The sequence below is a fragment of the Humulus lupulus genome, chromosome 1 (assembly GCF_963169125.1).
Source record: "Humulus lupulus chromosome 1, drHumLupu1.1, whole genome shotgun sequence".
NCBI lineage: Eukaryota > Viridiplantae > Streptophyta > Magnoliopsida > Rosales > Cannabaceae > Humulus > Humulus lupulus.
In genome coordinates this window covers 25,312,052-25,384,140 of record NC_084793.1, presented here as the reverse complement: position 1 = coordinate 25,384,140, position 72,089 = coordinate 25,312,052, and the positions used below count along the sequence as shown (strand labels likewise).

The 72,089-nt window shown below is 39.5% G+C and overlaps 4 protein-coding genes across 5 annotated transcripts; all 4 read left to right on the top strand.

Moving 5' to 3' along the window:
- Positions 1 to 3,629: 3,629 nt before the first annotated feature.
- On the top strand, positions 3,630 to 5,661 carry LOC133801742 (uncharacterized). Its single transcript, XM_062240020.1, has 3 exons — positions 3,630 to 4,360; positions 4,570 to 5,095; positions 5,500 to 5,661. Exons 1-3 carry the CDS (start codon positions 3,630 to 3,632, stop codon positions 5,659 to 5,661), a joined length of 1,419 nt encoding a protein of 472 aa, XP_062096004.1.
- Positions 5,662 to 17,057: 11,396 nt separating this feature from the next.
- On the top strand, positions 17,058 to 23,255 carry LOC133789485 (kinesin-like protein KIN-14I). 2 transcript variants are annotated; one of them, XM_062227340.1, is made up of 19 exons: positions 17,058 to 17,186; positions 17,362 to 17,677; positions 18,073 to 18,239; positions 18,335 to 18,478; positions 18,580 to 18,816; positions 18,922 to 18,993; positions 19,100 to 19,171; positions 19,286 to 19,363; positions 19,485 to 19,613; positions 19,697 to 19,874; positions 19,984 to 20,157; positions 20,246 to 20,352; positions 20,458 to 20,636; positions 20,938 to 21,099; positions 21,216 to 21,469; positions 21,576 to 21,739; positions 21,829 to 21,978; positions 22,204 to 22,706; positions 22,796 to 23,255. In XM_062227340.1, exons 2-19 carry the CDS (start codon positions 17,545 to 17,547, stop codon positions 22,917 to 22,919), a joined length of 3,027 nt encoding a protein of 1,008 aa, XP_062083324.1. In that variant the 5' UTR covers positions 17,058 to 17,186; positions 17,362 to 17,544; the 3' UTR covers positions 22,920 to 23,255. The 2 variants fall into 2 exon arrangements, with proteins under 2 accessions (XP_062083324.1, XP_062083322.1); XM_062227338.1 differs by lacking the exon at positions 17,058 to 17,186 and having other exon boundaries at positions 17,210 to 17,677.
- Positions 23,256 to 42,506: 19,251 nt separating this feature from the next.
- LOC133818945 (uncharacterized) lies at positions 42,507 to 43,746 on the top strand. Its single transcript, XM_062252105.1, has 5 exons — positions 42,507 to 42,749; positions 42,881 to 42,968; positions 43,106 to 43,179; positions 43,265 to 43,321; positions 43,419 to 43,746. The coding sequence occupies exons 1-5, from the start codon at positions 42,642 to 42,644 to the stop codon at positions 43,521 to 43,523; spliced, it is 432 nt and encodes a 143-aa protein (XP_062108089.1). The 5' UTR covers positions 42,507 to 42,641; the 3' UTR covers positions 43,524 to 43,746.
- Positions 43,747 to 67,550: 23,804 nt separating this feature from the next.
- Positions 67,551 to 68,387, top strand: LOC133818870 (major allergen Pru ar 1-like). The gene is made up of 2 exons (XM_062252001.1): positions 67,551 to 67,794; positions 67,896 to 68,387. The coding sequence occupies exons 1-2, from the start codon at positions 67,611 to 67,613 to the stop codon at positions 68,204 to 68,206; spliced, it is 495 nt and encodes a 164-aa protein (XP_062107985.1). The 5' UTR covers positions 67,551 to 67,610; the 3' UTR covers positions 68,207 to 68,387.
- Positions 68,388 to 72,089: the final 3,702 nt, after the last annotated feature.

Sequence of the window (72,089 nt, the reverse complement as noted above, 5' to 3'; positions counted from 1 at the left end):
GTGGACATCCCCAAGACCGAAGCTGCCATCATAAGATCCTACCTCCTTAGCTCGAGGTAACCCAAGGGTTCGCCAAGATTGCTTAAGGACTGAGTCTGGACTCTGAAGGCCGCAGGTCGAGGTAAGCATCCAGCTCGTGGTACGAGCTAAAGTTGGAGCTGTGACCTATTGTAAAGTCAACCACGCAAGGTAAACGTGCATATATCAGACATCACGTGTCTGATATATCCCTGACTTCTCAGACACACAGCGTGAACGTGCGTATTCAGACACCCACGACTGGGTTGGGCCGTGCGGCCCATTATCCCCTTACCTATTGATTTGACCACACTTATGTGTCAGGTTTAGGAATTAATCATGAATGTCACAGATTTGACATGATAGGTAAGAAGGTCACGAGATGACCTTCTTACCAACTCCCAGGTGCCTTCTCCTATAAATATGGAGAACCTAGGAGTTACAAAAGGTTGGATTCTATTATGTAAAAAATACATTGTAAAAGAATACCCAGCATATAGCAATAATATTGACTGGTGGAGTAGAATGATTTTAACCTTTGAACCACCTAAAAAAACGTATTTTGTGTCACCATCTCATTTCCAAGATCATTCATCTATTTCGGTTCAACATAAGTACTAATCCCTTCTTCTTTCTTTTCTTAATTACCTGTTGGCGAAGAACCGCGTCAACAATACAGTTAGAAGCTAAAGCTGGCAAAACCCAACTTTTAGCTTTTTCTAAAAAATATCTTTTGAATTTTTTTTACAATAAACTTATTTATTATATTACTCAAAATAAAAATATTTAAAATAAATTAATATTATAATAAAATAATAAATATAAATTATAAAAATATTTTTTTGAACAATATAATTTTATTTCAGTAAGTTTAAATTAAGAAACTATCTTAATATAGAGTTTATTATACATTACAATATTATTTTTGCATGTCATAGTATTTTTAAATTATAATTTATAAAAAACATATCAATTTCATGTTTCAGGAAAAAAAAAAGAAAATAATTGAATACATAAAAAGTGAGAGTTTTGAGATTAAGTTTTATATATTTGTGATTATATCACGAACAATGTATAATATCATTATGATTATAATTCGAATCTTAGATACACCGACTAGTTATAATATATATATACAATAATATATTTATGTATGTATACACAATAATATATACATATGTATATATATATATTATATAATATAATATTTTTGTTTATAATCACTTTATTAATCTCTTATAAAAATATATTTAATTTAAACATGTAAATTTATTTTAATAAATTAAAATAAATATGACATCCTGATACGATTTTTCCAACTTACACTACTTTAAAATCTGTAATTTACCAAACATTCAGCAACTTTTCTTACAACACAAATTACCAAAGGGAAATTTTACCCTTTATGCATCATAACATATTTAATTTTTTTAAAATGCCAACATAAAAATTCTCCCCATAATATGCCCCCTCTTATATTTTGGACAAAAATACCCTCCTCACTCAAATTTAACACTTCACACATTTTTTCTCTCTATCTCTTTCTCTGATCCCTCATTTACAGCCATTTTTCACAGCTCGGAGGTGGAACGGATTGGAAGTTTCTTGGCGTTTTTAAGAGAAAAAATCATGGGTAAGTATCATTTCATTAATTTACTTATGAATATGAAATGGCATGGTTAGATATTAGATTCGAACTGTTCCGCAGTTGAGTTTGTATTTTTTCTGCAATTTTTGAACTGTTCTTCGGATCTGGGATTTAAAAAATCGACGGTACATCGATGCCACTTCGATACTGAGGCGAACATCTAAATTAGATGATATTTTCGATGTAATATCAATGGTGTATCGATGTTGAATCGATGTCATATATGTTGATTTGGTTCAGCGTCGATATGGCATCGATGTGGCATCGATATTACATCGAAATTGAATCGCATACATAGGGAAACCATCAGCATCGATGCCACATCGATTCCACATCGATGCCATATCGATACTGAGGTGAACTTCGACGTTAGTATCGATGTAATATCGATGGTGTATCGAAATGCCATCGATGCCATATATGTTTATTTGGTTCAGCGTCGATGTGGCATCGATGTGGCATCGAAATTGAATCGCATACATAGGGCAACCATTAGCATTGATGGCATTTCGATGGTACATCGATGCCATTTCGATACTGAGGCAAATATCTAATTTTGATGTTGGTATCCATGATGTATCGATGTTGAATCGATGCCATATATGTTTATTTGGTTCAGTGTCAATAAGGCATCGATGTGGCATCGAAATGGTATCGCATCGAAATGGTAACCATCAGCATCGATGATGCATTGAAATGTCATCGATGTGGCATCGATTTTGAACTACGATACAGATTTTCATAGGCATCGATACATCATCGATTTACCATCGATTCTTCATATATTACACTTTATTTTTATAATTTTCTTATGTTTTTTTTTTTGTTTGTAAATTTGCAGGTTCCAGAGTTAATATAATTGTTTCTTACAACGGTGTTTGGGAACAGAAAGGAGAAAAATGGAATTTCAAAGCTGGTTCAAACACTATAATACATGTACCAATTGATGTTGGTTACATAGAATTATTGGAGAAGTTGTATTCAAAGTTGAAAGTGGATAGGTCATTGTTTGGCTTAAAGTCGGAAGTGCCGTTTACATGCAATGATTTTAGCGTAGATCCCATTGAAATCACAGATGATGAAGGAGTTAGTGCTCTTATTCTTGAAAATTCAAAGTCCTTAAAACATCGGGTTCCTTTATGCGTTAGTTCGATTGCAAAGAACATTGCTCTTATTGATCCATCTCCAAGAGTGAGTGTTAATATGGAAATTCACAACCAATCATGCACAACTGTTCCACAAACAGCTCCTGGGCCAAGTGTATGCATGGGAGGTCCTAGTCATAATGACACTTTTTTTCCCCCAACAAATCTCCCGCATGATGATGGGTATGAGTATAAGCCTTATGTCAATGACGATCCAGTTGCCCTTTTTGGTGATGATGATGAAAGAGTTGAGGGGTGCAGTAGTTCTGATGATAACTCAGATGATCAGTTGTCGATGCTACATGTGGTTCAAGTAGATAATTTAAATGTACGACCATTGCCAAGTTGTCAAGAAAGCCAAGGACGGAGGACTGCTGGATCAGAGCAGTTGTCCAACTACACAAGATGATGGAAATAAATGGAGTTCTCCAGCGTATACTGCTAAAGATATCCCATGCCCCTCTTATGTTATCCCCACGTTATCTGGGGTGAGTTGTGGAGTAATAGAAGTTGGGAAATTTTTTGAGAACAAGTTAGAGTTGAAGACAAAGGCACACTTGTATGCAATGAAGTAGAACTTCGAGTTTGTGGTGAAGAAATCAGGTACTGAAGTTTGGTATATCACTTGCAAAGATCCTGATTGTGGGTGGAGATTGAGGGGGAAGAGAATTCCTAAATCTGATATGTTCGAGATAACTCGTTTCACCAACAAACACACTTGCTCACTTGACCTCCGACATAAAGGCCATCGCCAAGCAGCACCTTGGGTTATTGGTCATTGCATAAAGAAAAAATATCAGACTGGATCGAATGCGTACATGGCAAACAACATAAGAGAGGACATTAAGAATGATTATGGCATTGAGTTCTCATATGGAAAAGCATGGAGATGCCGAGAGAAGGCTCTTTCTTATGTCAGAGGGACACTGGAAGCATCCTACCAGAAGTTACCATCGTACCTGTTCATGCTTCAACAAAAAAATCTCGGGACGTTGACAGATTTTGTCACTGAGGAAGATCGATTCAAATATTGTTGTTTCTCACTCGGAGTTAGTAGAAGAGGGTTTCATACATTTCGTCCTGTGTTACGTGTGGACGGTACCTTTCTAAAGACAAAATACGGTGGGCAGATGTTATGTGCAGTCGCGCTGGATGCAAATAACCATCTATATCCAGTTGCATTTGGTATTGTGGATAGTGAGAATCATGATTCTTGGAAGTATTTCATGTCAAAGCTAAAGGAAGCGATTGGGGAAGTCGAGGACCTGGCGTTTGTATCTGACAAGCATGCAAGTATTACACATGCCTTGGAAACTATTTTCCCCGATGCCTATCACGGTGCTTGCTACCACCACATTAGTATGAATGTGGTTGCTAAATTCAAGACTGATCATTGTCATGTGTTGATGTATAATGCGGCATATGCTTTTAGGAAATCCGAGTTCCACGCTAACTTCAAAAAAATCAAATCAAAAGACTCAGTCATTGCTCAATACCTAGAAGGCATGGGTTTTGATAAGTGGTCCCGTGCTTACTTTCCTGGAAATAGGTATGTCATTGTCAATTGTATTTTAATTTATGAAATCTTCTAAATGTATGATACTATTAAATTTTAGTTTTCCTGGATACTAGGTATAATATAATGACAAGAAATTACGCTGAAAGTTTCAACAATAAGACCCAGGACGCTAGGAGCTTTCCGATAACTACATTCGTCGAATTTATTTGCTTCACACTACAGTCCTAGTTCTGTGATAGGAGAGAAACTAGCGAGAAGACAACTACAACTCTTGCACCGACCTATGAGAAAAATTTGGTGGATATGGCTGAGAAAGCTCGATTCTTGATTCCTTATGCAATAGGGAGGCATGAGTTCCATGTGTTAGATGGTGAGCTGAATGGTGAAGTCGACCTCCTGAATAAGACATGCACATGCGGCGTGTTTCAGATTATTGGTATCCCATGTGCTCATGCACTATCTGGATCCCTTAAGCGAGGGGTGAACTTTTATTCGCTGTGTTCAGATTACTATAAAATTGAGACATGGAGGTCCTCTTACACAGAATCTATATATCCTACTGGTAACGAGGAAGAGTGGATTGTTCCACATGACATTATGACAATAACAGTGAGAACACCTGCGCAGAAAAACCCGATTGGTCGTCCAAAGAAGAAACAAGGTAGGCCTACGACGAAATGCCATCCTTCCAATGGAGATAAATTGGTTGTTCCACGCAAGTGCAACACTTGTGGAGGTCTAGGCCATAATAGGGCAACTTGTAAAGTTTGTGTTTGAAATTTATGGCATCAATGTTAAACTTTTTATTTGGGTACTAATGGTCTTTGTTACTCTTTTTATTTGTGTATTGATGGACTTTGTTACTCTTTTTATTTGTGTATTAATGGACTTTGTTACTCTTTATATTTGTGTATTAATGGACTTTGTTAATCGAAACGACACTTTTTATATACAATACTAAGGAGAAATATACTATTGTGTGTCATTGAAATCAAAATAAATGTTCTAACATCAAGGGTACACATTCTCCTGAAGTACTGAATGTTGTCCTCGATGGCATATGATAAGGGAATGTCTCCAAGAATGAACTCCAAGTGTTTGATGGCGAATACGCCGCAATCTCCACTGAAACCAAGAAATCTTTATTGTGAGTGTATTGAAAATTACAGGAGAACATTATTGAAAATCTGAATTTAGTACGTCTACCTGGTTCTAGACTGTGGGACAATATCAGTGGACATGCGCCGCCAATCAAAGTTTGGAACGGTGATCTTCGGTCTAGCTATTTTCAACTTGGGGTGTCCTTTAAACATTCCAGAAGCGTTGACTAAGATGGAACCATCCTAGTCCAAGGCTCGATCAACTCAGAGAACTTATTATGGCTAAAGTTATAATGATCTGAGTCAAATACAGTGATCATCCAATCAGGGAAATTTATTTCGCAAAGGACCCAGTGCCGATTTTCCATGCACCAGTGGAAGTAGACCTCGTTGCAATCACCTCAAGGCTTCTTGTACTTTTTAGCATCTCCTTTCAAGAAATCATGAATGTCCGAGTCTCATTGGTAAGTCCTGCCATTTTTCTTGAATTCCTCGTATCTGGCAGGAATATATTGTGCAAATGATGAATCAAGTACGGTGGCTTTCACGGGGTACGTCTTCGGCAACTCAAAAAGACATCTCCGTATAAGATAATTCGCAGCGTCTAGATGCTGCAAATAAATAGAGTAACGTTAAGGAAGAGTGGATTGTTAAAATGAGATAAATGTTCTAACAAACATAAGAGACTTACAGTTTCTGCCAACCATTCTTTTGCCACCTTCAACTTCAAGAACCAAACAGGGGTCCCATCACAACATTCCAACTTCCTCGGTCTACTGTTGTCAATCTCACCGAGCACCCATCGGTTAAAAGTTGTCAACATATCTTGATCCAACACCTTTAAAGGAAGGATCGTAACTGGGTCCTTGAACTTTGGTTTCTTGGTTGCTGGAGTATAGTCCTCGTACCTTACTGGTCTCTGTCTAGTGCGATTACCTGTAAAGGAGCAATTAGTATCTAATCTCTTTAAAACAAAAAACAAAAAACAAAAAAAAACTCATGGATTAGTCGTACCTAAGATCGTCTACACTGGCTGAGAAGGTGTGGCTTCTCCAACAGAAGGCTCGTAACATGAGGGGAGAATGTCGTACTCTACATCATCTGTTGGAGTGGGTGCATGAGTATGTGCAGGAGTAGGTATACCACCTAGTGTTGCCAGCTTCTCTAATATGACTTCTTGATTTTTAAGGACGATACCTAGAGTGGCCTTAACATCGTCCACTGCACCTGATAGTCTGGCTATCTCACCCAACACTCCTCATAAGCCCCAGGAGCAGGAGCAGGAGCAGAAGTAGGTTCTGTACTAGTATCTGGAGTAGACTCTGTCAGGGCATCCTCCACAAATATGCCAGCCTCAACGGCTATCTCAGCCATCGCAACAGCCTCTGCCTCAGGATCGTAAGGTCTTCCATCCTCTGGTGCAGGCTGGATCATATTCTGTAGCATCGCATACCTAGGAGCATCCCCCTCTGTCCTCTGATATACGACATCAAAGAAGTCTCGCTCATTTGGTCAAGGCCTTAGGATAGAAATGCATGACAACTGTAATGGAAACACAACAATCAAATTAGAAACGACATAAGTTGATTAGTATAATTCAAAATTTCTTGAATTATTTAAATGTATTATAACTTACATGTCTCCTCGCAAGTACATCCTTCAAATGCAAATGCTTCGGCTAGCCTATGCTCTCCCACTGTAGCATCCTAGGGAACTTGAATCCACAGGGTTTGGTGTGTTCCTTCTGTAAATCAAGAATCGTCTCGTATGCCCAATATTGCAAGGCTGGTGGATACCCCTTGCAAGTGTACTTTGCCTCCACCTTAAAACCCTTAGAAGACTCCACCTTAGTGATCTTCTTCGCCTTCTTACCTGGTATTGTACCACCAATCGCTTTCATACCTCTATTAAATTGTTTCACAGTTGTATCAAATGAAAGGGATCCCCATGGATACTTCTCAAAATAATCTAAATCCTTGACCATCGACAATGAATCTCGCCAAATAGCATTTTCGTTCTCAGCGCCCAATAGTATCCCCTCCACAAAGTAAATCAAACCGAGCTTGTACAAATCATCAGGTACATCGCACATACTAAAAGCTCGTTCCAAGATACTGAACCGAATGTCTTTCTTGGGTTCCACACTGAAATATGTATCAACTAGGTGGGAGGAAGTAATGTGAGGTTCAATGTCAACGACAAGTGGTGGACAGGAGCAGCTCAGGCCGGTGATAATGGCAAACTCGTGCACCCCAAACTTACATAAGTTTGGGCCCATCAAGAAGTGCACCTCATCGCCACGCAGAGACTTAACCTTCCGCAAAAGTAGTGTGTGCACCAATGCCCCAGAGAACGAAAAGGGAGGGGCTGTGAAGAATGGTCCAAAAACAGACTCATTCACCCTCACCAACAATCCATGTAACGCCCTACTTCCTTAGAGCCGTTACTAAGTGAGTTTAAAAACATGCTTTTAACTCGCTAATCGAGGTTTTAGGTCAAACAGTGTAATTAAGCCGTAAACAAAGGAAAAACATTAGAGATAGTAATCTTTCATAGTAAATCATAGAAGTTTTACACTTGGGATCCCAAAATACAGTTTAGAAATATTTACAACATAAAAACTGCGTTAAGTCGGCTAAACGACAAAATCTAAATTCATCACAAACATCTCCCAAAATCCTCTGGCTGTGGTAGCCAGGCTGGCCAAGCATGTACACGCCGCCTCACGCCTATTGTACTCACGGTTGGTTAATCTTCTCCTTACCCTTACCTGCACCACAGAGCATCTGTGAGCCGAAGCCCAGCAAGAAAACCCACAAACATATAACATATGCAACACATAAGTCAAGCATAAAAACAAGCCACCAATGGCTAAACACATACGGCCTAGCCGTCCCAGGCATTTACCAAGCCCTGGGTTTGCGGACCACACCGTAAGGATATCCCAGGTATCCTTTTAGGGACCTGCCCTGGCAGCTCGCGCACTACGTGCTCAACGCTGCTCCCGACCCTTTGCCATTCTCTGCCTTGCATCAACGTGCCCAACGTCGTTCCCGGCCCCTCGCCGTTCTCGGTCTACACCGTTCCTAGCTCTTGCCATTCACTCATAGAATAACACACATAATATAACAAGTAAGTACAGAATTCTAGCATAAACAAATAAAGGGCTATGCCCTGCAGTTCTAACATATTGGGCTCGACCCTGCATATCAATTCCATGCAAACACATTGAGCTCAGCCCTGCACACAAGCTCTATGGGAACAGGGGTTTTCTTACCTGAGTTCCGAGCTTTCTGAGCACCGATGCCCCGAGCACAGTCCCTGTAATGCCCCAAATTTCCTAATAAGGTTTAGGACCTTGATTAGGAGGTCGGGAGGGCCATAATTGATTTATTATGGTATTTAATGATTATATGCATGTTTATGTGAATTATATTATTATATGATGGTGAATGCATGCATATGGGCTCATATTTTAATTACAAAGGGCATTTTGGTAATTTGGCCTGTTGAGGGCGTGATTGTGTATTTTTATGCATGGGGGTGAATTATAAATAATACCACATTATATGTGGATTGGTTCGAGCCATTCGGCATGAGACGATCATGGAAATGTAAGTTTTCGGTCTAGTCATAACGAGTTTAAGTTCGGGGCTCGGAGTGAGTCTCGGGATAATTTGGTGATTAGAATGTTGCCGGGAATTAAAGGGTAACGAGATATGAATTATTGGTATTTGAGAATATTGAGAGTAGCGGCAATTAGAGGGTGTTAACTATAATTAACGAGATAGGCAGGAAAGGACGATTTTACCCTTGGGATGACTTTAGAAGCCTTTATTTGACCTAGGGGCAAAATGGTCTTTTCACCCCTAACTTATATATCAGCCCTTTGAGTTTTAGAAGGCTGTAGAATTTTTTAAAAACAGAGCATCATTATCCTCATCTCTCTCCCTCACCGTGTACCATTTTCCTTATTTCTTTCTTTGGAATTTTGGAGCCAACTAAAGGTAACAAGCTAGGAGATCAAAGGTGGGAGCTTAGGAACTTGATTCAGCCATTGAAGGGGATTCAAAATCGAGTTTGAGGTAAGTTTCAGCCATGGAATCTCTGGTTTTACTCTGTTTTTTTATTTAAGTTTTAGTTTGTGATTTCTTGGTGGTTAGTTGGAATCAATGGGAGTTTTTGTGTATGTTTGAGTGGGTTTTGATGAGGGTGTGGTATAGATGATGATTTGGGGTTGAATTGAATGTTTAGGTTAAGGTTTGGGACTGGTTTGAAGGGTTGGTTTCGAGAAAAACGCAAGGGAAGAAAATCTGATTGTTGTTGTTTTGCATAATGTGCCGCTGCCTGGCTATGGTGAGCCGCGACCTGCGTGCGCTCCTGGTGAGGTTTTGCCTCTGTCTGAGGGTGAGCCGCGGCATGGCTAGGAAGGGCTGCGGCCCATAGAGGCAGTTTTGGCCAAAAATGGGTTTTTGACTTGGGGATGCTAGCCTTAGGCTTCGGGGTCGATCCTACTACCCGGTTAAGTGTGGATTGATGTCCTGGAGGGTAGATATTGGTTTGGGAACCTATGTTGATCATTTTTATTGATGGTATCCTATATTTGGTTGTGACTAGGTGACCGCTAAAGGACTAAAAGTTGATCGTTCTCAAGGGTCGTTCCTTTATTTATTCTAGCTCGAATCTGAGGTAAGAAAACTGCACCCCATATGTGACATGCATGGCTGTGATTGATGCATGTTGGATGTTGAATGTGAACATTGATAGCATAGTGTATGCTTGGAAAATTTTCCTATTCGCATATGGTTATTATTGAGGCATGCTGGATGACTAAGTGTGATGCATGTGATGCACGAGAAACATGTGATTAGGGCATGCCATGAACGATGGATGTGAGATTGGTCAGAGCTTGAGTCTCTGTGTTTGTGCATGGTTGTAATTATGCTCACAACTGTTAGTAAGCATGCTGAATGTTCTACTCTTGGATAAATGACATATGATACATATTGATAGCATTGCTTACTTGTGCATGGCTCTGACTAACTAGTCAGATTTGGCAAAGGTGTTAGTATCAACTGTGAAGCTGTGACTCACTAGTCAGGCTCGGCAGTGGTATTGGGCACTGGTCACATTGCGCTGACTCACTGGTTAGAACGACCTTAGCGTGTATCATGCAAGCCAACAAAGATTAGATCTAATCGACTATCAGCATTGAATGACTCAAAGAGCATTAATGCCAGACCGACCTCAAGGTCGACGAACATTATAAGCGCTTGAAGGTTAGAGGCTTACCCAACAGCCACCCTTCCATTTGAATTAGTGACTTGCTTGTCAGTCACTCAGTATGGTTTACCAGAACCTATTGAAGGTTAGAGGCTACCCAACAGCCACCCTTCCATTTGAATTTGTGACTTGCTTGTCAGTCACTCAGTATGGTTTACCAGAACCTATTGAAGGCTAGAGGCTTACCCAACAACCACCCTTCCACTTGAATTAGTGACTCGCTTGTCGGTCACTCAGCATGGTTTATCGGAACCTCAAGTGTTGCGACACTCATCTGATTAGGATTAACTTGATAGTCCTCCAATCAGAAGGCCAGGATTTCTTATCCTGGATACCCCAGCATTTGTTGGAATCCATTTGCATGCTGAATTGAGCTATGATTGCTAGGCATGCCAGATATGATTTGATATCATGATATGACTGTTTATGAGCATATGAGTTTTCTTGCTGGGCTTCGACTCACGGGTGCTTTGTGGTGCAGGTAAAGGAAAAAGGAAGCTGGACCATCCTTGAGTTGGAGAGCTTAGGTGATGACGTGTACATATGCAGCTGCTCGACCAATACTTGGGCGAGGTTTGAAAGTGGAACTAGGGCTGAACCGTGTAATAAACTCTGAAATTATATTTTTTGGAATCCCAATGTATATAGTAAACGTTATATCTTAACCAAAGTTTTTAACCCCTAAACCGTTAATCATGCTTAGTTACACGTTTATGGCCAAACGACTCGATTAGCGAGTTTAGCACTGTTTGCAACGTGCACTGAGCGATCCCTGGAGTTGGGGAGTTACAGTCCCCTAATGTGAGCCTCGCCGAAACCCTAGTCACAACACATTAACAACGTCCATCCATCAAATTCTAATCCAATAAATAACTTCGAGCCATAACCCTAACCTCCGGGTCCTTGAATTTTATCAATTTGGGTGATAAAATCCATCCCGAGCCTTACCCCTTGAGTTCCCAAGCCTAAAATACCCTAAAAACTCAAACTGGCACTAAAGGTCGCGGCCCCACCCACAAGAGCCGCGACTAGCCTCAAAACAGAGGCTAGCACCTCACTGACCCCCACACGGGCCGCGGCGCGCATGAGCTTCTCGGCCTCCCATGGCCGCGCGCACACACAGGCCGCGGCGCTCCCCACCAAACCCAGATTTTCACACCATTTTCTAAACCTTTCCTCAAGCCAATTCATCCTAAAACTTGGCCAACATTCCTAGATATCCAGCACAGTTATTCCAGCTCAGAAACAACATCAAGATCCCATTAAAATATGCATCAAAAACTCAGCTAGAACACCCAAAGATAAATCAAGCTTAGCTAACATGCAATCCCCTATAACCAGCCTTAGTAATTAGAGCTTACCTTGCAGAGCTTAATCCCTAAGTTTGATCCTCAAATCCCCAAGCTCCAAGTTCCTAGAGTATCCCAGCTGAAATCCCTTTAATTCTTAGCCAATTCCTTTGAGTTCCCTTTGAGTTTTTTCTTAGAGAGTGAAAGAGAGAGAGAGACAAGAGCTATCTTCAGTTCAAAGAGAATATGTGTCGGTTCCTCATGTTTCTAAACAATTCTCCCCTTTTTTGTTTTATTTGACTTAAGTCTAAAGGGTTACCTCAAGGCTTGGGGTACCAAAACATCCCCGAGGGCAAAATGGTAAATTTCCCAAATATTCCCGCCTAGACATTCTATCCTCAAATATTTATTTTCATGTCCTGATAACCCCATAACTCATCTAATACCCAAATTACCCCTCGACTCGCCCCGAGTCCGAATCTCTACCCCGTTGTGACACTCTGGCTAACCGCTCCCCAGGACTGTCTCGGATCGTGCTGTACAGACATATCACATATATACAACATTTATCTCATTTATCACACTTATTGTAATGCCCCGAATTCTCCGATGAGTTTAACGGCATGAATAGTAGGTCGGGAGGGCCATACTCGCTTAATTATGTTATTAATTGATTAAATGCATGTATATGTTGATTATATTATGATATGATGTGAAATGCATGCATATGAGTCCATATTTACAATTACAGGGGTATGATGATAATTTGGCCCGTTGAGGGTAATTTGTGTATTTGGGTGCATGATATGATTTGTGAATGAGATTCTATTATTATGGAGATATATTCGAGCTAAGCAACATGAGACGGTTATTTTTAGTGGATTAGCGGTTTTACCATAATGGGGTCAATTTTGGGGTAATAGAAATGTTCATTTGATGATAAATTGGGAATATTTGAGATCAGGGTGAAATTCTGGAGGTTTTGACTATAATGTCCCCGGGGGTGTTTTCGGGACCCCGAGCATTAGGTTTTATTTGAGGTTACTTAAGGTTGAAGTAGCTTATCAAATAGAACATACGATAAGAAAACCTTCCGTTCTCCCTTTTCAAAGTTCGTTTTGCTGTTCAAGCCTTTTTGACGAAATCTTGAGTTCTAGGAGTCGGAATCGAGTGAGGATCGAGGCATAGCGATCCTAGGGAATATTAGAAGCTTCTTAACCGAAGGATTCGACGGAAAACAACCCAATTGAAGGTAATTGAAGTTTAAGTTTTGAGTTTTTTCCTAGTTTCTAAGCTTTGAATTGATTTTGTGAATTGTTGAGTTTTCGGTTCGTTCGAGCCTTGGGTTTTGAGGGTTTTGATGCATGGGGAAGCTTGGGAACTTTTTCTTGATGATTGGGGAATGTTTAGGGATGATTTTGGAGGCTTTGGAGTGTTGGAAACGCGGTTGGGAATGGCCCAGGGTGGAGCGCCGCGGCCCTTCTTTGAAGAAACAAGTGGAGGCCTTGTGCCTGCTGGGTGCCACAGCCCTTGATGAAGGGCGTCGCGGCCCTAGCCTCTGGGAACCCTGGGGGCCGCGGCCCAAGGTGCTAGGGCCGCAGCCCTTGCCCTGTTTTTGCCCCGTTTGCTCGTTTTGACCCCGGAAACCTAGTTTTAGGCCTCGAGAGTGTCCTTGCTACTTGGATTAGTTTGGATTGATCTCTTGGAGGTTAGATAATGGTTTGAGACCCTTGATTATCTTGATTATTAATGGTATCCCAAATGTGTTGTGATTAGGTAACCGCTAAAGGACTAAAAGCTAAACCGTTCTCAAAGGTTGTTCTTTTGTTCATTACAGCTCGAAACAAAGGTAAGAAAACTGCACTCAAAGTGTGACATGCATGGATATTTGTGAGGCATGTTGATTGTATAAATATGGACATGGATTGAATACAGAATCGACAAAAGTGTTAGTATCAGCTGTGAGGCTGTGACTTATTTGTCAGGCTCGGCAGTGTTACTGGACACAGGTCAGGAAGCGCTGACTTACTTGTCAGAACGGCCTTAGCGTGAATCACACAAGCCAACAGAGATTAGATCTAATCGACTACTAGCATTGAATGACTCAAGGAGCATTAATGCCTGACCGACCCTGAGGGTCGATGAACAAACAGAGCTTGAAGGCTAGTGGCTTACCCATCAGCCACTCTTCCGCTACAAAACAGAGCTTGGAGGCTGTTGGCTTACCTAGCAGCTACTCTCCCGCTAGAAAAGAGAGCTTGAAGGCTAGTGGCTTACCCATCAGCCACTCTTCCGCTACAAAACAGAGCTTGGAGGCTGGTGGCTTACCTAGCAGCCACTCTCCCGCTAAAAAAGAGAGCTTGGAGGCTAGTGGCTTACTTAACAGCCACTCTCTCGCTAAAATCATGTGTTATTCATTTGTTTGAAAGCTTTATGCTCAGTGTGATTATAATGATAATCATTTGATAATGTTCATGAAAAGTATTATGTTTTCTTGCTGGGCTTTGGCTCATGGGTGCTATGTGGTGCAGGTAAAGGGAAAGAAAAGCTCACCTAGCCTTGAGTGGAGAGCTGATGTGGTGTTGTGTACATATGCGACCGCTTGACCACCACGGCCAAGGTGTTCTCAGAGGAACTAGGGGTTTACCCTATTTTTGCCGCTTAGGTCGGCGGGATTGTAAATTTCAGACACTAGTGACCATTTTGTACTGAGAACCACTTGTAAATGTTTTGTTTAGCTTTGCAGAGCAGTTTGTAATAAAATCTCCATTTCCTTTTTGTTGGTTTTATACCTTAGCCTGTTAATCACACGTAGAGCACGTTTTTGACCAAAGGACTCAGGCAATGAGTCAAATTTTCGGTCCACCGTTCACCGTAACTGTTCTGGGGTAGCCAGGGCGTTACACTTATGCCCCTAATATCCAGACGGGGCCCACATGCACATTTAACTCAATTAAACATGCATCATAATCATATATTCACTTTTATCCACATATAAGCATTGTAAATCACTTATTGCCCTCCAGGCACACTAATCAAGGCCCTAAGCCTGATTAGCAAATTCAGGTCGTTACAATCCATGCTCCTCATATCTTTTCTTCAATTTTGTTAACCTCTCGGAACCACTATAGGTCATACGACTGACATAATGATCCTCCATAGGGATCTCAAGCGGTGGGATACGTTTGGGTGGCATCTGCAAAATATCCAAAAAAAAAGAATTAGTTGAATTTATAAAAAATACTAAATCTGTTGTTGTCATCAAAATGGGATCGATGTACCATCAAAATAGCATCGATGGAGCATGGAATCGATGCCATATATGTTCATCATCGATATGGCATCAATGTGGCATCGATATACCATCGTTTGCCATCGATTATGCATCGATGTAGCATCGATGGTACATCGATGCAGCCTTTCGATTCCACATCGATGCTCCATCGATGCCATGTCGATGCTAATGCGAACATCTAATTTAGATGTTATTTTCGATGTGATATCAATGGTGTATCAATGTCGAATCGATGCCATATATGTTCAACATCGATATGACATCGATGTGGCATCGATATACCATCGATTGCGCATCAATTATACTTCAGCATCGATTATGCATCGATGTGGTATCGATAAACCATCGATTATGAAAGAATCGACATGGCATCGATATACCATCGATGGAGCATCGATTGCTCACTGTATGTCATCGATGGAGCATCGATGTGGAATCGAAAGAATATCGACCCACAAAATTTTTGCAGAATTTGTAGAATGCACATAGAATCAAACCCATTTTAAGCTACATTTTTTTCAAAATAAAGATTAACAATCAAACCTATTTCATTGATTTATACATTACGATTCAAATTTTTTTTAAAAAAAAACCACATGACAATCGAATGTCTTACCTTACCGTGGCCGGCGATGGAGAAGACGGTGGCGACGACGGCTATGAGGAGAGAGAGAGCTTCGCCTGAGAGAGATGGTGAGAATGTGAACTGAGAGAAATTAATGAGAAAGAAATGAGAGAGTTTGGCTGGGAAGAGGGAAGAGTTTGGTTTGGCTGGGAAGAGGGAAGAGTTTGGTTCGGCTGGGAAGAGAGAAGGTGAGGTGTCTCGGTTAGTGATATGAGTATTTTTGTCCAAAATTTTAAAATGGCATATATATGGGAGAATATTTTATGTTGGCATTTAAAAAAAATTAAGTATGTTATTAAACATACTGTCTAAAATTTCCCTTACCAAACTGGTACTAAGTTATCTAAGTTTATTTTTGGTTTTTTTTTTTCTAATAAATGTCTTACAATTACAGGAATACTTTTGAACAATATATGTAATCTTTTGTGGGGGCTTTTTTTTTTTTTTGATTATAAGAATTTTTTATTACAATCAAATTGTTGAATTAAAAATGAAAATTAACTTGTTTTTGTTATTTTTTTTAACAAAATTCTTCATTTTTAGTGTATCATTGGAAAAAAAAATACTAATTTGATAACAAACATTTAATTTTTACGGTTAAAAAAATTCTCAATTACAAATATATAATAATTTAAATCTGTGTTTTTTAATAATTACTCCGTAATAAAATATGTAGCAATAATTTGGTTCAGAACACTAATAATCTAATTTTTTGTCTATTTTAGTACTAATAATCTTAGTTATTGAACTGACCGGATCCAAAGTCCTGATAACTAGATCAAAGTCCATTATACAGTTTTCACCTCCCTTTGGAGCGCGTGAGAAACGCGTCATTTGTTTATTTTTGTACACCGTCAACACATTATTTATAAAAAAAAATCAACTGTGCTCAAATTTCAACTTTACTTTTCACAAAAATAACAACAATAATTTTCACCGCGTAAATTTCACGTGTCAATCGGAGATGATGAGTGCGGCTCTTCTTGGTGACCCAAAAAAAACCAACCTTTTTAAGGCAGTTCATGAAAAATAAAAATGGATTTTTAAATTTGTGAAGAAAATAAAAATAAAAAAAGAAATGAATTCTTTAAATGAGAAGGGTTGGGACTAGGTTCGGAGTGTTGTTGCTGAGAGAGAGATAGAGAGAGAGGGTCACAGAGTATAAAGTAAGCCAGTAAGAGGGAGAGATGGTTGGGTTGCTTTGTAGAGAGAAAAAAAGATAAAAAAAAATAAAGGGAGAAAGCTAAAGGTCATGGAGAATAATGTGAGTCTCTGAATTGGTAACAAAGAAGCCTCATTATCACCTTTCTTCTTCTTCTTCTTATTCATCATCAACGACTACAATCACTACTTTTAACTACGAAGATATTATCTCATAAACTCAACATATTCTCTCTCCGAGTCTGAGGTCTCTGTTTTGTTTTTATTTCTTTATTCAGATCTTTCTCTCTGAAACCCAGAACAGTTTTTGTTCAAAGGAAGATGATTATGTGTTTAAGATGTTTGATTTGATCGTGGGGTTGTGAGATTTTTCTGGGAATTTCTTGGTGTGAGTTGTGGAGCTGCTTGCTGTTATTGCTGTTTAGTGGGGACCAAAGAGGAAGAAAGAAAAGTATAAAAATATGACAACAATGGCAACGGATGGAACATTCTCGTTTTCTGTTGCGTCTGTAGTGGAGGATGTGCTCCAGCAACATGGGAATCGTCATAGGGGTGGTGGTCTTGATTTGGAGTCTAGAAGAGCTGAGGAAGCTGGTACTATTTATCTTGCTTATTTTCTACTTCTTCACCATGATACATACAATGTGGTCTTATTCAATTTTCACAATTATTATTTTTAATTAATCACCCTTCATACCAATCAATCTTAGTTTATAAGTTAAACTCATCTTTCTTATAAATTTTGAGTTTTTTATTATATGAATGTACTGCCCTTTTTTCTTCTGATCCCGGTTTCATTAGGATCTGACTCTGAGAATTTTGGTGTTTGGTATTTATGGCCAGTAATAGTCTAGTAGCCTGTACTTGTTCTCTTCCAATTTTGAACCTTTTCATCTTTTTGTTTTTTTCCCCATAGATTTATTTATTTATTTTTTATTATTTTTGGTTCAATTTAGTTTCATAAATCAGGTTTTAATGTTTTTCCTCAGCTTCAAGAAGAAATGAAGCTGCAGGGTGGCTGAGAAAGATGGTGGGAGTTGTGGCGGCTAAAGATTTGCCTGCAGAGCCTTCTGAAGAAGAGTTTAGGCTTGGATTGAGAAGTGGGATTATTCTCTGCAATGTCCTCAACAAAGTTCAACCCGGAGCTGTGTCTAAGGTGAATCTATCTAAGCTGAACAAAGAGTTTATAGGCTTTGATTGTTATACTGCCATCCTTGCTATGTATATTCACATGTCTTAATTCATTTTCAGGTTGTGGAAAGTCCATGTGATGCTGCTTTGATCCCTGATGGAGCAGCATTGTCTGCATTTCAGTACTTTGAAAACGTGAGGAACTTTCTTGTGGCTGTACAAGAGATGGGAATTCCAACTTTCGAAGCATCTGATTTAGAACAAGTATGTCTTGTCTTTAGTGATGAACAACTACGGTTTTGAAACTAAGAACATTATTATGGAACTGGGATTTGACAAATATGTTTGATCTCTTTTTTGTTCAGGGAGGAAAATCTGCAAGGGTTGTGAACAGTGTTTTGGCTCTTAAATCCTACTCTGATTGGAAACAAAGTGGTGGAAATGGTGTTTGGAAATTTGGTGGAAATGTGAAAGTTACCACGTCCACAAAATCCTTTGTAAGAAAAAACTCAGAACCGTTCACCAATTCCATATCAAGGAACTCATCTGCGACTGAAAAAACTTTGAACGGTCTTTCTTCTGATCTTGACTATAATAAAATGGTTGGTAAGCTTAGTTTTTTTATTTGTTGGTCTCTGATGAAAACCTCTGTGAGGTTGGATTAGATGAGGATGTTAAGCTTGTTCTGTTTTTGTGTGCATTTGCAGTCTAATTCTGGCTCCATGAGTGCACTTGTTCGTGCAATTCTGTTAGATAAGAAGCCTGAGGAAGTTCCCATGGTATGTAATGATGCATATTCAATGCTGCCATTTAGCAAGTATCAAATTAAGCAATTGTTTTTAGTATTTTTACCAACATTTTTCTTTTGTTATTTTGTTTGAACAGTTGGTGGAATCTGTCTTAAGTAAGGTGGTGGAGGAATTTGAGCACCGGATTTCTGGTCAACAATATGAAACGGTATGTTAGTTTTTATCTTCTTTAGCAAGTTTAAGAAACTTTGTGCCTGTACTGTTATGTTATATTTAAGTTTAACTAACTAGTTCTTTGTTTATGCCTTACTGTAATTTATAGGTAAAAGCAACTCCAAGAGACATGTCTACTTCAAATGGAAACAAGTTTACAGCAAAATCTACCTTTGGTGATAGAAAGGTAATCTTTTCTCATTTAGGCCACTTCAAACTGCAAGCTGAGAATTTTAATCCAAATGAATTCAACTGTAATATAACCAACTCATGCTTATCATTCACTTTTGACTATTGTGATTCTTTAGATAGAAGAAAAAGATGCCAGCATGATAAAGACAGAGCGGATCCAAAAAAATTGCATTTCTGATGAGGAGTCAAAAAGAAAGCTATTAAATCAGCAGCTGATTTTTGATAAACAGCAAAGAGATATTCAGGTAGGCAAAGTTGAGATATACTATGTCATTTTACTTAATGTAAACTCTACTAAGGTATTAATTTTAGGTTTTATTTTTTATAGGAACTAAAGAGTACCATTCACACAACAAAAGCCGGTATGCAATTCATTCAAATGAAGTTCCATGAAGAGTTCAACAATCTTGGTTTGCACATTAGTGGCCTAGCTCATGCTGCGTCCGGGTATCACCGAGTTCTTGAGGAGAACCGAAAGCTGTACAATCAAGTACAAGATCTCAAAGGTAAATAAGATCATCTATTGCCTAAAGTCCAAGTATCTTGATTGTCTTCATCATATTTATATCCCTTTGAAATATATTGATTAGTTAGATATTTATTATGTGAATTTAGGAAGTATAAGAGTTTACTGTCGAGTGAGGCCATTTTTGCCTGGACAACCAAACTCTTTGAGCACTGTGGATCACATAGAAGATGGAAACATCACAATTAACGCCCCTTCAAGGCATGGGAAAGGGCGAAAGTTGTTCAGCTTTAACAAAGTATTTGGGCCATCTGCTACTCAAGGTTAGTAACATTTTCATACAGTTTTTGCTCTCTGAATTGTTGCTAAGCTATCTTGTCCTTATTTTATCATCATCATCATCTCTTGCAGCGGATGTATTCTCTGATATGCAGCCACTTATTCGGTCTGTTCTTGATGGTTACAATGTTTGTATATTTGCATATGGCCAAACTGGATCAGGAAAAACTTTCACCATGGTAGGGTACAAGTGTTTAGAAAATTAAAATTTACATTATCTTATGCAATGTTAGAACATTTCGGTTTTAACTTTTTCTCTTTTTGTTTTCTCTTCACAATTCTAGACTGGACCAAGAGATCTTACAGAGAAAAGTAGAGGTGTAAATTATAGAGCATTGGGGGATTTGTTTCTTATAGCAGACCAGAGGAAGGATACTTTCCGCTATGATGTATCTGTCCAGATGATCGAGATATACAATGAGCAAGTCAGGGATCTTCTGGTTACTGATGGAACTAACAAAAGATATCCTTTTTAAGTTATGTTTGTTGAGCTATGCAAATATATATATATATATATATTTATATTACAACAAGTATAAAAGTTACATAAAACTTATCTTCTGTAACTTTACAGTTGAAAATTATGGATACTTAGAAAGACATTGTGGAACGGTCAGAGTTATGTGGTTTGCTCCCACAAGGTCCGAGTTTCGAGTCCTTTTTGGGTACCTGCATAGTAATTGTTATTGTTTCTTAGTCCCAAAATATTGTAGAATTAAGCAGAATCTTCCTACTAGAGGCTTTTTTTCCTTAACTAGTAACACGTTAGAAATCCGTAACAGTTCCCAGACAGGACTAAGTGTACCAGATGCAAACCTTGTCCCTGTTTCATCAACAGCAGATGTAATAGATCTAATGAATCTTGGCCACAAGAATCGTGTTGTGGGTGCAACAGCCTTAAATGACCGCAGTAGTCGCTCTCACAGGTGACAATCTAGTTATCTCTTTTATTTGCATACTTTATGCACGTAGTTTTTTTCCATGCATGAAAAACTTTCATGTCAACTAACTGACATAGCTTTTAACTAATAATCACATGCAGTTGCTTGACAGTTCATGTTCAAGGAAGGGATTTGACTTCTGGAGCTGTCCTTCGTGGCTGCATGCATCTAGTTGACTTAGCTGGGAGTGAGAGAGTAGACAAGTCTGAGGTGACAGGAGATAGATTGAAAGAAGCACAACACATCAACAAATCTCTCTCTGCTTTGGGTGATGTAATAGCTTCCCTTGCCCAAAAGAATCCCCATGTTCCTTACAGGAACAGCAAACTCACACAACTACTCCAAGATTCACTTGGTAACCATTTATTTGTTTTTTCTCACTCGCATGTTTTGTTTTCTTGCTTTTCTTTCTAAGTATTCTCTCTGATCATTGCTTTGTGGTTCTTGTCAAACATCTATAGGAGGGCAGGCCAAGACATTAATGTTTGTTCACATAAGTCCTGAGCCTGATGCTATTGGTGAAACTATTAGTACACTTAAATTTGCAGAGCGAGTTGCTACAGTTGAACTTGGAGCTGCCAAGGTGAACAAAGATAGTTCAGATGTTAAAGAGCTAAAAGAACAGGTTGAGTTTTCAATTCTAATTTTCTTGAAACCTTCTCTTTTCCATGCATTACTACTGTATTAGTGTTTTGATAACTTTGACTGGTGCAGATTTCTAGTCTTAAGGCAGCATTGGCTAGGAAAGAAGATGAAGATGACCACAACCAACTATCTGTATCTGGCAGTGCTAATAATAAATACAGGACAAAAGCTAGTGAAGTCTCTCCTTTTCAGTCCAAACTGCAGAGTGCAGACATTGAGGTAAGAAATTTTTTGCTTCATCAGTTTTTTCACATTACTATTTTCATCTATTTTCATCTGCATATCTGGTTTTGTACAACCTAAGAGGGGGGTTTAAATGGTAATGTCAGAGGTTTGACACCCTTCTGGGGGTACCTACCTACATAGCAATGTCTCCAAAGATCTGATTTTGTACATGATAGTGTGAGAGTTAAGTCTATATTTATCTGGTTTCTGATGCTGCAGAATCATAAAATCTCTTCATTGAGGCAGAAGAGGCAAAGCTTTGATCTTGATGAGCTACTGGCAAACTCACCTCCATGGCCACCTGTGAATAGTCCTGGCCAGAACTATGTGGAGGAAGAGAAAGACATGAGCTCGGGTGAGTGGGTCGATAAAGTTATGGTGAACAAGCAAGAAGTAAGCAGGGTTGAAAACAACCCTCTAGGAGGATGTTGGGGAGCAGACAATGGAAATTTATCTGACATGTTTTACCAGAAATATCTTCCAGATTCTACAAAACTCTATCAGGACCAATCCTACAACATGTTCATGGGAGGCAACAACCGATTCAATGGTGGTGCCAGTACTGATGAAATGGATGATCTTGATGCTGCCACCAGTGACTCTTCAGAGCCAGATTTGCTTTGGCAGTTTAATCAGACTAAACTCTCCGGCATAACCAATGGCATTGAGTCAAAGACCAAGAAGCTTAATACAAATAAGATTGCAAAGAGCCCAGAACTAAGGTAAAGACCTTGATCTAATCCATTTCTTTCTACCTAAAACAACTTAATATGGCTTTTTTCTAACAAGTCCATACACTTGACTTTTGCAGCAAGAATTTCAATTCTTCTCTGGGCCCTTCACCTTCCCGGAAAGCTTCAAACGCAGTCCCACATCGGACAGGGAGGCAGCCAGCCCCGGTTGACATGAAGCGCAAAATCGGGATCAGAAAGTAACGAAGTGTCACTATGACACACATTGAGTGGTGAATATATCTATATTTTTTTCCTTTTTTTTTAAAAAAAATGTTACAAAGAGAGTTTTCTTCTTCTTCTTCTTCATATTCTTCTTTTTCTTTTCAATTATTTTATTTTTTTTCCATTTTCTTATATAGAGTTAACTGCAGCAATAAATCCAGTTGCTTGTATATTTGTACTGAGTTGAGTTACTTAGAAAGAAAACTCCTGCCTGCTTGGTGTGGATGACATTGACAGATGATTTTTGTTCATAAATTCCATGTGTTCCACTACATTATTGTTATCATTAATGATCGAAAAATGATATTCTGAGAAGTAAAAGTTGTGAAATTGCAATATAGCTGGCTGCTACTACTACTAACTAACTAACATGTAACATGGTATTATGCAAATTCCATGATGTGATAGGTTCCAAAATCCAAATTTTGATCGGTGGCAGATTGATACTTTAACTTAACTTTAGTTTCTAACTACCGAAGTGATGATGTGCTAAGATGACTAAGATGTCTATCTTAGTACACCACCACATGACATAGTACGGTAAAGTCCTCTTATAATACAAGTCTAAGAGTTTCAATTGGTGCAATTTTGAGATGAAAAAGTGTATAACATCTCATAGTGTGGGAGTCATGATAAACATCAAGAGGACACGTAACCACCACCGGGACGATATGTGGATTTTTTTTTCTTCATATTTATGGCATTTTTGTAGTGTTGTTTGAGAATAACTTTTCCACCAACATATGGCTTTATCTTATTTTATTTTAATAACATGTGATTAAAATTTTCATATTTTTGTATAATTTTAAAACAATGCATGTTTCAATTAAGTTTAGTATTTGTAGATTTATGTTAGTTTTTGGTCAATTATGTTATTTTAACTATTTAATTAAGAATTAATTACATAAAACACTGTATATTTAGAAAAAATTTAAAATATACGGTAAATACAAATAATTACAAATATACAGTTTCTTCAACAAAAAAAAATGACGGAGAATAGTAAAATGAAATAAAACAAGAATATAACTTGCTAATGTATAAGTTTGATCTCTAATAAGTAATGAAAAACTTTTTTTTTTTATGTCATGATGAACTTTTATTTTGTCTTGTACTCGTAAAAGAAGATATATCATTAATTGATGTAATATAATTATATTGATGTGATATAATAATATTCAATTAGTTTCTTTTCAAGTTTTATTTTTATTTTTATATATTTAAAATGAATGTATTATTAATATTAAACAAATTTTTATGCTTGCATAAATTATAATATTTTTAATGAATATAATCTATTTCTATACTAGTAGTTATATATTTTTTCTAATATTTGTTTGTTTTATGCAATCTAACATTTTGTATATATTAGTTACAAAATAAAATAGTGTCTTTTAGTAAGAAACTTAGTTTTATAAATTTTGTTACAAACATGTACTAAATTCACAACTTAATTTTATGAATTTTTGTAACAATCATGTTAAATAAATTTATAAATATTTATGTAAATGTTAGTTACAAAACTAAACTTTTTGGTTGTAAAATTAGTTTTGTAGACTCTTATTACAAAAATGTAAAACTTGTTTAAAAATATATATTATATTTCACCACTATATATATATTTAACAAAGTGTTTTATAAATAATGGACATCTTAAATTTATATTTTTAAGTTGTATAGCATAAATATGAATGTTTATGTAATTTTTTGGTACAATATTGTAACAATATGGAAAAATATAATATTTTTATGTATATTTTGGTTATGATTTCTTAACTATAACATATTTTTGTAAATGTTAGTTACAAAAATATATTTCTTAGTTGCAAAACTAGATTTGTAAACTATTGTTACACAAAAAAAAAGTTAGTTACGAACTTGTTTGTAAGTTTTATTTACAAATTTTTTTTTTTACAATTCTATAACTGATTTTTGTAAATATTATTTACAAACATGTAACAGATATTTACTAGTTTGTAAACGTTGATCACAAAAAATTGTATTTTATAGCTTTTATTTATGATTTTGTCACTTCGTATTTACACTTTTGCCATTCCGTATTTTTATCTAAAAAATTCCATATTTTTGTAATGTACCGTATTTTTCATATTTTTTTATACTTTTAGTACATTTGTGTAGATTTCCCTTTAATTAATGGTACATGTGTAATTATTATATATTTTTAATATACATGTATCAGATAAATATTTTATTTTATTTTATGTTTTGATTTTAGTTTTATTTTTTCTTCTCTAGTAACGTATTCTTATTTCTTCTAACAAAATGAGACCTAATGACACTGCATAGAAATACTTAATTATCACTTTGACAGATTAATCATATTGCTCCAGCAATATAAAGCAAGGAAAAACTGAGATTTTGGATATAATGATTTCGATCCAATACACAGTGCCATGAAATAAATGATATGATTGAATTAAATAAAGAGAATTAAAGTATTAAAAGAATGAAGCACTGATACTAGGTGATACTGGGAAGATAACTAAAAAAAAAATTAGAGTTTCTTATCAATTTTTCCTGAAAATATTAAAAGTAAAAAACAATTACCACCCAATAATTTTTCTATATGTATATATATAAAATAAATTTATATAGCCTTACAACTCAAGGGAACAAGTGCATTGAAACTAAAATATAGGACATGAAGAAGAATAAAATAAAATGATTATCATCACCCAAACCCAACTAGGATTAAAAGAACATATAATATAAGACACAACACATTAACACCATATATAGATGGCTTATTAGGATTTTTTGCCCCGAACTATTACCAATCCAAATCATGTCCCCTGAATTTTTCAACTTTTTAAAAATTTCTCCTGAATTATTCACGTTACTGAAATGTGGGACTTCCGTCCAATTTCGCTAACGGAATGGTGATGTGACAGTTTAGTAGCCGATGTGATATTGCCATGTCAATGCCTCATTTATAATATAAAAAATAAACATGATTTTTGCCCCTGAACTATTACCATTACAAAATTGTGCTCCCTGAATTTTAAAAATTTAAAATTAAACAATATTTTGAATATTAAAAAAAAAAAGGAAAAAAAACCATTAAAAGAAAAAAAAAATTGATGGTGACAAAAGATTAGGCATGCGTCAGAATGAGCTCAAAGTTGGTTGGGTAGTGACATCGTCGATAGACTGGGCTCATGTGGGTCCCGCCGACTTTCAGCTTTGGTGTCGCCTATGTCGTTTTAAGTTTTTATTTTGTATGATTTTATTTAATTTAAATTAATTTTTAGTTTAATGATTTTTATATTTTCTTTTTAATATTAAAAATATTGTTTAAATTTTAAATTTTAGAATTCGATGGGCATAATTTGGTAACAGTAAAAGTTTGGGGGGTAATCTATTTTTTTAATTATACACGTGGCAATCCACATCAGTAGTCGAGTGTCGCCATATCACCATTTTGTTAGCAAAATTGGACGGAAGTCCCACATTTCAGTAACGTGAATAGTTCAGGAAGAATTTTTAACAAGCCAAAAAATCTAGGGGGCACGATTTGATAGTGGTAATAGTTCGGGGGAAAAAATCATAATAAGCCTATATAGATTATGGTGTAATATAAATTGCAGTGTATACTTTTTGGAGTTGTTCCTTCAACTTATCAATTACTAAAAGGTATCTTTCATTCATTCACATGCGGTCGCTCACAATTGAAGGTGGTTAAAAAACAAAGATCACACAAGACTATATATTTTTGAACCAAAATGTTAGTTACTATGGACTAATTCGGATATATATATATCATATTTTTTTAATATGTATAATTAGTTTGATAGTGGGAATGGTTGCTACCACATCAGTAAAACAAAATATTTATTTTAGAGGTAAGTATCAAGTTAAAAACACACATGCCAAATATTATTCGTATACAAGTAACAGGTTCCCATGAAATCAGAAACTCAGAAAAATGAGAATTTTTTTTTGAGTAAAGAAAAATGATAATTGATTATTCTGACATGTGTGTTTAATCTCTAAGGAGCTTGTTACCTATGTTATTGCAAATATAGGTAACTACTTATCATGATCCGAAACTTAGAAAAATGATAATTAACTACTCTGTCACATGTGTTTAATATCAGGGTATCTGGTTATTCATGTTACTACAAATATGAGTGGTCAATTACCTAAGTTACTATAAAGTAACCAGTAACCATACCAACTGATACTAAGAAGAAAGCAAAATTATCGACGTAGAGGTAACCAACTACTACCTTCAAAAGAGTTTTTTTTTTTTTCTAAGTTATTTTTGTTGGGGTTAGTTAATCAAAGTTGCTTCAACAAAAAATGTAAAAATTGTAAGCCCACCTGATAAGTCTCATTCCAATACATATATAAGAAATAACACAAAAAAAAAAAAAAAAACATAACCACACACACACATATATATATATATATATATAAACTAAAGTATATATCCCAATCTCTCTCTCTCTCTCTCAATTTGCATACATATGAATTATGATATTAGTGGACTCACTTGGTAAAAAAATTTGAAGATTATACATATATATTTATAAAGTATTTGTTGTTGAGATTGGTTAAGTTGTTTATATAACGTGGTGTAAAACATTTAACGGTTTTCACTCAAGTTGAAGTGAAAATATGAATTTTTATTGTAGACATTAATAATTAATTTTTATGAGTCTAAAGTGATGCAATGAGATATCTAAGCTTACCCTAAAAGTTTGGAATCATTTAGAGGTGCTTAATGGTGATTTTGGACACCCTAGGTAGTGGGGAGGTGGCATGTCGCCACAAAACTTAAAACCAAATCCAAGATAGAGGGACAAGCAACATGTCACCTGTCTCAGGATTTTGGTTATGTATTTTAGTTCAAAAATAATGTGTTTAAAAACTCTAATCCTATTAGTTAAGCCTAATGATAGTGCTTATGCTATAAAATAGGTCATTTAGAATTGTATTAGAGCTATAACTGATTCTAGTTATGACTCAGTAGGTTAGTTAAAATCTGTCGAATTGTACAAATTGCTTTTCTGATTGTAACCAATTCAGTTGTAACAAACTCTTCTTCTTCGAAGCTTCTTGAACTGATCTTTTAATATATATACTGTTTTATTCAATGAAATCAGATGCTACAACATTTTTCAAATCTCTCTCTCTCTCAACTGGTATCACGAACCAAAGCATTTCTTTTTCTCCCAAACTTCTTTCTAAAGCTTCTTGATTCTCTTCAATGGTGTCCTCATCAAGCACCGATCCTCATGTGAATGACTCTGCCAATGTTCGTCCTCCTCCACCTCCTGCTGCTCCGGCAAATCCTGCTCCGGTTCTTCCAACTCCAGCGGTGGTGATAATTGCTCACATCGTCGCTCTTAATCTTCGTCTCACTCACACGGACTACACCTACTGGCGTTCACAAGTTCTACCTACTATTCGTGCTCATGATCTTGAAGGCTTTCTTACTGGTGAGCGTCTCAGGCCTTCAACAACCATCGCTGATCTTGCTGATCCTACTCGTCTCATTCTGAATCCGGAGTTTAGCTCCTGGTTACGCTTGGATCAGTTCTTGATGAGCTGGCATCTCAACTCTATCTTTGAGAACATGCTCGGACATGTTGCTCGCTGCACTTATTCAGCTCAGATCTGGCGTGAGCTTGCTCAGATCTTCTTCAATACTTAAAAGGCCAGGGTTCTTCAACTTCATACACACCTTCAAATGACGAAGAAAGGAGCAACTTCGGTAGATGAATATGTTCTTAAAATGCGTTGTATTGCTGATTCCTTAATGTCTGTAGGATACATGATTAGCGATGAGGAACTCATTCTGTATATATTTGGAGGTCTTGGACTAGAGTTTGATTCAGTGGTGGTCAACCTTACTTTGCGAGAGAATGTGACTCTGCCTGAATTGCAATTCACACTTCAGAGTCACGAGATGAGGCTTGAACAACAAAATGTTGTTGCAACTGTGGATTTGCAAAATCCATCAGCAAACCTTGCTACTTCCAACAATTATGGAAGAGGTGGCCGCAGCAAAAACAACCAAGGATTCCATGGTCGTGGATACCGTGGTTGCAGTGGCCGTTATAACTCTGGTTGTGGTAATACAACTACCGCTCGCCCAATTCGCCATGTTTGTGGCAAACAAGGTCACATAGCCTTGAAGTGCTATCATCGATTTGACTTGAGTTATCAAGGAGAGAACAACTCCTCTGGAACTGAAGTTGAATCTACTGAGCCTGCTCCTCAAGCCAATCTTGCTTCCCTAGCCATAGTAGCTAACACAAATTGGAACATGGACAATGATGTTAGGAAAACTTATACATGATCTTTATTTATTTTCATGTAGATCTAACATTAAACAAGTCAATATGAGACAACCTAGAACATGTTTCTAAAATTGAATTCAAAGAGAAATAATGATAAGAATACTTACATTATATGCATCGGAATAATAGAGTCATTCCTTCTGTTTCTCTAACCCTTGTATCCATTCTGTCGCAGAGTATTACCAAGAAACTGAACCGATCTTCAATTTTTTTCACAGCCTTCCAAAGTATCCTTAGAATCACCTAGACTAGAGTGGGAAATTCTCAACACATGAGATATATACAGAGAGAAGAAGAGAAAAGAAACAATAAGACTTTGAAAATGATTTATGTTTAGAGAGAATCTAAAACCTATCAGAAACTTGTGTTTTGACTTATGTTTTCAACTCTCTCTTAACATTCCTTTTATAAACTCAATTAGGTCATTTATTTAATTAAAAAATCAATAAAATAATAGTCAATTAACATCCCTAGGTCGAAATTATCATGGGCTTTAGGCCCGTGAAATTTCTCATTTGATTATAAGCCCGTTGGACTTAAAATCAAGACCTGTATTATTTTCTATTGATTTAATTAATTAAATAATTATTTAAATTCTTTATCAAATTAATTATTTATAATTTGAACCTTGATTTAAACTTATTTATTAATTTAGATACCAATTTATCGTAATTAATAAATATGCATAATTTCTCTTTTCTTGTCAAAATTGTATAACTCTGTGAAACTATCCAAAATTGACATTGTCAACTTTGATAATTCTAATTGATAATTAAACCAATTAATTGAGACTATCTAGATGATTTTATCCAAGGTACAGTAGGGACCATGGGCCTATGAAATCAAGCTCCAATAAGTTATCATAAATCCAACAAATAAATTTACTAACTTATTAATTCCTCATGACTCCACTAAAGACTCGGAATTGCACTCTTGAATTCATAGAACGCTCTATAAGAAATATAGATACGTTATTAATTATCCATTGTTACAACCATAATTGTCACTCAATCCACTATAGACGGTCTACAATGAGATGGGACTAAAGTACCGTTTTACCCCTCGTTATATTTTATCCTTGAAACATTTAGTTCCTTGTAAATGATATTTCAGTAAACTAATATTAATTATTGACATGAGATCTCTATCATTTAGCACCTTGAACCAAACTAAAAGGAAACCATTGTTTCACTTCTACATCAGAAGCTATAGATGTTCATATCTATGATTAACACTCCCACTCAATTATACTACCGAGTTCCCAAGATGTAAGTATGTGCTAGTTCGTAGGGTAAGCTAGTAATGAACAAATAAAAGAACTCAAATAATACAATCAATTAGAATACTAACCACTCAGAATTGAGATTGAATTGACATATGGTCAACTATGTGATATAACTGTTGGGGTTTTATGCCCTAATTAAAATCCAAATTCTTTGTAACCTCATTATCAATAAAAGAATAGAAATCATTTTTTGACTTGGTTAATCACTTTGCTCACAGGTTTTATTTTCATGATTATTTGTTTAATATAAACTTCTATTAAATCCCGAGCATATAGTTAATCTTATTTATAGTGACGTAATCCCAGTGGAATATAAATATGATTATATGTTCAAAATAAGTTAGTCCTAAGATTAGTCAGTGTACAGGATTTACACTGACTTGCCAATCTACGATATGATCTACTTACACATTACAATGTTATGTTCTTTCCAGAACATTAGCAAAGTAGATAAGATCGGATGTATTTGTTACATCGGGCTGGACCGATATTGATAGTTGATAAGATAAGTAAACATACAGTTATTATCTATTCTAGTCATATCATATAGTTGACCATAGGTTAATTCAATCTCAATTTTGAGTGGTTAGTATTCTAACTGATTGTATTATTTGAGTTCTTTGACTTGTTCATTACCAGCTTACCCTACGGACTAGCCCATACTTACATCTTGGGAACTCGGTAGAATAATTGAGTGGGAATGTTAATCATAGATATGAACATCTATAGCTTCTGATGAAGAAGTGAAACAATGGTTTCCTTTTAGGTTGGTTCAGTGTGTTAAATGATAGAGATCTCATTTCAGTAATTAAATTAGTTTACTGAAATATCATTTACAAGGAACTAAGTGTTTTAAGGATAAAATACAATGAGGGACAAAACAGTATTTTAGTCCTATCTCATTGTAGACCGTCTATAGAGGATTGAGTGACAATTATGGTTGTAACAATGGATAATTAAGAGAGTATCTATATTTGTTATAGAGCGTTCTATGAATTCAAGAGTGCAATTCTAAGTCTATAGTGGAGTCACGAGGAATTAATAAGTTAGTAAATTTATTTGTTAGATTCATGATAACTTATTGGAGCTTGATTTCATAGGCCCATGGTCCCTATTGTACCTTGGATAAAATTATCTAGATAGTCTCAATTAATTGATTTAATTATCAATTAGAATTATCAAAGTTGACCAGGTCAATTTTGGATAGTTTCACAGAGTTATGTAATTTTGAGAAGAAAATAAAAATTATGGCAGATTTATTAGTTAAGATAAATTGGTATCTAAATTAATGAATAAGTTTAAATCAAGGTTCAAATTATAAATAATTAATTTGATAAATAATTTAAATAATTATTTAATTAATTAAATCAATAGAAAATAATACAGGCGTTGATTTTAAGTCTAATGGGCTTATAATCAAATGGAAAATTTCACGGGCCTAAAGCCCATGATAATTTCGACCTAGGGCTTCAAATTGGCTATTATTTTATTAATTTTTTAATTAAATTAAATGACCTAATTGAGTCTATAAAAAGAGTGCTTAGAGAGAAGTCATAAGTTGAGATTTCTAAAACGACAGATAAGTTTAATCACTGGTTTTCTGATAGTTTTAGATTCTCTCTAAACACAAGTCATTTTCTAAGCTTCTTTGTTATTTTCTCTTCTTCTCTCAGTATCTATCTCATGTGTTGAGAATTGCCCACACTAGTTTGGGTGATTCCAAGGATACATTGGAAGACTATGAAGAAATTAGAAGAACGGTTCAGTTTCTTGATAAAACTGTGCGACAGAAAGGATATAAGAGTTAGAGAAACTGAAGGAATGACTCTTTCATTCCGCTGCGTATACTGTAAGTATTCTTATCTTTGTTTCTCTTTGAATTCAATTTTAGAAACATGTTCTAGGTTATCTCATATTAATTTGTTTAATATTAGATCTACATGAAAATAAATAAATATCTTGTATAAGTTTCCTAACAACTGGCCTTAGAGCCTTTGGTAATCTTTATATTCATGAATGAACATGTTTAAAAATTAGATTATTTGATGTGTTTGAATAATTGGATGGTTTTCATGTTTTTATGAAGCATATTGATTTTATGTGATTATTAGCAATTTTTAGGTTACTTTGTTGTGTTTTCTATGCTATTAATTTTTATATATGCTTTATTTTGTATAAAACATGTTAAAAATTAATTAGAAAATGGTTTTGGTTGGAAAAATTGCTCAAAAAAAATTTGGAAATTTTTTAGCTTGGCTGCCCATGCGCGTGCGCACCTACGCGCACGCACGCGATGAACAATACCGGGTACTATTCATCTGATTTTTTAAAATAAAGAAAAAAAAATTGTGAAAATAAATTATTTATAATCAAAACCAAAAATGTCTTTTTTGTTTTATCATTTCAAATTATTTTTTAAAAAATAAGATATTTTTGTTAGTTGAGATTTAAATAATTAGATATTTTCGACAAAGATACAAATTCAAATTTAAAAATAGACTAACAACTTAATTTTAAATCTTTTAATATATTAAAATATTAGAATTAAGATATCAGATATTTAAGATATTTTCTTTTAAATTCTTGATATTTTTATTAAATCTTTATTTGAAAATATAAATATCTTTTTTATTCTATAGTTTTTAATGTTTGAATTATTTGAAATTTGAATATTGTTAGTTAGATATTTTTATAGATATTTGAATTTGATTAACTATTTTAAGATATTTTAGGGTTGTTATAACTATTAATATTTTATTTTTTCTAAATGGTTAAAATATTTGCTTATAATTGTAACAACACAAGATATTTTTGAAAACCAGTTAAGATTTTGATTTTAAAATTTAAAATTGGTTAAATTTTGAAAAATATCATTTTTTGAGCCAATTAATAAAATATTTTTTTAATAAATGGGATTTAAATGAACTTTGGTTAATTGTTGATAAATCCTATTTAAATTAAATTAATATATTTTTTTAAATTAACCTAAACCAAGTTCATTATTGATAAATGAAATTTAAATTAACTATTGTTAATTGTTGATAAATTTCATTTAAATCGACTTATTTCTGTAAAAATTTAATTAATTTGAATTTTTTGATAAATTCTAGATAATTAATTGTGGTATTTTTGTAAATGAAATAAATTGTGGTATTTTTGCATAAATTCATAGAATTGCTCATATAGTAACATGATTAGGACCATCCAATTATAACATGTCTATTTGCACTATATGTGGTATTTTTGTAATTGGGCTTAGATGCATATAGTGGCCCATATGATTGTTAGATATATGATTTTTGCCAAATAAAATATTCATAAAATAATAGGTTTTATTTGGGCCCATTAGAAAATATAAAGTTTAAAGTGAAAATTACATTTTATATGGGTTTTTTAATAAAGTTTTAGAAAATATGGCTTTTTTTTTACAAGTATTATTTTATGGCTTTTTAAAACTTGTATTCCCTTTTATGGGATTTTTTTCCCATATTTTTGTAAAAAAATCATTATTATGCCATATTTTTGTAAAAAATCATTATTATGCCATATTTTTCTTCCCATAATTACCATATAAACTAAGAAAAATTTAATTACCATATTTTTGCATATTAAGGGCTAAAAAGCCATATTTATGAAAAAATTTCAAATTTAAATTCTTCTCTTGTGGGTGATTCCACTTGTGAAGTCTCATTTGCTTTGCATGACTATAGTGAGCCTAATCAATTAATAACAATTAATAAAACGAACGTTTAAATTCCTGTCTTTTGGACCTTATATGGAATATAGTGGGCCTTTGTAGTGGGAACGCCATACTGGACTCAGCCCTCCTCCATACAAGCCCAATTGTTAAGGCCCATTTACCTTAGTTGGACTTAATTGTATAGGTTCATTGTATTAGTTAAATCTAAATATTGATTAGCAACAAATTAATTCTAAATTAATTGAATTTGTTTCAATGTGACACTTTAGAATTAATAGGAAATTATAGGACTTTGGTTTAAAAAATTTTAATCTGTTTAATTTTTTTTTTGGAAAACCATAGTCATTAATTTTCTAAAAAATCAATAATAAAAAAAACTATTTTTAATTTAATAATGAACTTATTTTAAGAATTTTATTCGATCTCCACTGTTGGTTTAACATAGTCAATAGCTTAATGAGGCCTCGAGATGCTTTGATTCATCCCCCTACGGAAGATGCTCATTAGTTATTTTGACAATGTTAGATCTCGAAAGATAGATACTTATAGGTCAAATTCTACTAGACTCACCCCTACGGTGACTACTAGGACTAAATCTATGATTATCGAAACCGTGGGTCTAGCTCATAAAATAAGAGATTTTGTTTTCTTATTTTGATCGAATAGTAGGTTGTTAATAGTGGTGTCCATTATTAAATGAGTTTACAACTCTATTTAACTAGTGTTTTTTTTTTACTCTTGCCAACTGGGGAAAGTATATCATAGATTAGTTTAAAACCTAAAGAAATAGAGATATGATTGTTTTTGGTATTTTTTTCTCATATCTTACATATTTTTGGTATATGCTGTGCTATTTCTTGAAATTTGTGTGAATAGAAGTTTTATTGAGCAAATGTGATTGATTTCTATTTTATTGGTAATTTGTAGTTTAATTATGGATGTGTCTACTCCCATCCTTTCTCAACTTTCGATGGAGAAACTCACTGGAGAAAATTTTCTTAATTGGAAGCAGAATATCAACATAAAGTTGATTGGTGACAACTCCGAGTTCGTCATGATTGAGGAATCCCCAGAACGAGCATTGTGTCCGCACGTTCGTGATGGCACCGTCAATGCTCGTGATGGCACCGTAAATGCTTGGATATCACCGTCTCCACACCTACGTGATGACACTGTGAATACTCGGATGGCACTGTGTCTGCACGTTTGTAATCAACTCAACTATGGTTCGACGCATCTCATGAACGAGCTTCAAATTTTTGAGCCTATCGTGGGTGGACCTAGTAAAGGAGGAGAAAATAAGACTACTACTGTTGCTGCTGATCCAGCTAAGGCTGAAGCTAACCAAGCTTCGTCTTCGAAAGCTGGAAACAAGAGGAAGAATGGACAAAACAACAACCCCAAGCCTGCAAAGGCTGCAAAGACAAGTGCACAGACACCTAAGGGGAAGAACAAGAAAAACAAGAAAGGTAAAGATAAGTGCTTTCACTGCAAAGAGAATGGGCATTGGAAACGAGATTGCCCCAAGTTTCTAGCAGCAAAAAACAAATGTAATGATTATAGTTCATTTATCTTAGAAACATGTGTTTTAGAGAATGATAAATCCATTTGGATTATTGATTTTAGATCTACCAACCATGTTTGCAACTCTTTACAGCTTCTTGAATCGTGGGAGGAAGTGGACGAAGGTGGCTTAAAGCTTAGAGTTGGGAACAGAGCGTTCGTTGCTGTCCAAGCTAGAGGAAGAGCTCGTCTGAAGTTCAGAAATAAATTTTTAATTTTAAATGATGTATTTTTTATTCCGGATTTTAGTAGAAATTTAATTTAAATTTCCATGTTGCAATTAGAATAATTTGTTATGACTTTGACAAGTTCGAATATATCTATTTCTATCAATGGATCACAATTGTGTATTGCATGTTTGGAAAATGGGCTTTATATTCTGCGACCTAATGAACCCCTCGCTCTTAATAATGATTTATTCAAAGTAGCTAAACTTAGGACCAATAAACGTCAAAAGACCGATAACGATAATATGACGTATTTATGGCACTTGAGACAAGGTAACATTGTCTATGATAGGATTCAAAGACTTACAAAGGACGGACCTTTGAGGGAACTCACCTTAGGTGAATTACCTGTATGTGAATCTTGTCTAGAAGGCAAACTGACCAAGCGTCCATTCTCTGCAAAGGGTGATAGGGCCAAAGAACCACTTGGACATTTTCATTCAGATGTTTGTGGACCTTTGAATGTACAAGCCAGGGGTGGTTTTGAGTATTTCATCACTTTCATTGACGATTACTCTAGATACTCATGTCTTTACCTAATGCATAGGAAATCAGAAAACATTTTCAAAGTTTCAAGAATTCTTAGCAATGGCTCAGAACCAATTAGGTAAAACGTTGGGGTGGAGAATATTTGGATATGCAATTCCAAGATCATTTAACTGAACTTGGGATTTTATCACAACAAAATGGTGTAGCAGAACGCCGGAACATAACTTTATTGGAAATGGTTAGATGCATGCTTAGTTACTCAACTCTACCAACTTCGTTATGGGGACATGCAATTGAAATCGCGAACGACATTCTCAACGTCGTGCCATCTAAATCAATCCCCAAAACACCTTTAGAACGTTGGAATGGTCGTGAACCTAGTTTACGCCATTATAGAATCTAGGGGTGTCCCGCTCACGTCCTGAGGAAAAAGGAAGGAAAGCTAGAACCGCGAACTGAAGTTTGCATGTTTGTTGGCTATCCTAAAGGTACTCGGGGTGGACTTTTCTATAGTCATTCAGAAAAGAAAGTGTTTACTTCTACAAATGCTACTTTTATGGAAAATGACTATGTCCAAAACTTCAAACCTCGCAGCGAAGTAGTTTTAGAGGAGATGGTTAAAGATTTGACTCCAACCAATGTTCCATCGTCATCAACGCGAGTTGATGATGGAATTTCCACTCTTCATGTCCAACCGACGTAAGTCGATTTAAATGAAGAAAGTACCATTGTTCCTGAGCAAACAGTCACAGAGCCTCGTCGTAGTGGGAGGGTTTCTAGGAACCCAGTTCGCTATGGTTTGAATGGTGAAACCAATATGGTTGTTGGTGACACTAGTGATGATGATCCGTTGTCTTTCCAACAGGCAATGGCTAGCCCTGAAAAGGAACTATGGCTCGAAGGCATGAAATAGGAAATTGAGTCCATGTACTCGAATTCCATCTGGGATCTTATGGAAGCACCTAGTGACTTTCGGGCCATTGGGTGCAAGTGGATCTACAAAAAGAAACGAGGTGTTGATGGAAATATCAAGACTTATAAAGCTCGATTAGTGGCAAAGGGTTATACCCAAAGAGAAGGCGTGGGCTATGAGGAAACTTTTAGTCCGGCAGCCATGCTCAAATCCATTCGCATCCTCCTATCCATAGCAGCCACTCTCGACTATGAGATCTAGAAAATGGACGTCAAGACAAATTTTCTTAATGGAAAGCTTGACGAAGTCATTTATATGGATCAGTCAGAATGATTTAAAGTAACTGGACAAGAAGGAAAAGTTTGCAAGTTGAATAGGTCCATCTATGGACTTAAGCAAGCTTCTCGTTCCTGGAATCTTAGATTTGATGAAATATTCAAAACCTATGACTTTGAACAAAATATTGATGAGCCCTGTGTTTACCAATTGAAGGCAAATTAAATAGTGGTATTCATGGTTCTTTATGTAAATGATATCTTACTCATTGGAAACAATGTTAAGAAATTATTAGATGTGAAGAATTGGCTGAGTACTCAATTCCAGATGAAGGATTTGGGTGAAACAAGTTATGTTCTATGTATTCAGATCATTAGGGATAGAAAGAACAAACTCTTAGCTCTATCTCAAGCAACTTACATTGACAAAGTGCTTGAACATTTCTCAATGACAAATTCCAAGAAAGGGCGTCTACCGTCCCTCCATGGAATTCATCTTTCAAAGCAGCAGTCTCCCAAGACTCCTGAAGAGGAAGATGCAATGAGAAAAGTTCCTTACACATCTGCAGTTGGAAGTCTGATGTATGCCATCTTGTGTACTAGACTAGATATCTACTATGCAGTGGGAGAAGTGAGCAGGTATCAGTCAAACCTAGGATCGGAACATTGGATAGCAGTTAAGCACATCCTGAAGTATTTGAGACAGACTAGGGATTATATGTTAGTCTACAAGGGTGGTGTTCTGAACCCTGTAGGCTACACCGATTCAGATTTTCAGACTGATGTCGATGACAAGAAGTTTACTTCTGGAATTGTGTTTACTCTTGGGGGTGGAGCTATGATTTAGAGAAGCGTAAAGCAGTCTGCAATCTCAGATTCCAGCATGGAGGCTGAGTACATAGCCGCGTAAGAAGAAGCTAAGGAAATAGTCTGGCTAAAGAAGTTCTATTCGGATATTGGTGTTATTCTAGAAATGGATAAACTGCTTGTGTTGTTTTGTGACAATACATGAGCGATAGCCAACTCGAAAGAACCTCGAAGTCACAAGAGGAGTAAGCATATATAAAGGAAGTATAACATTATTCGAGAATATGTGGCCAGGGGAGATGTGAAGGTTATGAAGATTGCATCTGAAGACAATCTTGCGGATCCGTTTACAAAGACACTACCAGAAGCTACATTTGATAAGCATATCAAGGAAATGGGATTAGTAGAATTAAGACATTAGTTTCAATTAGTGCAAGTGGGAGGTTGTTGGGGTTTTATGCCCTAATTAAAACCCAAATTCATTGTAATCTTATTATCAATAAAAGAATAGAAATCATTTTTTGACTTGGTCAATCACTTTCCTCACATGTTTTATTTTCATGATTATTTGTTTAATATAAACTTCTATTGAATCCCGAGCATATAGCTAATCTTATTTATAGTGACGTAATCACAGTGGAATATAAATATGATTATATGTTCAAAATAAGTTAGTCCTAAGATTAGTCAGTGCACATGATTTACATTGACTTGCCAATCTACGATATGATCTACTTACACAGTACAGTATTATGTTCTTTCCAAAATATTAGCAAAGTAGATAAGATCGGATGTATTTGTTACATCAGACTGGATCGATATTGATAGTTGATAAGATAAGTAAACATATCGTTATTATCTATTCTAGTCATATCATATGGTTGACTATAGGTCAATTCAATCTCAATTCTGAGTGGTTAGTATTCTAACTGATTGTATTATTTGAGTTCTTTGACTTGTTCGTTACCAGCTTACCCTACGGACTAGCCCATACTTACATCTTGGGAACTTGGTAGTATAATTGAGTGGGAGTGTTAATCATAGATATGAACATCTATAGCTTCTGATGAAGAAGTGAAACGATGGTTTCCTTTTAGTTTGGTTCAAGGTGTTAAATTATAGAGATCTCATTTCAGTAATTAAATTAGTTTACTGAAATATCATTTACAAGGAACTAAGTGTTTTAAGGATAAAGTTCAATGAGGGGTAAAACAGTATTTTAGTCATATCTTATTGTAGACCGTCTATAGAGGATTGAGTGACAATTATGGTTGTAACAATTGATAATTAATAGCGTATCTATATTTGTTATAAAGCGTTCTATGAATTCAAGAGTGCAATTCCGAGTATATAGTGGAGTCACGAGGAATTAATAAGTTAGTAAATTTATTTGTTAGATTTATGATAACTTATTGGAGCTTGATTTCATAGGCCCATGGTCCTCATTGTACCTTGGATAAAATCATTTAGATAGTCTCAATTAATTGATTTAATTATCAATTAGAATTATCAAAGTTGATCAGGTCAATTTTGGATAGTTTCACAGAGTTATGTAATTTTGAGAAGAAAAGAGAAATTATGGCAGATTTATTAGTTAAGATAAATTGGTATCTAAATTAATGAATAAGTTTAAATCAAGGTTCAAATTATAAATAATTAATTTGATAAATGATTTAAATAATTATTTAATTAATTAAATCAATAGAAAATAATACAGGCCTTGATTTTAAGTCTAATTGTCTTATAATCAAATGAGAAATTTCACGGGCCTAAAGCTCATAATAATTTCGACCTAGGGCTTCAAATTGACTATTATTTTATTGATTTTTAATTAAATTAAATGGCCTAATTGAGTCTATAAAAAGAGTGCTTAGAGAGAAGTCATAAGTTGAGATTTCTAAGACGACAGATAAGTTCAATCACTAGTTTTATGATAGTTTTAGATTCTCCCTAGACACAAGTTATTTTCCAAGCCTCTTTGTTATTTTCTCTTCTTCTCTCTGTATCTATCTCATGTGTTGAGAATTGTCCACACTAGTCTAGGTGATTCTAAGGGTACATTGGAAGACTGTGAATAAATTAGAAGAACGGTTCAGTTTCTTGATAATACTCTGCGACAGAAAGAATACAAGAGTTAGAGAAACTGAATGAATGACTCTTTCATTCCGTTGCGTATACTGTAAGTATTCTTATCTTTGTTTATATTTGAATTCAATTTTAGAAACATGTTCTAGGTTATCTCATATTAATTTGTTTAATATTAGATCTACATGAAAATAAATAAAGATCATGTATAAGTTTCCTAACAATGACTAGAATAGATAATAACGATAAGTTTACTTATCCTATTTACTGTCAATATCGGTCCAGTCCGATGTAACAAATACTTCCGATCTTATCTAGTTTGCTAATGTTCTGGAAAGAACATAACACTGCAATGTGTAAGTAGATAACATTGTAGATTGGCAAGTCAATGTAAATCATGTGCACTGACTAATCTTAGGACTAACTTATTTTGAACATATAATCATATTTATATTCCATTGTGATTACGTCACTATAAATACAATTAGTTATATGCTCGATGTTATCCCTGTTTTCCCCCGGACACGTGATACGGTACATTAGGTCCATGGGCTATTTTAAGTGATCCAAGGCCCAAACTGAGCCCAATGGACGGGGAAGGAATAAGTCCTGGTGGCCCAATTACCAGTAAGCCCAGCATTGTCCACTGGGCGCCCCCACACAAGGGAACCGGGACCATGCTGTGGGCTCGATTTGTCTTCCCGGACCCAACCTAATGCATCATCTGGGATGCGATTAAGGGTGATGAACTCAAGTCTAAGAATGGACCGGGACGATAGCGGATGAACCCAAGCTCTGGTAAACGAGCCAGGGTCCTGGTAAATGAACCTGGACCAGGCGTCCGGGTTGGGCAGGATAGACTAATGTTGCTATGTGCAGAGGAAACTTCTCTTATTCTTCGTCGCCCACTGGATATAGTCAATCTAGTGGCACACCAACTGTTCGAGGAAATTACTGGAATCCTTTTGCTGTTGGGAGAGGTAATTCTGACAATCGTTTTCCCAAATCTGGAGCTTCTCCTACCTTCTCGCCCTCTCCAACAGGTCGTGGTATCTGTTTCTTAATAGCAACTTGTGAGGAAAAGATTGCTGGCTTAGTAGTGGTAGCAATCTCAAAGAATTCTGATACTAGAATGGAAACACTGACTTCTAGGAGCAGTGCAGGTTCTGCTATGGAAAGTGAACGTATAGCCATCAAGTTGGCAATGGATTGGGCAACAAGGAAAGCGTGGAAATCAATTGCCATGCTATCAGATGCTAAAATTGCAGTGCAGGCTCTGAACAAGAAGCAAACACCACCGGATTGGAAGACATGGACTGTGTTTTATGAAATTTTATCTTTGATTAATAGTTTCGATTGTTGTAGCTTTAGTTTCATTAATCATGAAAACAGTCCTCCTGGGGTTCCCATGAGTCTCTTTTAATCAATGAACTTTTGTTCCTTAAAAAAAAAAAAACTATGTTATGCTTTGTTACACGGTGTTGTACATCCTAAGGAAATTTTGAGTTCGAATATGAGATCTTCACTTCAGTTTTCGACTATTAATGTATTACGTCAAACTCTCGCATAATTCTTTCTGAATTGATGTATCATATATAAAGTTGACGAAACCTCATCCACTCTCATTGGTACCTCAAAACCAATTGAAATGAGAATGGTATTAGCACCACAAGAATTTTTTTTAACTTAAAATAAAAAAAAAACTTTGGTTTTGAGTGAAATATAATTATCTTATCCTTACACTATTATTGTTATTATTAACATGGACCACACCACAAAACTAGATACCAACGAACCAGTCATGGACACAAATTTGTGTGGTTTCGAGGGCTCTTAAGCACACCACATCACACATAACCATCCACTAGAAACCTCTAGAACATTCCTCTGAACCATGTCACGTACTAGTACCATGCTCTCATTTTAATAAACCAAACATTATATATAATCACTTCATAATTAACAAGACTATTGATTATATAGTTATATTTGTTTTTTGACGACCATATTCGCCGGCGGCAACTGGCGATGTCGGAAGCCAGAGGAGGAGGCGGCTCCTGCTATTATTCTGTTCTGGGAATATGCAAACAGGCCACTGCCTCTGAAATTCGTGACGCTTATCGTACACTTGCTCTGGTAATATTTTTTTTATATATATATATTTATACACATATGATTTCGACATCTGGATTCATTTATTTTCTCACACAGTCTAATGGGCACTCAATTTTTTTTACCTTTGTTGTATGTTTTATATGTTTATGTAGAAATGGCATCCAGATAGGTGGACGAAGGACCCAAAAGTTGCAGGAGAAGCCAAGAAGAGATTTCAGACCATTCAAGAAGCCTATTCAGGTACACTATATTAATAATAACAACACCTCAATTCGTGACATTGAAAAAAATGTCAATGATCACCGATTACTTAATAATAGTACGATGAATAATGTTATAACACATGGGGTTAATTTTGATCGAGTTCAATTTTACAGTCTTATCAGATAAAGGAAAAAGAGCCATATACGACGCCGGATTGTTTGGGTTCCTTGAAGACGACGATGACCAAGTCAGTGAATTATATACCTTTCCTTTTTTTCTTTTTCTTTTTGAAAATGTCCTTGTTTGGATACTGAGAAAGTTTTGGAAAGCAGGGGTTTTGTGATTTCATGCAAGAAATGGTTTTCTTGATGCAGAGCGAGAAAAGTCAGGTAAATTTTGATTATTATATTGATTCATCCCATTGACTAATCAAGTTTTGCAGTTAATTGGTTTGAGCTAATTTATGTTGTGTTGTGTTTTTTGTAGGAGAAGAATAGCTTGGAAGATCTTAAGGGGTTGATAGTGAATATGATAAATGAGACTGACTACAATTCTGCAAGTTCCAGGAAGAAGATTCGTATGTGTATCTAGTTAAAACTATATTATAATTGTTACTGTTAGTCTCATCTAATAATATGGTGATTACATGTAATATATATTTTTTGACAAAGTAATTACATGTAATATTAGCACAAGAAGTGTGCTTCTTTCATTATAAGATTTTATACTTAAGTGCTGAGATTCTATGGTTTTGGTCCCCTCCCTTGGGTGGATTCTCATGATTTTCTTCAAGAAGGGTCACTTTCTGGTTGTATATCGAACTTGCAAGTTGTGGTCTACAAATACTTACAACTAGAGCTGTAAATGTGGGCCGCCCGACCCGGCCCACATTTTTCGTGCCTCCGGTAAATTCGGGCTGGGCCGGGCCGGGCCCATATTCAATTCGTGCTGTGCTTGTGCCGGTCCATTTTTGAAAGAGTAGGCCCAGCACGGCCTATGTCGTGCCGTGCTCGTGCCGTATCGGGTCGGCCCACTTTCTATATTCGGGCCCAAATTTGGGCCCACTTTTTTTTTGCTAAAAAATGTGAGGATGGAGAATTGAACCCTCCACCTCCTCTTTAACCATCAATGGACTTACCACCAAACCAAATATATTTCTTTGTTTAAATTATAATTTTGGATATTTTTATATACTTTTTAACAATATTTTACACAAAATTATATCAAAGATAATTATTAGAATTTTAATACATACTAATAAATGCTAAAAATTTAACTAACAAATCTTAAAATAAATTAATATAATTATAAAAATATTGAAAAAAATAAGACATATATTATCATTTTAATTTATTAATTATTAACAAATAAAAATTTATTATGATTATTAATGTCAAAATATCGGGTTTTTTATCGTGTCGTGCTTTCGGGCTAGTTTGTTCGTGCTTTCGTGTCGTGCCTTCAGGCTTGTCGTGTCGTGCCGTGCTAAGCCCGTGTCGTGCCGTGCCTGGCCCAAGTCCATATTTTTTCGTGCCGTGTCGTGCTCGTGCCTCCCGGGCTCGTGCCGGTTTCGTGCCGTGCTCAAAAGCCCGGCCCGTATTTACAGCTCTACTTACAACCATAGGTTTCACTTTCAGGTGAAATTATTTATTTATATCTCTCCTATATAATAATAAGTGGGTAGATAACAGAAATTTTTTATTTTAACGATTTTTTATTTTTTTAAGGTTAACTTTAACGGAATATTCTTATATTTAACGGTAGTTTGTAATAAAATAAAATAAATAATTAAAAAATTAAAATAAGATATTTTTGAGATATTATACAATAATAATTATTTAAAAATAATAAATAATTAAACAAATTAAAATATGATATTTTTGAAATATTTTACAATAATAATTATTTAAAATAATAAAATCATATGTTTTATAACTTAATTTAATTAAACTTAAACCCACTTATTAGAATAAGATCATATTAAATATATAATATAATATATTGTGAATTAGCAATAAATTGCTTTTTTTTTTTTAAAAATAGCAAAAAACTTAAATTTAAATTCCACGCATAATATTTAATATTACAGTAAACATATAATATATGATCTCTTTTTATCCCTTCCAAATTAAAAAACTAGAACAAACATAAAATTAAACAAAAATAAATAAATTATTTAATTAATATGGTATTTATTTGAAATTTATATGACATTGATATAAATTTAATAAAAATAATTAATAAATTCTTTAAATAAAACTAAGCAAACGTGCATATTACACGTTGTTTGTATCTAGTATATATATATATTCTATATAATAAGTGTGTATATAACATAAATTCTTGGTTTTAACGGTTTTTTATTTTTTTAATGTTAACTTTAACGGAATATTTTTATATTTAATAGAATATTCTTATATTTAACGGTAATTTGTAAACAGTTAAACTTAAATAAAATAAAATTAAAAAAATTAAAATATGATATTTTTGAGATATTTTACAATGATAATTATTTAAAAATAATAAAATCGTACGTTTTATAAATCAAATAAAATTTAATTAAACTTAAACTCACTTATTAGAATAATATCATATTAAACATATAATATAATATACTGTGAATTAGTAACAAATTACTTTTTTTTTAAAAACTAGCAAAAATCTTAAATTTAAAATCTACGTATAATATTTAATATTACATTAAACATATAATATATAATCTTGTATTGTTACTCCAAAATTAAAAAACTATAACAAACATAAACTTAAACAAAAATAAATAAATTATTTAATTAAAATAGGATATTTATTTGAAATTTATATGACATTAATATACATTTAATAAAAATAATTAATAAATTCTATAAATAAAACTAAGCAAACGTACATATTGCACGTTGCTTGTATCTAGTATATATATATATATATATATATATGAGAATTCTCTTATAGGTTTCACTTTAAGCCCTATCGGTGAAGATCTCAGTGTTCTCGACCTTTGAACAGTTTTTGGAGTTATTTTTTTTTATGACCGTGTATATTGTAGCTATTTAGAGCATCAATACAATTTTTATAAAATTCTGAATAGTTTACAGTACCGAAAACTAGGTTCAAACATGTTGTTGTACGCATGACTAATTTTTTTTATGCGCGTAGAAATTAATATGTTTGAACCTAGTTTTTAGTACTGTAAGCTATTCATAAATTTCTGAAAATTTGCACGATGGTCTAAACAACTATAATATACACAGTCATAACAAATTACCGCACTGAAAACTGTTCACGGGTCGAAAACACTGAAAACTCTACCAGTCTTAAAGTGAAGACTCTATAAAAAAAATTGTCATGTATATATATATATGATATGGATCATATTCACAGCTATTAGATCTATATATTTATATATATATATACATAAATTTTGGTTTTAATCTAAGAGAGATAAGTTTTGTTATGCAATTTAAACTCGATTTTATACACTCTTTTAAAATTTGACGCATTTTTTTAATCAATCCGATTATTGGTCAAACTTTCTTAGCTTAATAAAATTTGTCTCTTCACGGAAAAGAAAGCTTGGTATCCATTTTTTTTTCCCACTAAAATATGTATGGAAAGTGGTTCAATAATGTAGAGGTGGTTGGGTGGGTTCTTGTTTCACATATGATATGAACTTAAATCTCTATGCATTTTGAGTCTCTTGACGTTTCTTTCATTTAATTAAGCTTTATAATTGATAATCAATGACAAAAGTGGTAACTAAAATCACTAAGCCAAGAAAACGACTAATTAGGCTAAAGTGCATGTATGTTGTATTGCAATCACTAGCCAATGAGGTAGCTAAGATAAGGTCCCACAACTTAGGAAAAACATTCTTAAGGTCAACAATTTCTTGGGGTTTTCTGTTAATTGAGCTGCCAATATGGAACTAAATGCAATCTAATCTAGTTTCCAATAAAAACACTAGCAAAATATATTGATATAAAGTTTGATCAAGTGATCAAAACCCTTTTTAATCCCTAGTAATTTTCTTTATTAGATGGGATATTTGCGGAATAATGCATATATAGTTAAGTTTGTTGCACTTAAATGCTTATGTAAAAAAATTTGCGGCAATAATGCTTACTGTTAATGTTTTGGTGCAGCCGTTGGTCCCTAAGCCGTTAGGAGTATACAGAGTACACGTGGCACAACCCAATTGGGTTAAATTATTAAAATTTAAAACAAAAATAATTAATGTTTCTGTTTTCTAATTTTAAAAAAAAAAAACTAAGCATTAAAAAATATAACCAAAAAAACTGATTGTCTTAATAACTAATCTAAAACCAAAAAATCTAAAAATTCCATACCCAGAAAAACGATCGAAGCTTTCCTCCCGACCTCACCCAAATGATCGACCCCCAACAGTATAGCACTTAAACCCACTAGAAGAAAACTTGAAATTCCTTTGAATTGGGGAATTCCTTTGAATTGGGGGTTAGGGCATCTTTTGTATTGGGTTAATGGAGATTGAAAAAAATTGCTATTGTCGACCACCAAGGCCAGTGGTAGAAAGAACGGCTTGGACAAACAAAAATCCTGGGCGAAGATTTAGAACATGCAACAAGTATCGGGTAAGATTGGTCTCTATTTTTACTAGCATCAAACTCATCATCTGACATCAATTCGTGTAACTCCTCCTCAGAACATATACCATCTGAGTCTTCATCATCAACATTTTGAGTACAAAAATCTGAAACTGATCGCCACCACCTCCTAGGGTCAGACTGTGTACCCATCTCTATCTCAGCTTCAACATCTTGCTCAAATTCTTCCTCCTCCAATATGAAATCTTCATCATTCTCTCTTCTACTACATCCAGTTTGCTTTCCTTTCCCTTTTCTGTCACACTGAACTTTGTCTTGGCTCTCCTCAACTGTATTTTCCCTCACATCAGCTTGCTTTCCTTTCCCATTTTTGTCACCCTTGTTAACCGAGATTTTCGGCAACTATCTTAAAGAAGGATATTTACTGATTATAATAAAGAGAATAGAGGATCGACACAAGATTTTTACGTGGTTGGGGCGTTAACTAGCCTTAGTCCACGAGTCTGTATATAAGTCTGTATTAGAGCTAGAATAAGCTTTTACAATGGAGTTGTTTAACTGTATTTGAGCAGAGTTTCTACCTTCTCTCTCCTTTCTACGTTGCATTACAACTTATATTTATAGAAAGAGGGGGACATCAGGTTTGGGCCGGGGTTGACCTGGGCCCATTTGGAATATGTGTACAGGGGGCCTTCCTAGTAGAGGCCCGAGCTAAAAAGATATATAGTACATCAAACCCAAACCAGCTCAGGCCCAATTAGTTACCCTGAGATGCAAGCATTCTCCCGACAAAACGACACTTTGGCTCTGACCACTTCGAATCACGAGGCAGATTCAGGGGACAAGACCGGTCAGAGTACTTGGCTGCGCAGTCCTGACACGCCAGCAGACAATCCCAAGGAGACCCTTTCTGCAGGTGAAAAGTGGGGGGACAAGACCCACGCGAAATGAGGCGGCTTCAGTGTCCTGGACGCCTGGCCCATAGCCTGGGGATGAAGCGGTCCAGGTTCGTTTACCTTGGGCCTGCTGCGTTTACTTCGGGCCCGGACCATTCTGGGCCCGGGAGCGGGACGCGATGGCCGCGATGGTTCGGGGCACTCCGGACAGTGCCGGGACTGTTCGAGCCGAATCATGAACCCGGAGGTACTTCCCGGACCCTTCTACACAGGCCCAGTCCGTAGTCCGCGGATTGGGCCCAAGTACCGAACCGGTCCCTCTGACCGTGGGCCGGGGCGAGGGCCCAAAACCCTGAGAGGAAATGGGGATAACATTTACCCCCCAAGCCTTCATCCCGGTTATCTGGGTGGAGGGTTGCACCACCCTCGCGGTTCTTGCCAAGTTGCCTCCACAATTTCTGCCAGGGCCAGGAGGCTCGCGGGAAGGCAGTGGCTGGGCCAGGTTACCCAGCCCGGACCATTTGATGTACCCCGGGGACGCTTACCCTTGGCCTGCTTCAAGAATAGCGACACGTGTCGCCATGTGATTGTTGCGAGGGCCTCGAAGAGTCGCCTAGGCCTCTTAAAGTCTGCTAGGCCTGGGCTAGGGTGTCAGCGCACGTCACGAGGCGTCTCATCCGCACGAGGAGAGTCATCATTGATTTCCTTGGAAAGGGGCGGACCGTAGGATGGGGCCTCCTTTGAAATCCACCACTCCTGGACCGTCGGATTGGAGGTGCTGAGGATCCAGACCACAAAAGAGCTCATAAATGTCCTCTGCGCGATCCTCGGCCGTCGGATGAAGAGGCATCTGACCGTTGGATCGGGGGCCGGCATTTGAGGGCTGATATAAAGACTCAGACTACAGGCATTCGGCATTTTTCCATTTCCGACCCAACTTAAGAGAAAGAAAAACCAGAACGCTCGCAGAGCTTTGCATGTCCAACCTTGCCGACGAAATACTTCGCCGTTTACTAGTTCTGCGCCACCGCCTGTTTCCCAGGGCCTTAACTTTCGTTCTGCAACCTGACGGCGCTTCTCGGACTTTCCCCGCCGACGAACTGCTGCACCGGCTGTGCCACTTCAAGAACGAGGTTCTGCCGTCCTTACGATCGGACAACCGCCAGCTTCAGCCGTCGACACCACACAGTAAGTATTTTCTGATTCTGTTGTCAATTTTGTGAACCTAGGCTCTCTAGACGCATGCACCTAGGCTCCGTGCTTTAGACTTTGCTAGGAAGGCTGCCCAGTTTGGGCGGCATCGTTTCGGATGATCCCTGGATAAGGGATGGACCGTAGTAGCCTTTCCTCCCGATCAGGGTCCCGGGGCTTTTCGGGGTCCCGGGCCTGATCCGTCGGGACTCCGAGCAGTCCTTAGGAGACTCCCTGTACCTCGACCGACTCTATTGGGTTCAGGTACTGACTGCTTGGCCTTTCTTTCTTTGTTCCCAGATCGTCACTCATGGCCACGGGCGTCACACTTCACTCCGAAGAGGAGGTTAATAGGGCCCCTGTAGTCACTCCCGGCTCCAAGACGCCCAAAGGCAACAGGTGGGAGATGGACGTAACGCCCAACCTGTTCCGGAACTACCGGATGATGCAGCTCCTGGAGACGAGGCTGGGCATCGAATCGACTCCGGGCCTATTTCACAATCGTATGGCCAGGTTAGAGGAGCAGGCGCATACGTCCGTGGATGGATTCGGGGCCTGGAGTGCCGGCCACATCAGCGCGGGAGCTACGCTTCCTCTTCATGACTACTTCGTGCGGTTCCTGACGTATGTGGGGATCGCACCATTCCAACTGCTGCCACAAGCATACCGTCTGCTTGCTGGGTGGAAGGTGTTCTGTGTCGCGAAAGAGATCGCGGATCCTACCCCGGCGGAAGTCCTGTACTTCTACAAGCTGGTGCCGCAGGTCAACGCCAAAGACAAGAGCCAGGACGGCTTTTACAGGCTGCAGCCGCGGAGTAGCTATCCGGCTCCTACCAGTACCTGGAAGCACCCCCCGGATGTCAGGCATTACTGGTTTATGACATCCGGGTTCCTTATTGACGAGAATCCCACGCTGCTGCTAGACTTCCAGCGAGTGGGTAAGTACTTCCCCGGACCCTCTATTTCACTCCCCTTTCATTTTCCATCTCTCATCGTATCTTCCGGGTCGTAGGTCCCTTCATCCAAACCCCCCTCACCGCCTTTCTCCTGGAAAGGAGGAGGTTCTACGCCAAGCTGACCGCGGAGGAGCTGGACGTAGGGGGCTATGTCAACGACAAAAACCTCCGGCTAGTAGGGTTACTCGCGGCCACCCAGACCATTGTAGTCCCTAGCTTCCGGGGCATCCCGTTTGAGAAGAACGTCGAGGTCCGGGAGCAGCTAGCCCTTGACCACATCGCCGGGGTGGTGAGAGCGGCGCGGGCCACCGCAGCCCAGCGTAAGAAGAATCAGCCCCCGGTGGAAGAGGCCACCTCGGAAGAGCTTTTCGAAGATGCCCTACCAAACGTTGGGACTCCCGGGGCTAGCGTATCGGGGCGAGGTAACTCCCCTTTAGTCTTAATTTATGCCCCTCAAGTTGGGGATTTAGCTAGGGATAGGCTAGAGCAGCCGGGCCCCGCGTTTGGGGCTGATGGGGAGATGAGGCCCTCGTCTCCCATCCCTGTAGGATCAGAAACCCTAATGTTCCTGTCCGGGTTCCTCCAGTACGGGGGGTTTCTAATCCCGGACGACGTAGGAGACCGGATACACTCATTTGCTTTAAGGGAATTGAGTCTCGCCCGGGGCCTAGACGAGGGTTTGTCTTGGGCTTATACTTTCTTCTTACTGTTGTGCTTTCCCGTTCGGCTTATCATACTAACTTTGTTTTTCTGTATTTTTGCAGAGGATTCCAACATGTCTGACCCGGCCAGCAAGATGAGGAGGCTTATCAAGGAAAGATCAGCCTTGAAGGCGGCTAGGAGGTCAAATGTCGTGGTCGGCGTGGAGCTCCCCCCAACCAGTGAAAAACCCGGGACAACGCCCGGCCCAGGTGAGGCACTGGCCGTTGTACCATTCCGGGCCATGGAGCCGGCCGCAGACGGTCTCCCGGACCAGCCCCCGGTAATCGATTTGGAAGCGGGCGAAGCCACAAGCCGGACCTCTGGGAAGAGAGGCCCCGGAGATGATGCCCGGGAGGGCAAACTCGGGTTGAGGCCTCGGACGACGTTGTCAGAGACAGCCGAGGAGTCACACGGGGAGAGCAGGCTAACCGTGAAGGAGATCCCTGCTCCGCCTGTCCTTCCCCTCCGCCCAACCCTTCTCGAGGAGGGGGAGTCCGCCCTGCGGGACGAGCAGTCCCGGTTGGTCAACCGGACCTGGGAGAGCGGCCGATGCTGGAGAGACGACGCTTACAAGGCCCTGATGATCCGTCGCCAGGTCGAGTTTTCAGATCGTCCTACCGAGTTCAGCGCTCCTCAGCCGATCGTAGATCGGCTAGCTGCTGAGGTGGGCTTCCGCCCCAAGCTGGGCCAGGACATTGCCCCCATGGCCGCTGATCTGCTCGATTAGGTCGGGAGCACTATGTCTAACCTCCAGCTGAAGAGGTACGCCACGATAGCCAATCCGGACGGGCTGTTCATTTCTCAGGCTCTCCGCCACCAGGCTACCGCGGTAATTTTCAACTCATGTCCTTCAGTCATTCGTTGGTGGTGACTCTTTTTTCTAACTTTCGTTTGTTCCAGGTTGCCTTGTTATCTCAAAGGAGTGCCGATTTGATGGCCGAGCTTGCCCTCAAGATGGAGACGGCCAGGCTGGAATTAGAGGCGGCCGAGAACCAGAGGGAGATCGTCAAGGAAAATCTCAGCAAGGAAACGGCCCGCCTCCAAGAAGAGCTGGCCCGCACGAAGGCGGAGCGCGAGGAAATTAGCCGTGCCAAGACCGGGGTGGAAGAGGAGTTGTCCCGGACGACGAAGGTTGCTGACGAAAGGGCGACTCTCTTGGAGATGGCTGCGGCACAGTCCGTCCAGGACAAGGAGGAGATCCGGGTCCTGAAAGCTCGTGTTCTTGAGCTGGGTGACTCCCTTCTTCAGGAGAAGGCGGCACACGACACCACCCGTCGGGAGAAGGAGGAGGCCGACAACTTAGTGGATGTCACCTTTAACGAGGCCATTTATATGGCCTGGTGCAAGGACAAGAACATGAACCTCCTTATCTTCCCCGATCCCGACTCGAAGCGTGCCGAGTACGAGGCCAAGGAGAGGGAGGATGCGGACCTCCGGGCGGACGCGATGTAGGCCCTTGTCTCGGCCTCGTTTTTTTTGTTAATTAGTTTAGCTTGTAATTTAATTTAAAAAACTGCTTCTTCCTTTGGTTTTTAAAATATTTCTCCTTTCACCATTCAGTAAGAAGTTGATGTCGCGACTAACTGATTGCAGGGGGTTTTGTCCCGGTTCCAACGCCTGGGACTGAACCCAACGACTAGTCTTTGCTCTGTTCGGGGCCCTTGGGGCTTTGTTTAACCCGGAGTGTGCTTTCCCTGGAATTTTAGGTCCTGGGTTTGTTCCGGGGTTGACCTGGTGCTTCTGTGCTCCGAGGATCAACACGTCCGGGTCGGACGGACTTTATACCCCCGGACGGTGCTCGTCTGGGTGGGACCGGCCTTGGGCTCGGTTCCCTTTCATTTTTATATTCCCGAACATCGCTCGTCCGGGGTGGGACCGGCATTGGGCTCGGTTCCCTTTATTTTTATACTCCCGGACATCGTTCGTCCGGGGTGGGACCGGCCTTGGGCTCGGTTCCCTTTATTTATACCCCCGGACGACGTTCGTCCGGGGTGGGACCGGCCTTGGGCTCGGTCCCCTTTATTTATACCCCCGGACGTCGTTCGTCCGGGGTGGGACCGGCCTTGGGCTCGGTCCCCTTTATTTATACCCCCGGACATCGTTCGTCCGTGGTGGGACCGGCCTTGGGCTCGGTTCCCTTTATTTAAACCCCCGGACGTCGTTCGTCCGGGGTGGGACCGGCCTTGGGCTCGGTCCTCTTATTTTTATACTCCCGGACATCGTTCGTCCGGGGTGGGACCGGCCTTGGGCTCGGTTCCCTTTATTTATACCCCCGGACGTCGTTCGTCCGGGGTGGGACCGGCCTTGGGCTCGTTCCCCTTATTTTTATACCCCCGGACGTCGTTCGTCCGGGGTGGGACCGGCCTTGGGCTCGGTCCCCTTATTTTTATACTCCCGGACATCGTTCGTCCGGGGTGGGACCGGCCTTGGGCTCGGTTCCCTTTATTTATATCCCCGGACGTCGTTCGTCCGGGGTGGGACCGGCCTTGGGCTCGGTCCCCTTTATTTATACCCCCGGACATCGTTCGTCCGGGGTGGGACCGGCCTTGGGCTCGGTCCTCTTTATTTATACCCCCGGACATCGTTCGTCCGGGGTGGGACCAGCCTTGGGCTCGGTTCCCTTTATTTATACCCTCGGACGTCGTTCGTCCGGGGTGGGACCCGCCTTGGGCTCGGTCCTCTTATTTTTATACTCCCGGACATCGTTCGTCCGGGGTGGGACCGGCCTTGGGCTCGGTTCCCTTTATTTATACCCCCGGACGTCGTTCGTCCGGGGTGGGACCGGCCTTGGGCTCGGTTCCCTTTATTTATACCCCCGGACGTTGTTCGTCCGGGGTGGGACCGGCCTTGGGCTCGGTCCCCTTTATTTATACCCCCGGACGTCGTTCGTCCGGGGTGGGACCGGCCATGGGCTCGGTCCCCTTTATTTATACCCCCGGACGTCGTTCGTCCGGGGTGGGATCGGCCTTGGGCTCGGTCCCCTTTATTTATACCCCCGGACGTCGTTCGTCCGGGGTGGGACCGGCCTTGGGCTCGGTCCTCTTTATTTATACCCCCGGACGTCGTTCGTCCGGGGTGGGACCGGCCTTGGGCTCGGTCCTCTTATTTTTATACTCCCGGACGTCGTTCGTCCGGGGTGGGACCGGCCTTGGGCTCGGTTCCCTTTATTTATACCCCCGGACGTCGTTCGTCCGGGGTGGGACCGGCCTTGGGCTCGGTTCCCTTTATTTATACCCCCGGACGTCGTTCGTCCGGGGTGGGACCGGCCTTGGGCTCGGTCCTCTTATTTTTATACTCCCGGACATCGTTCGTCCGGGGTGGGACCGGCCTTGGGCTCGGTTCCCTTTATTTATACCCCCAGACATCGTTCGTCCGGGGTGGGACCGGCCTTGGGCTCGGTCCTCTTATTTTTATACTCCCGGACATCGTTCGTCCGGGGTGGGACCGGCCTTGGGCTCGGTTCCCTTTATTTATACCCCCGGACGTCGTTCGTCCGGGGTGGGACCGGCCTTGGGCTCGGTCCCCTTTATTTATACCCCCGGACGTCGTTCGTCCGGGGTGGGACCGGCCTTGGGCTCGGTCCTCTTTATTTATACCCCCGGACATCGTTCGTCCGGGGTGGGACCGGCCTTGGGCTTGGTTCCCTTTATTTATACCCCCGGACATCGTTCTTCCGGGGTGGGACCGGCCTTGGGCTCGGTCCTCTTATTTTTATACTCCCGGACATCGTTCGTCCGGGGTGGGACCGGCCTTGGGCTCGGTTCCCTTTATTTATACCCCCGGACGTCATTCGTCCGGGGTGGGACCCGGCTTGGGCTCGGTTCCCTTTATTTATACCCCCGGACGTCGTTCGTCCGGGGTGGGACCCGGCTTGGGCTCGGTCCTCTTATTTTTATACTCCCAGACATCGTTCGTCCGGGGTGGGACCGGCCTTGGGCTCGGTTCCCTTTATTTATACCCCCGGACGTCGTTCGTCCGGGGTGGGACCGGCCTTGGGCTCGGTCCTCTTATTTTTATACTCCCGGACATCGTTCGTCCGGGGTGGGACCGGCCTTGGGCTCGGTTCCCTTTATTTATACCCCCGGACGTTGTTCGTCCGGGGTGGGACCGGCCTTGGGCTCGGTCCCCTTTATTTATACCCCCGGACGTCGTTCGTCCGGGGTGGGACCGGCTTTGGGCTCGGTCCTCTTTATTTATACCCTCGGACGTCGTTCATCCGGGGTGGGACCGGCCTTGGGCTCGGTCCTCTTATTTTTATACTCCCGGACATCGTTCGTCCGGGGTGGGACCGGCCTTGGGCTCGGTCCCCTTTATTTATACCCCCGGACGTCGTTCGTCCGGGGTGGGACCGGCCTTGGGCTCGGTCCCCTTTATTTATACCCCCGGACGTCGTTCGTCCGGGGTGGGACCGGCCTTGGGCTCGGTCCTCTTTATTTATACCTCCGGACATCGTTCGTCCGGGGTGGGACCGGCCTTGGGCTCGGTTCCCCCTTTTTTATTTTTACGCCTGGGATGACACCCCCGACAAGTGAGCAGAGACTGGTCTATGGTCACTTGAGATAATAGCCCTGAGGCACACATTTTCATGGAAATAATAGCCCTTTATGACGTTTTGCACATGTCATTTTCGTTGTTCTACAAAAGGGAATTAGCCATGAGGCGTACATGTTATAGCGTAAACATTAAACTCGGACGAGCCCTTAGGCTACTGGTAGTATTTACGGAGGTGTTCTGCGTTCCAGGCTCGCGGAACCTCGGAACCATCGAGCCGCTTCAAGCGGTACGTCCCGGGGCAGATCTCTTGCTGGATCTCATACGACCCTTCCCAATTGGGGCCCAGAACCCCTACCCCCGGATCCTGAGTGGCCGGGAAGACCCTCCGCAGGACCAGATCGCCGGTTTCTAACTTACGGCTCTTGACTCTGGAGTTGAAGTGCCGAGCGATCTTGCCCTGGTACATCTTTAACTGCACTTGCGACTCTTCCCGGATTTCCTCGATAAGGTCCAGAGATTCTTGGAGTAAGGCATGGTTCTGGGTGGGATCATACGTGTCGCGACGATGGGACGGGATGGTCGTTTCGATTGGGATGACGGCTTCGCATCCGTACGTCATTGAGTATGGGGTGTGCCCGGTTGATGTCCGTTCGGTTGTCCGATAGGCCCACAACACGCAGGGGAGCTCTTCGGGCCACTTGCTCTTACAGGCCTGAAGCTTTTTCTTCAGTGTCCCTTTCAGGATTTTGTTCACGGCTTCGGCCTGTCCGTTCGCCTGGGGCCTGGCCACGGCGGAGAAACTCTTCACTATACCGTGCCTTTCGCAGAAATCCGTGAAGTGATGGCTGTCAAATTGTTTCCCGTTGTCAGACACGATTTTGTAGGGGAGGCCATACCGACACACTATGTTGTTAACGACGAAATCTAAGGCCTTCTTGGACGTGATCGTGTTCATAGGCTCCGCCTCAACCCATTTCGTGAAATAGTCTACCGCCACAATGGCATACTTCACCCCTCCTCTCCCGGTTGGGAGGGATCCCACAAGATCGATCCCCCACACTGCAAAGGGCCAGGGACTGTTCATCAAGGTTATCTCTGTTGGGGGGGCCCGAGGGATCTTTGCGTACCTCTGGCATTGTTCGCACCTGCGGACGTAGTCTATGCAGTCCTTTTTCATGGTGGGCCAGAAGTATCCTTGGCGCAGAATCTTCTTGGACAAACTGGGTCCGGCTGTGTGGTCTCCGCAAAAGCCTCCGTGGACCTCATGCATGATGGCGCCCAGCTCAGTCCCGGACACGCACCTGAGGTAAGGCATGGACAGTCCCTGGCGATAAAGTTTCCCGTCCATCATGACGTATCGGTGGGCCTGGTACAAAAGCTTCCTGGCCGCGGCTCGCTCGTTCGGAACCTCCCCGGTGGACAGGTAGCGGATCAGCGGCCCCATCCATGAATTGGAGTGATCGACGGCATGGACGGTCGGAGTCCCTATGCTTGGGACGGGGAGATGGTTGACGGGGACCAGCCCGGCCAACTCGGCCTCTGCGTCGGTTGCTAACTTCGCTAATGTGTCCGCAAAGACGTTCTTCTCCCGGGGTATCTGGCGGATGGAATGCGCTGCGAACGCTTGGAGCATCTCCCTCGCTTGGGTTACGTACGCCGCCATTCGCTCTCCCTTGGTCTGATACTCCCCCGAAATCTGTCTGACTACCAGCTGAGAATCGCTGTATATTTCGAGGTTCGCCGCCCCTACTTCTCGGGCCTGACGCAAACCGGCTATGACGGCCTCATGCTCCGCCTCATTGTTCGACGCTTTGAACTGGAAACGGAGAGCGTTTTGTAGCTGATGCCCCTGCGGGGATACCAGGATGATCCCGGCGCCGGCCCCGTTCTCGTTCGATGCTCCGTCCACGAAGACTTTCCAAACGGGAGAAATGCAGGCCGCGGGGGCACTCTCTTCTGGGGTGACCCCGGAACATTCGACGATGAAGTCGGCCAGGGCCTGTCCCTTAACGGCCACCCGGGGCACGTAAGATATATCAAATTGGCTCAGCTCCATGGCCCATTTCAGGAGTCTCCCCAACGCCTCAGGTTTCTGCAACACCTGCCGCAGGGGGTGGTTGGTTAAGACCTTTATCGTGTGGGCCTGGAAATAAGGCCGAAGCTTCCGGGATGTCGTCAGCAGATAGAAATTCAGCTTCTCGATTAGTGGGTATCTAGATTCGGCGTCTAGTAATCGCTTGCTCACGTAGTACACCGGGAGTTGAGTCCTCTCCTCTTCGCGTACCAACGCGGCGCTGATGGCGTGTTCGGTTACGGCCAGGTATAAGTACAAAAGTTCTCCTTCGACTGGCTTCACCAGGATGGGGGCCTTGGCCAAGTGCTCTTTCAGCTTCTGGAAGGCTTCTTCGCACTCGGGTGACCATTCGAACCGCTGGCTTCCCCGGAGGACGTTGAAAAAAGGGACGCAATTGTCCGTGGCCTTGGAGACAAAACGGCTTAGGGCGGCCACTCGCCCCGTCAGGCTTTGAACGTCCTTGTGCTTCCGGGGAGAGGCCATGTTGATCAGGGCCTTGATCTTCTCGGGGTTGGCTTCAATTCCTCGGAAACTCACGATAAAGCCCAGGAACTTCCCGGATGCGACGCCGAAGGTGCACTTCTTAGGGTTCAGCTTCATCCCGTACTTCCGGATAACCGCGAAGGCCTCCGCCAAATCGCTCGAATGTTCCCGCGACGTCTTGGATTTGACCAGCATATCGTCAATGTATACCTCCATGTTTCGACCCAGCTGGGCCCTAAACATTCGATTGACGAGCCTCTGGTAGGTTGCTCCGGCATTCTTGAGTCCGAAAGGCATGACGACATAGCAGTAGATGCCCTTGTCAGTTTGGAAACTGGTGTGCTCCTGATCTGCCACGTGCATGGAGATCTGGTTGTAGCCTGAGTAGGCGTCCATGAAACTCAAGATCTCGTTACCGGACATAGCATCCACCATTTGGTCTATTCGGGGGAGCGGGAAACAGTCCTTCGGACATGCTTTGTTGAGGTCCGTGAAGTCGATGCAGGTCCTCCACGTCCCGTTAGGCTTCGGTACTAAGACCGGGTTGGCCAGCCATACGGGGTACACGGCTTCGCGGATGAAGTTAATGGAAGATAGCTTCTCTACCTCCAGCTTGAGGGCCTCGGCCCTCTCCGTCCCTAAAGGTTTGCGCTTCTGGCGGACCGGGGTCGCGTTTGGGTCAATACTCAACGCGTGGCATATGATGTTACGGTCGATCCCGGTCATATCGGAGTGGGACCATGCCAGAAGATCCTGGTTTTTCTTGACTTGGGCGATAATGGCGGCCCGAATGTCTTCCGGCAGGCTTTTTCCCACTTGGATGACCCTGGCAGGGTCGGACTCACTGATGCATACCTCTTCTATTTCGTCCATTGGCTCAAGAGTGCGTTCCTCTCCCAACCGTGGGTCCAGATCGTCTTCGTCCTGGATAGCTTGCTCGGGCGGGCGGAGTGCCGGCCCAACGGGCTCATCCCGGACCATACAAACAGGACGGGCAAAGATATGGTAACACTTCCGCGCGCTTTTCTGGTCTCCGCGGACCGTCCCAATCCCTCCGCTGCTGCACGGGAACTTCATGCATAGATGGCGGATGGAGGTGATGGCCCCGAACTCGACCAGGGCGGGCCGGCCAAAGATGGCGTTGTAAGCGGTTGGGCAATCCACCACCACAAAGGTGCAGAACTTGAACGATTGCTGCAACGCGTCTCCCAGAGTAACAGGCAGCTGGACCTTTCCCATGGGGAGGAGTGCGTCTCCGTTGAAGCTGTAGATTTGGGTCGGGCACGACGCCAGATCAGCCTCCGTCAGGCCAATGGCGGCAAAGGCGGATTTGAACAACAAGTTGACGGAGCTTCCGTCATCCACCAACACTCGGGACACCATCTTGTTGGCAATTTGAGCATCTATGACCAGTGGGTCGTGGTGCGGGAAATGGACGTTACGGGCGTCGTCTTCCGTGAACGTGATGGGGAGGTTCATCAGTTTGGGGCGCTGAGCAGGGGCCTGGACGAGGGCGCAGACTTCTTGGTCATGGTCCAGCTCACTCAGATAGCGCTTTTGATCATTCTTCGAAGGGCCTCCTAGGTGGGGTCCGCCTGAAATGGTCGACACGTGCCCGTCCACTCGAGGGGGCGCTGCCCCGGAAGGATAGGGCATCCCAGGACCGGGGGCCTGCGTGGCGACAGCCCCCTGAGGGGTCTGTGCCGGGAGCCCTTGCGCGTACCCTCCCTGGGGCGGGTATGCACGGGTCGTTGCTGGCGCCGCGGACTACGCGGGATTTGCTGTCATGCCCGGGACGCCTATGGGCATCCTTACCCACTGATGGAGGTGTCCTAGCTTGATGAGGTTTTCAATTTCATCTTTGAGCTGCCGACACTCGTCGGTGGTGTGGCCCACATCTTTGTGATAGGCGCACCGTTTGCTGGTGTCTCTGGGGTTCCTCCCCCCCCTAAACATGGGGCTAGGTTTCCGGTAATGGACCGCTCTTTCCGTAGCCAGGTAGATGTTTTCCCGGGTATCCACCAAGTTAGTGTATTCCGAGTATTGGGGCTCATAGCCCCTCTTCCCTTTTTTGGCCGATTCCGGCCGGTTCTGGCCTTTGCCGGCCCTCTTACTCCGGGAGGGATTCACGCTTGCCTCGGTTACCCCGGTCTGCGATTGCTGGGCCACGACGGGGGCCATGCTGTGCCCCGCTGGCGTGACACCATACCCGGAGAAGGGCGTTGACTGGGCCGGGGCGTACCCCGAAACGGCAGGACCGTACACCGTAGGCGTGTAACTAATGCCGGGCGCGACTACCCCCCCCCCCCCCCCCCCGGGACGATGGGGGGCGATGCGTAGGACTGCGCGGGGAAATGTCCCGCACCTCCCGGAATCGTCTGAGCGACTGGGTGAGGGGCCGAGGGCCACCCGAAGGCCTGGATCTGGGCCTCCTCCCAGTTGATGAATCCTTGGGCCCTCCTAAAAAATTCTTCTAGGGTGGCGGCTTTACTGCGCTGCATGTCGTCCCAGAGCGGGGACCCGGCCCGGATTCCAGACTGTAGTGCCACCAGGCGCTGTTCGTCGTCGACCTTTGTCTTGGAGGCTTCTTCAGTGAAGCGCTGGATGTAGGCCCTCAATGTTTCTGCGGGCATTTGCTTAATATTGGCGAGGGCACTGATTTGCATGTCCATCCTCATGGCGGCCACGAATTGCTTCCGAAAAGCCGACTGTAGCCCGGACCATGTTTGGATGGACCCCGGTTTAAGCCTTTTCCACCACTCTTCGGCGGGACCGCCCAACGTGATGGAGAAGCAGAGGCATTTGCCGCTGTCGCTGACGTGAGCCACGGTCATGAGTCGGTTGTACCGGGACAGATGATCCCTAGGGTCCGTGCTTCCAGTGTAGGCGGTGAGATTTGGCATCTTGAACCCCTTGGGCAACACGGCGTCTAAGATATGTCTCGCGCACGGCTCCTTGTCCTCTTCGTCAGAGTCAGTGTCTGCGCCCTCTTGCTTGCGGACCAAGCGGTCGGTGACCTTTTTTAATGCTGCCATTTGCTCCATGAGCTGCCTGGCCGCGCTGTCCTCCAGGGGGATTCTCTCGTTCCGCCTGTCGTTTATGTCGTTCCTGAGGTCGCCGTTTCGAGGAAGGATTTTTTGCTTGCAGGCCCGCTCTTTCCGGGCATTCAGTCCGTCACGTAAATCTACCCGGGAAGTGTCGTCCCCGGAGCTGAGAGCGTCACGATCCTCGCGGCGGGGTCGTTCCCGATGGTTCTTGTTGACCGAGGCACTCGGGTGCAAAGACTTTTCCCTCCCGTTCGCCCTTGGGGCGGGCCGGGGCTGACCGTCCTGCGGCCGTACCCCCTGCGGATCGATTGGGTGGCCTCGTCCTGGGACGGGGCACACCTTCTCTTTCCTAGGTAACGGTCGTGAACGTGCCCCGGCTTTACTGACGGGGGTAGTCTTTTTCCGAGTCGTCCGTCGCTCCTTGTCCGGGACTTTCGGAGCCGTGTCGGGGGGAGGCTCTGGGAAACGGATCGGGCTGGCCCCCCTGGGGCCCTCGGTTTGCGCTCGGGGAGCGGGATGTTGCGTTTCTGGGTGCGGGCCAACTGCGGGGTTGGCCGCCGGGCCCTGCGCGGCCATCAGCGCTTGCAGGGCATGGAGAGACTCTTGCACCCGGCGGTGTGCCTTCGCCTGCTCAGCCATCTTGGCTTCCTGATCCTGGATCTGCTGCCTCAGTCTAGTCACCTCCGGGTCTTGCTGATCGTCGCGAGGGACCTCGGGATCCGCAGCTTCATCATGATACTCCCCCTCGTTCTCCTCCTCATAGTACTCTTCTTCGTTTCCTACTTCGTACTCCGTCTCACCCTCGTAGTCTTGCGACTCGTCTTGGTGGGATGTCTGAGGAGGCACGTCTTCAGGCAGGTTCTGAGGGATGCGCTGAGAAGGCAGTGGGTCTTCGTTGCCCTGCTCCGGGTTGGTAGGGTCGAAGGTGGTGTTACGAGTGTTCACCATCGTAGTAAAGGCCTGACGTTGGCGCTAGCTTCCTTCAGCTCTCAATGAAAGCACCAAACTGTTAACCGAGATTTTCGGCAACTATCTTAAAGAAGGATATTTACTGATTATAATAAAGAGAATAGAGGATCGACACAAGATTTTTACGTGGTTGGGGCGTTAACTAGCCTTAGTCCACGAGTCTGTATATAAGTCTGTATATAAGTCTGTATTAGAGCTAGAATAAGCTTTTACAATGGAGTTGTTTAACTGTATTTGAGCAGAGTTTCTACCTTCTCTCTCCTTTCTACGTTGCATTACAACTTATATTTATAGAAAGAGGGGGACATCAGGTTTGGGCCGGGGTTGACCCAGGCCCATTTGGAATATGTGTACAGGGGGCCTTCCTAGTAGAGGCCCGAGCTAAAAAGATATATAGTACATCAAACCCAAACCAGCTCAGGCCCAATTAGTTACCCTGAGATGCAAGCATTCTCCCGACAAAACGGCACTTTGGCTCTGACCACTTCGAATCACGAGGCAGATTCAGGGGACAAGACCGATCAGAGTACTTGGCTGCGCAGTCCTGACACGCCAGCAGACAATCCCAAGGAGACCCTTTCTGCAGGTGAAAAGTGGGGGGACAAGACCCACGCGAAATGAGGCGGCTTCAGTGTCCTGGACGCCTGGCCCATAGCCTGGGGATGAAGCGTTCCATGTTCGTTTACCTTGGGCCCGCTGCGTTTACTTCGGGCCCGGACCATTCTGGGCCCGGGAGCGGGACGCGATGGCCGCGATGGTCCAGGGCACTCCGGACAGTGCCAGGACCGTTCGAGCCGAATCATGAACCCGGAGGTACTTCCCGGACCCTTCTACACAGGCCCAGTCCGTAGTCCGCGGATTGGGCCCAAGTACCGAACCGGTCCCTCTGACCGTGGGCCGGGGCGAGGGCCCAAAACCCTGAGAGGAAATGGGGATAACAACCCTGAACCGGTTCTTGGTTCTCCTCAACTGTATCTTCCCTCACATCACCAATATCATCCTCTGAATCTGAAAGCACAACCACCTCTGGTATTTGGTTCTCCATATCACTTTCATAATCCATGTGGTCAAACTCTTCTTCATATTCCTCTTTATCAGGTTCATCAAAGTCAGCATCTTGAAATTCCTCTGAATATTGATCAACATCAAACTCTTCCTGTTCCCCATCAATGGTTGCATCAACAGAGATACCAAAAACATCTGTAGGGACATCACAATCATCTGGTAGTTCCTCTATAATACATCTTTTCAGAGGAGGTAAAGAGGTAGCAGGGACATGTTTAACAGCTTCTGAATCTTCCTTTTAATCTAAAGGTCGATCTGTTTCAGGAAAAACAAGATATATGTCAATCTTTGTAGCCCGATTCCTCTCAATATCCTCTACAATTCTTAGATCTCCTTATCCCCTACCACCATGAAGCCCATATTAAGCATATTTCCTATTGGTTTGTACATAAAACCCACTGGAAGTTTATGTCCTAAGTCCAAGGCCATTCCATCCAATTTCAACCTAGTGAAGTAATCAGTATCCACCCAATCAACATAATCAACTTTACCTCATTAATATCTTCTATTGCCGAATGGAGTAAACCAGCTTCCTCCATGGTGTATTGCAATAGTGAAGATGTTAGTATGACCACCTGTTAAATAAAGACAACTTTGGTTTAGAATACTGCCCTAGTCAACAGAAATAAAAACTACTATGTCAACACTTCACACACACACAAACCGAAACACAATATAGTTTACACACTTGAAGGGCAACAAAGTCTACCACATGATTGAACCATGGACCACAACAACAAAGATTCCCTCAATAAACAAAGCATATATTTCAATGGACCTCACTCTGTCAATTGTATGCACATGCTTCCTAACAAAAATTTTACCCAAATTTAATAATACCACCTACTGTAAATCAACAAAACTCTCACCCCCAAAAAATTTGAAAACCGACACCCTTCCCCGCCCAAACTGCTCTATATAGAGTATCATTTTCATTCTCCCAAAAAAATTGTAAAAACACTTTGAGAATAAATGAAACCCAGTCAACAGGTTTTGTACAAAAGAAAAGAACTCACCGTAGTCGGGTGGTTGTTCCTCCGGTTGTCGAATGGTCGGCATTGTGGAGGCAAAGTCGTCGTCGTCCCTCCCGTGCTCCTGTTGTCGTCTCTTCGATCATCGGGGGGAAAGCTTTGATCGTTTTTCTGGGTATGAAATTTTTAGATTTTTTGGTTTTAGATTAGTTTTAGAACTTGTTATTAAGACAATCGGTTTTTTTGGTTATATTTTTAATGCTTAGTTTTTTTTTTGTTTTAAAATAGAAAACGTAAACATTAATTGTTTTTGTATTAAATTTTAATAATTTAACCCAATCGGGTTGTGCCACGTGTACCCTGTATACCCCTAGCGGCTCAGGGACCAACGGCTGCACCAAAATATTAACAGTAGGCATTATTGCCGCCAAATTTTTTACATAAGCATTTAAGTGCAACAAACTTAACTACATATGCATTATTGCCGCAAATATCCCTTATTAGAGCAAGAGAAAATATGGGTTTGGTAAGTTTTGCTCAAGAGATAGAGTCACCCATTGCTCCTGGTCGATTGTTCAAGGCCTTGATTCTTGATTATCACATCCTCTGCACAAATCTCATGCCTCATCAATCCGATATTATTAGCATGGCCATTATCCAATAGGAGATGGTGGTGTTGACACTATTAAGCAATTATGTACTCAACTCATTACTCCAAACCATATATATATATATCAATGCATATACTTATATTATTTATAATTTATTACTTGTTTGGTAAAATAGTTTTTATTTTGCAGTGTTATTGTTTTTGATAACATTTTGTAAAAAAAAAAAAAAAATTCAAATACACTTGATATTCTGTCAAAAATTCTCCACAACCTGTTTAGAAACTACTTTGTAAAAAAAATATAATTTTGCAAACTAACATTAAAAAATGTTTTATTTTCATCAGTTAATCTTTACTTGATATATGTATAGTAAATATTAGTTTTGTGTGTTTAAGGTAGTGGTGATGAGTTGAGGTACTCAAAGTATCGTATTGATGAACTAGATAAGGAGAAGTATCACTGCAAATATAGAGTGTTTGAAGGAGATATATTAAAGGAGAGGCTTACGAAATCTATGGTGTATGAGTTTCAGTTTGTGGATGATGGTAATGGTGGTTGCATTTGTAAAGCTGAACAAGTATTACACTGAGGGAGATGTTGAGTTCAGTGATGAAGATATTGAGTTTGGCAAAGAGACAGCTTCTGATCAATTCTATAAAGTTGTTGAGACCTATCTCTTAGCCAATCCTCATGATGTCTATGCTTGCAATTGTTGACCATATTGTCAATGCAATTTTATGAGGAAAAATATGGATATTTTTTAGTACAAACAATAAGTAATCTTTTAAAATAATGATTAGTATGTCCCGTATGAAAAGTATGTGAAACATTCAATAATATATAAGAGTGTAAGTTAATTTACTTATTATTAATTGGTTTTAAGATTAAATCTATACTTTTTAGATTTTTCACTTTTCTACTATTACTGTCTACTGCCTAAATACTCTCACAGGGTTCTTCATTTAACATTTTACTGTCTGAACTACATTCTATTATAACAAGATAGTATATAAATTTACCATTCTATTTAATAGTGTGTTTTCATTTTTTTTTAATTATTTTAATGTATCTCTATGTTATATTACTCAATAATAGTTTTAAAATAATGATTTGTTTTTAATGGGTTGGCTAGGGGACATAAAAAATAAAGACAGTAAATTTGAGTACCAATTTTATATCTTCTTTAAAGTCGAATAAGATAGTTTTGTGATGTGTTTTATTCGTTTGAAGCATATCATTATATATCTCTTCTATATAAAAAGTGTGTAGATAACGGAAATTTTTTGTTTTAACAGTTTTTTATTTTTTTTCCGTTAACTTTAACAAAATATTCTTATATTTAACAGAATATTCCTATAGTTAATAGTAGATTGTAAACATGACTTAAACTTAAATAAATAAATAATTAACCAAATTAAAATAAGATATTTTTGAGATATTTTATAATGATAATTATTTAAAACTAATAAAATCATATATTTAATAACTTAAATAAAATTTAATTCAACTTAATATTATATTAAACATATAATATATAATCTTTTGTTATCAGTGCCAAATTTAAAAATAAGAACAAACATAAACTTAAACAAAAATTAATTAATTAATTAATTAAAATAGACTATTTTTAAGATATTTTATTATAATTTGAATAATTAAATCAGATTTATTTAAAAATAATAAAGGCATACATATCATTTTTTTTATTTTATAAATTTGTGTGATAGTTTATTCTTTATTAAGAGATTGAATCTCTTTTTCTTCATCATTGTGAGGTATATTATAAACTAAAAATATATTATACATGTATACTATTGTCTACACTATGACTTTAACTTTTTCTATTCTTATTTTATTTTTATTATTAATTTTTTTTTAAATATTTTATTTATTTTATATATATGTCATGTAACCATGTAAATATATATTTATGTTAACGTTGTGTTTAGATGTCACACATGTAGAGATTATATACTATAAAAATATAATTTATTGTATTATATATATTTTTTGAAAAATAATAAACCAACTTTTATTAAAATTATACACAATATTTACAATTTTAGAACTAAACAAACGTATATTTCACATCGATTCTACCTAGTATATATATATATATATTTGTCTTTATAATATAGATAATATCGTGACACTTTAATTGTTAGTTAGTACGTATTTTTTTAATTTTCGCTAACAGACAATTCAGAAGGATTCAACTAGCTAATTTACAAATTAATACACATGAATGATTTGACATATTTTCTTTAAAATATCCACATGCATGCATGTATAGATATACGGTATTTAAAATATGTTTCTTTGGTCAAATGTCATGTTCTGTTGATTTATATATATATATATATATATATATATATATTTATACGAACACTCCTCTATTAATATATTTTCTCATAAAGCCACCATTACAAGACTTGAAACTTTCTTTTCTTCCCTATATTAAACGTGCTAAAGAAAATATAAACAAAGCTACATATAGATATAGTTTCACACATCAAAATTTTAATCTATAAATACAAATCCTGGCTTTTCTTTATTTATTTCTAAATAACATGAGTCTTCATCATATCTAAATCATAACACATTCATCAACAAAAAAAAAAAGAAAAGAACAAGAAATGGGTGTCACCATTTTTAAGCAAGAATTTGCAAGTCTTGTGCCTCCAAAAAGGATGTTCAAGGCACTAATCCTTGATTCCCACAACCTCATCCACAAGCTCATGCCTCAGGCCATCGAAAGCATCGAAATTCTCCAAGGCGAGGGTGGCGTTGGCACCATCAAGCAAATCAATTTTGCTAAGGGTAAGTAACCATTTGTGCCTATGGTAACAAATGTTATATTTTTCTTTTGTGACTAGTTTACGTTACAAGATTTTGATTAAACTTATTTTTGGCTAAGGCAGGTACTCGTTACAGTTATATGAAGCATAGGATTGATAGTCTTGATGTGGAGAATTTTAAGTGCAAGTATACTCTAATAGAAGGAGATGTGTTGTCAAAGGAGATTGAGTATATTGATTATGAAGTGGAGTTTGAGAAGGATTTAAGTGGAGGGTTGGGATGTGTTTGTAAGATGAGAAGTGAGTACCATACATTTCAAGGGTTTGAGATCAATGAAGAAGAAATAAGGACTGGTAAAAATAGAGCTATTGGTATGTACAAAGTTGTTGAAGCTTACCTATTTGAGAATCCAGCTGCTTATGATGATCATTAGCAAACATTTGTTGACTAAACTTTGGTCAACCACACTATCTTCTTGTAATATTTGTTTTAAGAGTGCTGGCGCAGCTTAAATTGAAAGGGTTAAAATGGTAATTTTCAATTAAAAATATTTATTGATTGTAAGATGCCAATTGGTAGTTTACAAGAATTTTTTATGCGAAATTATTCCGATAACTACACTATAATAAATTTTGTATATTGGATTGTCCTATAAAGGTGTATCAATTATATTTATATGTATTATTTTTAGTTAATATGGTAGCTTTATGTTATTAAAAAAATTACTAATTTATTATCTAAATATACATGTGATTTAGATAGCCAAAAGTGTATTGGTAGAATGAGATGAAAACAATTTCTTATTATGAAGGAAAAATTGCTTTTCAAATAGCACCCAAATAAATGACAAATAAAATAAAATATAAAGAGTACACTCACGAGCAACTATATTTTAAAAACAAAGTAATCATCACATATTTATTTGGTGAAGCTATTGAACAAAAAATATATAATAAATATAAATATCTTTTTTTATAAACGCTATATATAAGAGATGATTTAATAAAAAAAAGAGAAGAGAATTGATAAAAGAGAGAACGAGAGAAAAACATGGAAATAATCTCTATCCTCTCTCATCCCTCTCTCTACTAATTAAATAATTTATTTACATAAATAAAAAGAAGATAATTGATTTATATTTATTTTTTGTTCGACAAAAGCCTAACGATCTATTTTTGAAAAAAAAAACTTGATTATCAATTTAACAACAAGGCAAGAAAAAGCAGGAGAATTAGACAAATGTCAATGGGAAATATCAGGTTATATCACTACAAGCAAAAGACATCAAGAAGTCGTCGCCAAAACGGCGTCGTTGCAGGTCTGTATGTGTAGCAATCTACAGCGACGACAAAACACACTCGTCGCAGTAGGAAATTCTTTTTTTCAGTTGGACTGGGATATTGCGACGACATGTCGTTGTTGAATGTGGTTACAAAATTTGAATTTTAAAAACTCCTACAGCGACCACATGTCGTCGCTGTAGGTTCGGCGACCGCCCCATCTACAGCAACGACATATCGTTGCTGGAGAGTGTGTGAGTTTATATACCTACAGCGACGACATGTCGTCGCCGTAGTGTCATGAAATCTCAGATTTTCGTGTTCAGCGAGCACCTACGGAGGCGACGACATGTCTTCGCTGTAAGTATATAATTTTTAAAAAAAATTAATTAATTATATTGATTAAATTTTATTTAATAAAATATTAAATATTAATTAAATTAATAAAACCAATTTGTTTAATTAAATAATAAAACCAATTTAACAATATCCATAGTCTCCAAAATGTAAAAAACAAAACATAAGTAGTATTGTCTCCAAAATAAAATAAAAACAACACAAAATATTAATAAGTTCAAAATAATAATATAATAAAACTAAATGACATCAAAATCAATTCCAAAGTCATTATCGTCGAGCTGTTGTGGTGGTTGTGGCTATTGTGGTTGTTGTGGTTGAAAGTTTGTCATTATCATGGACTGTATTATATTCATGTCCAAGTTGACAGGCTAAAATTGTGGAGCTTGGATGTTCGGATTTGTTACTTGCAAAAATTGTTGCATTTGCTGGAAATTATTGTTCTGGGTCATAATGGCTTGACTGAAGTGTTGAATCATGAACTGGAAAGCCTCAGGTGGCATCATGTACCGTTGTTCTGGGTCATATTCCCAAATCAACAAATTATTTATTTAACCTAACATATATATAGTTCAAAGCACAAATTTTATTTAACCTAACATACAATTGAAAACAAAAAAATAATATAACCTAACAATTTTTCATAACTTAATATCAAATTAACAAACATAAAAATTTAATTTAAGAACTATTTATGTATACAAATTAACTATCATTATTTATCAATGCACTAATAATCACAAAACAAAACAAAAAATATTAAAAATTAGAAACAATACCCAAAAGCTATAGGTTATATCCAAAGACTTCAATGCAACAATCTGAAAAAACAATTAAAAATTTAACAAGCATTTATCTATTAATATACTAATCAATCACAAAACAAAATAAAAATAAAAATTACAAACAATACCCAAAGGCTCAGGATGATATCAATGAATTGAGCAAAGGCTCGGGATACTCCAATACAATTTGAAAAAAAAATACAATAACATACAAAATACACACAAATAATCATAAAAGAAAACTAGATTTGAAAGAAATAACTACATTATTGGGTATAAAGGAATTAACCTTAACAACGGAGGGCCAAAAATGGCGTCGGAACTCCTTGGGCGACATTGGGCAGAGCTGGGCGGTGAAGGAAAACACAGAAACATCTCTGTTTTGGAGGAAAATGAAGAAGAAAGGCTCTGCCTGGGGGTTACATCGCTGTGAGCTATAGCGAAGATGTCGTCGCTATAGCTAATAAACGGTCGTCGCTGATATCAAACACACCGTTTCACTCAAACGGTGAGACCCTACAGTGACGACATGTCGTCGCTATAGGATAGGAATAGTACACGAACCCTCTCGTGTGCTACGCGCCTACCCTACAGCGACGACATGTCGTCGGTATAGGCAGTGAAATTTGACTTAAATTTTTTGGCAATTCACTTTCCCACGTTTTTTTTACCCTAATGCGACGACATGTTGTCGCGATAGAGCACAAAATAACTGACCAGTGGATTAAATTAGACTCTATAGCGATAGCATGTCGTCACTATAGGGAGTGAAAATAGGCAACCAACTCTTGGGGTTTAAGTTCCCTCCCTATCCTACAGCGACGACATGTCGTGTAACATCCTAGTTACTCCAAGACCGTTACTGTGGACTTTAAACAGTGCTTAACTCACTAAACGAATCATTTGGTTATAAACGTGCATCTAGGTGTCAATAATAGGCCAGGGTGAAAAATCTCGGTCAAAAGGAATAGATATATTTTATTTAAAACATTAAACTATACACGAGCCTATAAAAGTGTTTACAAAGTTATTTACAATCCAAAATGGTCATTACAATATAAAAATTACAACCCGCCGACCTAAGCGACACAAATAGGGTTAACCCCTAGCTCCTCTAAGAAACACATTAGCCGTGGTGGTCAAGCGGTCGCATATGTACAAATCGCCACCTAAGCTCTCCACCCAAGACTGGGTAAGCTTTTCTTTCCCTTTACCTGCACCACATAGCACCTATGAACCAAGGCCAAGCAAGAAAACTTATTACTGCATGTATGTAATATCAATAAATGATTCTGGTAATCATTATGGGGCTTGCAGCCCTAATCAGATAGTGAGTCACACTCTGGGGCTCCGCACCCTAATCAGATAGGTGACTAATGAGTCACTCTTTGCATAGATGACTAATAAGTCTATCTCTGGATAGATGACTAATAAGTCACTCTCTAGATAGATGACTAATAAGTCTATCTTTGGGGATCCGCTCCCTAAATAGATGACTAATAAGTCTATCTCTGGGGCTCTGCACCCTAAGCCATGTGACGTTTCAGTCACTTGAGCCTTTTTGGCCCTGGCTCTATGTAACTAGCCTTTAGACTAGACAAGCGCTTTAGTTTTCTTCGACCTTGGGGTCGATCAAGCATTTAATGCTCATGTTGATTAGATCTAATAATTTTGGCCTGTGTTAAACACATTAATGTCGTTCTTGAATCTTAAGCCAATACCATACGACCAGTGTTTCATATCACCACTGAACTTGATTGATAAGTCACAGCTTCACGATCAATACTAAACACCATTACCATTCTCTGACTAATAAGTCAGTGTCATACACAGATAAGCAAAGTTGCTATGCAATCAATGTCCATATATAGAGCACTCAACATGTCTCATCAAT

Coding starts and splice junctions, on each gene's coding strand:
- LOC133801742 (XM_062240020.1), top strand. CDS start 3,630: ATGGCAAACAACATAAGAGAGGACATTAAGAATGATTATGGCATTGAG. Junction 4,361..4,569: donor GCTTACTTTCCTGGAAATAG/GTATGTCATTGT, acceptor GTTCTGTGATAG/GAGAGAAACTAGCGAGAAGA. Junction 5,096..5,499: donor ATAATAGGGCAACTTGTAAA/GTTTGTGTTTGA, acceptor TGAAAATTACAG/GAGAACATTATTGAAAATCT.
- LOC133789485 (XM_062227340.1), top strand. CDS start 17,545: ATGACAACAATGGCAACGGATGGAACATTCTCGTTTTCTGTTGCGTCT. Junction 19,172..19,285: donor CTGGTCAACAATATGAAACG/GTATGTTAGTTT, acceptor TGTAATTTATAG/GTAAAAGCAACTCCAAGAGA. Junction 22,707..22,795: donor GCAAAGAGCCCAGAACTAAG/GTAAAGACCTTG, acceptor TGACTTTTGCAG/CAAGAATTTCAATTCTTCTC.
- LOC133818945 (XM_062252105.1), top strand. CDS start 42,642: ATGTCGGAAGCCAGAGGAGGAGGCGGCTCCTGCTATTATTCTGTTCTG. Junction 42,969..43,105: donor CATTCAAGAAGCCTATTCAG/GTACACTATATT, acceptor TCAATTTTACAG/TCTTATCAGATAAAGGAAAA. Junction 43,322..43,418: donor TGCAGAGCGAGAAAAGTCAG/GTAAATTTTGAT, acceptor TGTTTTTTGTAG/GAGAAGAATAGCTTGGAAGA.
- LOC133818870 (XM_062252001.1), top strand. CDS start 67,611: ATGGGTGTCACCATTTTTAAGCAAGAATTTGCAAGTCTTGTGCCTCCA. Junction 67,795..67,895: donor GCAAATCAATTTTGCTAAGG/GTAAGTAACCAT, acceptor TGGCTAAGGCAG/GTACTCGTTACAGTTATATG.